Below are 72,089 nucleotides of genomic sequence, written 5' to 3' on the forward strand. Positions count from 1 at the left end.
CCAATGGCTGAGATCAATCCTAAGGGTCATTTACTATATATACTAAATGTCTAAACCCTAGAAGAAAGCCAAGACACATAACAAGAAAAGAGCACATCTCATTGCAAGATTTGAGAAAACCCTAGAGCTGATTGTCCATCTTCTTTGGGAAAATCTCTTCTGAAATTCAAAGGGCATTCCTTCATTCAACTGAACTTCAATCCAGTATTGAGGTTTGATCTTTTAAGTTATTATTTATTTCAAGAACCTTTCATCTCATTACGTGTCGTTTCTTGATTTTCATTAGAAAGAGGTTTTGATCTTGAGGGTGCATACATGTATAAAAGTTGATTTTTGAAAAGATCATTTCTTGAGAAAGTCATGTTAGCTCGGTGGATTGATTTTTGATTCAAGAGTATATAAATATACATACATATTGTTCATAGGGCTTTTTATTGAAAAACCTAGTTTGATTAAAAGATTGAAAACGTGAAAGAAACTTTGTGATTTTTCTTAAGAGTGTATTCAAGCCAAAGTTTTCGTTAAATAGCTCACTTCAAACATACGCGTCTATCTTTGCAGAGTGAGTAAAGAACCCTAGTTGACTTTAAGGCATTTCAAATATATTTTTACTTAGGAGTTTTGATTAAATACGAATTTGTGTGTTAAAGCATATCATACATAAACGATTGTATTGTTTACACACATTCATGAGCTTCAAGTTTAATTATATGTTAATGTACTAGGACTTTGAATTGTACTCACCAGCTTTTGTTAGAAGCAACATTGAGTGTTTGCAGATTTGAGCCTAAATTATAAACACAGTTCGGGTTGTGAACCGGATGTGAGGAGGAAGCTGTACCTCTTGTAAGTAGCGGATTAGGAGGAAGTTGTACCTCTTGTAAGCAGCGGATTAGGAAGGAGTTGTACCTCTTGTAAGCAGCGGATTGTAAGGGAAGCTCCGTCTCAATTTAAGAAGCAGGGATTATAGTGGAATCCTTGAGTGGGTTGCTCAAGGCGAGGACGTAGGCCGGGTTGGCTAAACCTCGTAAAATCGCGGTTGCATTCTCTCTTCCCTTATCCTTTTTATTTTCTGCATCGTATTTCAATTTCTAACTTGCTTGTGTATGTTGAATAACTTTACATGCACTTAATTGGGTAAAAAGGAATTCATTGATAAAATAACTTTAATTCAGACATAAGTCCCTACCATTAATTAGTTAAACATAGAAATAGGGATTGTTTGGTAAATAGGTTTCAAAGATTTTTAAAATACCTAATTCACCCCCCTATTGGGATTACACCGTAATCAACATTTGGTATCAGAGCGGGTTTATATAGACTTGATAGTTAATTTGTAAAAAGATCACATGACACACATCGGTGTAACCCCTTTCGGTAAGGGACGATCTTATCTTAGTCCTCTAATATGGTGAAAATTTTTTAGCTTGGAAATTGAAAATGAGTGTTTTTATAAAATCAATGGACTGGAAGGCCTGGCAAGTAATAGTTAAACGAATTTGTGTGTCTTCAAATGAAAATGATGCTAGTTTAATACATGCAAATTCAAATGCCATGGATATGCTTTATCGTGCTTTAGACTCTAACATTTTTCATGAAGTTACAACATGTACATGTTCAAAAGATATGTGGGAAGAACTTGATAGGAAGTATGGAGAAACCTTGGAGAAAGAAACCACCACTCTAGAAATGTCAAGTTCAAATGATCAAGAGGTGGCAAATTGCAAACAAAATGAGTTAGTCAAGGAGAAGGTGTATGTATCTCAGCCTAGCTCATATAATGTTTCATTTATTGATTTATATGATGATTTTTGTGATAAATCTTGCAATAAATCTTATGAAAAATCATGTAATGAATCCTGCGTTGTACTATGCAATGAATCATGTGTTAAATCATATGTAGATAATTCTAATAATGATTCTTGCAGTGTCCCTTGTGACAATATTGTTATTGATGCATGCAAAAATTCAAATGATGGAAATTATGACAATTCTTGTAATGAATTACGTGTGAAATCATCTGTGGATAATTTCCTAAATAATGCATGCAATGATTCATATGCTATTTATTGTGAAAAATGTTGGGTGGAATCATGTGTTGAATCATGTAATGAAAGCATGTCTTCATATGGAGATTTAGAAAAAACTTTAGTTAAAATGCATAAGCTTCTAGCTAGGATATCTGAGGAGAAAATGTGGTTGACAAATGAAAATGGAAGGATAGCTAAACAATTAAAGGAATTAAAAGATTATCATGCTATTCTAGAAAAGAAGAAAATCATGAAGATCACATGTTTAGATAGAAAAATAGATGAACATGCTGAAGAGAGTTTAAATAAACCCATAGAAGTTCAAAGAAAGTATATTTCCAAAATGGGTTCGGATGCAACTAAAAAATTCCATAGCTATGCCACATTAAGTAAGAAGAGAAGAAATAAGCATACTTTCCCACGAATATACAAAACTTGCTTGTTTTGTAAAATAAAAAGGCTTACCCAATATAAGTGTCCACATAGAGTTGTTCAAGACAAAGACAAGAAAATGACTTGGGTAATCAAGAAAGGTTCAAATTGGAATCACATTACCATTTAATTCTTTCCTTGCTCTTAGGACTAGTTATAGGGACGTGATAACTAATAGGCTTGGGAAGAGTATATGCTTAAATTGTAAATCTTAGTATATGTATCTACTACACTTGTATTACACTAAGAATCCTACAAGAAAGTCAAGTCAACATAGTTTTTCTAATGCCTCTATATCATAATGATTGGGTAAAATGTTAAAATATTGAATAGCACGCAAATCTTGAGGTATTTAAAGCAAAGGTTGACGGTTTAACTAGTTAAAATATCAGGAAGCTAATATCCTTGTAATGAGTAACATAAATCATAACATTGAAGAATAAATCCACTTCCAAATGGATTAAAGCATTGTTGTTTATCAAATAATTCTTGTGCTTAACACATGCTTAAATATTAAAATCCTAAGTTAAGCAGATCATGTTCAATGCATAAGACTGAGCCTTAGGAATAAATCATATATTAAAAATCATCTAATCCAAAACTCACTTTTGGAGCCTCAAAGGATTAAAATCAGTCATCATTCTAGCCACAAGCACTAATAATCATAAACTCTATATCTTTCAAGTGCTTATTAAAAGATATCCTGTTATAATCAAATTAGTGGAATTCTCTAAGGAAATCAAATTGTTTATCAAGACATTTTTAATAAATATTCCCTTTGTGCTTAAAATGTAAAAATCCCTAAGCTTGATATGTGATTAAGCAACATCCTCCACAAGAAATCTTTACCATACCATGGTCATATCCGGTAAAGATTCATCCATTGTAGGGTAGTACCCTTGCTTAATATTGAAGACATACTTATAAGGTACCGCCCAATAATTGGATAATCAGAAATTCCTAAAAAGCAACATTCCAAAATTAATATTATTCAAAATTGCTCTTTGGCCTATGTAGTTGGATATCTTCACTTCCACGAAAATATTTTGAGTATTGTCCACACACAATGAATATTCTTCCAAACTAAATGATAATTAAACTGTTAAGAGTATTTGCAAAATCTCAGTTCACAAGCTCTCAAACTTCAAGTCAAATCTATTAGAAGAGTTTGAATGTGTCAAATGGCTAAGCTATATGCTATCGGTTTCAATCTATATGATAATGCAAATGACTAGGAAACCTGTGCATTGAGATGCATAAGAAAAGCATAAAGAACTCATGTGCATCATAGTATCACTCTAGTTGGTCTAAAAGATTTCACAATGATTGCTTATATGGCTTTGACCTAGTAGTGAAATTAAACCTTGATAAGTATAGGCATTTCATTTCATCTATGCAAGTATTCAAATTCATAGAGGGAGCATTTGGAAATTATTGCTTATCTTATTATGCTTACCAATATGTCTTGTGCTTAGATGTGCAGTGAACTTTCTGCGGCATGCATTCAAATATGATGATTCTATTAAGTATGAAAAATGAAAAATATATTGTTTTGCTAAAAGTTTCCTGAGTTAACCACATGATCTTGTTTTGAAATGCATTGATATAATTAGGATCTGTATGGTTAGTCTTTCTGGTTATAATTCTTTTTGAAATGTACTTAAAGAAAATATCTATAACACAATTTAGTTTGAAGATCCAAAAGGTGAGAGATATATACCAGAATAAATCTTTGATGATAACTAAAGTGGGAGAGATATTTTATTGCATAATCCATAGTGTTTGAGCTTAAGGAAGTAAAATAGGGGAGAACTTTTCTGAGGTAAAATAAGTGTAGTTGGCTAGAATTATATTAGATGACATAATTCAAGGGGAGCAACGTCACTTAAGATGTAATCATTTGGTATCAAATCAATCAACTTTTGGTATCACATTAGTTCACATTTGATATCCCATCAATCAATAATTGGTATCCTCACATAATCGCTAAAACTTATGCAGGGGGGATGGTTGATGTAAAAAAGGGGAGAAGTAAAAGTTTTCCAAATCTGATGGTTGAACAAGATTAAAACTTTAAATTTTCAAAGGGGAGAAGAACATAAAGGTATGTCCATTCATGTCTTATTATTATGCACCTTTTTATTGATGTCAAAAGGGGGAGAAAAATCAGGAGCAAAAATAATAACGCACAAAAATCAGAAGCAAAGAAGAATGAGCAAAAACTGTTATTGATGTTATGCAAAGGGTGAGATATACAAAGGAGGAGAAACTGTTATTGATGTCATAGTTGAAACATCATGAACATATTCATCATGAACATATTCATTATGAGTATACACTTTGTGTATGAACATGAGCAAATTGTCAAATTGTCATTTCATTAATTATTTGATGCATTAATTGAGGGGGAGCCTTGTTAGGCATAACCCATTATATATTTTTACTCATGCATTTGTCATCATAAAAAAGGGGGAGATTGTTGACTCTACGAGTCCAATCCTATTTTGATAATGACAAATCACTTGATATTTGATCTGTGCATTGAGTTTGTGTATAGGACCTATACTAACCATGTACGAAACGATAACAAGTTATGGATGTCTTCGGTCGCCTGACCTTGGAACCTCAGGCACCTGAAGTTGACACTTCAAGAGCCTGAAGTCAAGTTTGGTTGCCTGAAGTCGTAGGGCAACTGCTAAAAACCAGATTTTTATTAAGTGAACTCGCGAGCCATCTGATTGATCCAATGGCTGAGATCAATCCTAAGGGTCATTTACTATATATACTAAATGTCTAAACCCTAGAAGAAAGCCAAGACACACAACAAGAAAAGAGCACATCTCATTGCAAGATTTGAGAAAACCCTAGAGCTGATTGTCCATCTTCTTTGGGAAAATCTCTTCTGAAATTCAAAGGGCATTCCTTCATTCAACTGAACTTCAATCCAGTATTGAGGTTTGATCTTTTAAGTTATTATTTATTTCAAGAACCTTTCATCTCATTACGTGTCATTTCTTGATTTTCATTAGAAAGAGGTTTTGATCTTGAGGGTGCATACATGTATAAAAGTTGATTTTTGAAAAGATCATTTCTTGAGAAAGTCATGTTAGCTCGGTGGATTGATTTTTGATTCAAGAGTATATAAATATACATACATATTGTTCATAGGGCTTTTTATTGAAAAACCTAGTTTGATTAAAAGATTGAAAACGTGAAAGAAACTTTGTGATTTTTCTTAAGAGTGTATTCAAGCCAAAGTTTTCGTTAAATAGCTCACTTCAAACATACGCGTCTATCTTTGCAGAGTGAGTAAAGAACCCTAGTTGACTTTAAGGCATTTCAAATATATTTTTACTTAGGAGTTTTGATTAAATACGAATTTGTGTGTTAAAGCATATCATACATAAACGATTGTATCGTTTACACACATTCATGAGCTTCAAGTTTAATTATATGTTAATGTACTAGGACTTTGAATTGTACTCACCAGCTTTTGTTAGAAGCAACATTGAGTGTTTGCAGATTTGAGCCTAAATTATAAACACAGTTCGGGTTGTGAACCGGATGTGAGGAGGAAGCTGTACCTCTTGTAAGTAGCGGATTAGGAGGAAGTTGTACCTCTTGTAAGCAACGGATTATGAGGGAGTTGTACCTCTTGTAAGCAGCGGATTGTAAGGGAAGCTCCGTCCCAATTTAAGGAGCAGAGATTATAGTGGAATCCTTGAGTGGGTTGCTCAAGACGAGGACGTAGGCCGAGTTGGCTGAACCTCGTAAAATTGCGGTTGCATTCTCTCTTCCCTTATCCTTTTTATTTTCTGCATCGTATTTCAATTTCTAGCTTGCTTGTGTATGTTGAATAACTTTACACGTACTTAATTGGGTAAAAAGGAATTCATTGATAAAATAACTTTAATTCGGACATAAGTCCCTACCATTAATTAGTTAAACATAGAAATAGGGATTGTTTGGTAAATAGGTTTCAAAGATTTTTTAAAATACCCAATTCACCCCTCTCTTGGGATTACACTGTAATCAACAATGTCTATACTAAACTTCCAAATAGTTCCATTTATTGTCTTGAATGAGAGGGGGGCATAAACTTGTCTAGCCCATACAACCTGATATGGACTATGACTATGAATTAGAGGAAAAATATGATTTACAAAAAAAATTTGAAGAGGCGGATGCAGGGGTAGATGAGGTCGGTGGACGGAATGATTATAGGGTTAAACACGAAGAAGTTGTCATGCCTTCTAAGAACACAACTGTGGGCCAGAGACGGGTACGCGACATGCCGCCATTAGCACACATGATCAATGTCGCAATCAGTCATATTAGAACTGAATTTGAAAGTTCCCTTGAGGGCACTTGATGGGATGGTGTTTTAGAATTTGGTGTATGGTTTTTGACAAGAGGATGATTTGATTCGCTCTGTGCGTGTCCACCATACGCAAACACACCACAACTTCAAGGTGGTGCAATCCAACCCAAAAACATGGGTGGTTAGGTGCAATACAAACAAGAGTTGTGCTTGGAGGTTGTGTGCTTGTCAATGTAGAAAGCATGGGCTCTTTGAAATTACACAATGCAGAGGGCCACATACATGCATAAATGAGACTCTCTCGCAAGACCACCCGAAATTGAAGTCGAGCTTAGTTGCAAATGAAATCATCGAAATTATCAAAAGTGATGTTGGTGGTTCAATTCCAACTTCGCAAGCACAACTAAGGTCAAACTATCAATACCATGTATCGTATAGAAATGTATGGCTCGGGAAGCAAATGACAGTTGCACGGGTTTTTGGAGGCTGGGATCTTTCTTATCAAATGCTTCCAAAGTGGATGCATGATATGTGTGAATCAAATTCTGAAGTGGGTATGGACATAAATTCCTGATGCTAACAATGCTGTTATTTTGACATGTGTATTTTGGTCATTTGCAACATCAATTGTAGAGACCCGAACCAATAAAATAAGGAAATTAAATAAGAAAGGAAAAAGGAGATTTCAGTAGGCTTCGTCGACGAACACCATGTTCTCATTGGCAAAGGTCTGAGGTTGGTCGTCGAAATTCAGAGCTTTGTTGATGAAGAGATCCAGAACGTTCGGAAAATATCAAGTTTAGAGTTCGTTGATGAGGCTCTTCTTTGGTTGACGAACAACCTTATGTGGTTTATTGATGAAGGCAAAATTTCATCAATGAATTTGACTGGGTCAAGGGGTCTATAAATAGATTTTCAATTGCTTCATGCTTAAGAAATCAAAATATCTCCTTCTCTCTCTCTAGAACCTGCACCCACACACTCTCTCTCTCTCTCTTTGATCCTTCGTCGTTCCTTGCCCATTTCAACGATCAGAAGTTACCACGAGGATCAGGGAGCGAATATCTACAAGTCTAGTGAAGTGGATTCTAAATTTCAGGAAAAAGTTTGGGTTTAGTTTTCGAGCATTTCATGTTTTTTTCAGGAAATAGGTAAGAGAATTATATTATGTAAGTTATGTTTATGAGTTCTGATGGAATAAAAGGTTAAAACGATTTTTATATAAACAATTACGACTTTTCTAAGGTTTATGGGCCTAGGGTCCGGTTAACCGACTTCATTTTCAAAACCAACTATTTAAATTTAAGTATGATATTTTTAAAATATAGTATTGGTCTTTCTAAACGTTTTTATCGATTGGAAGATTGCTATTTCAAACCATAGACTGCTTTAAAAACCAACCAAAGATAGTAGGGTTGATTATCTCCCTTTTTCCTGTACTTAGCTATATATTTATATTTAGTAAAATAATAACCTGGAGATACTCATACCTCAGTTTTAGCAGCAGTATTTATGTTTTCAAGTAGATGAGTTATGTATGAGTTGCCAAATAAAAATTGTGTGGCATGAGTATAGTTTTAATTGGCATTAAATGAGCGGGATTTGTGTAATACTGAAATGTAATGACTATAAGCCCAGATATGAGATGTGATGACTATATGCCAAGAGATAAGATGAGATGTGAAGGCTAAATGTCGAGTTTATGATACGCCAATTTTTACAGAGTCAATATCGAGCAGATGCCAATTTTTACCTAGCCAATTATGACAGATATGATACGTCGGTTTTTACCGATTCAATATCAAGCAGATGTTCTCATAGAATTATGTACATATTATGTTACATTACAATTTTATGAAATGAATGATGATTACAGTTTTATATGATGTAAATTGCCATATATGATAGTAGAGCCTTGTTATGATGTTCTTATGGTTAAAGCACGGTACCATAACTATATGTATGTAGGGGTGCAACCACACGGCTTAGATAGCGTGTGGATGGGAAAGACGACTGGTGGCTTGGATAAAGTACTCCCCGAAGAAGTGATTCCGGGGCCCCATCCGATGGAGTATTTTGGATGGACTCAGTCTTCGGGCGGCCTTCGGGTACAGAGTGAGTAGGCACCATCGTATTACTTTATGTTTGACCTAGCATTAGTGTCCGACTATTTGTTAAGTCTAGCCTTCGGGCCACACAATCCATCATGGGGGGAAGCATGTCGCACGTATATGTGATGGCGTGATAATGCTAGTTCTACAGACCAGGTTGTACCTTCTAGGCATATATGAGCATATTTATTATAGAAAGGGCTATATTGAGCCAGCAGTATGTATTTTCATATCTGCAAAGTAATATAGATTTTAAACATCCAATTAAATGTATTTAAATGTTAGCAGTATATGTACACATGAAATATCATGCTAGCCACACACTGATAATAATATAATCCGTCTTATTGAGAGGTGTGTCACCCTAGCATACAAATGTTGTTTCAGGTCCTCCGAGGGATCGAGCCTAACGTGTTGCTAGGCAGAGTTAGATAGTAGATAGTCCCTATCAGATCTAGTGAGATTCTAGATAGTGTATGTCTCTTTTGGGGATTGTATATATAGCAGATTATGTTTTCAATTATGTATGGATGTGTATGGGAAATAGTTAGAAACTATGGTAAGTTTTATTAGAAGATTTATGTCTTCTACTGTGTATATGCAGTTCAGTATGGAACACCCAATTTTCCCTCTTTTGGGCGGGATGTATATGTATGGTATCAGAGATGTATGTATGTATGTATGTATGTATGTATGTTTAATGGCACTTCGGGCCCACCTAGAGGGTCGGGGTGCTACATCAATAGAGGGATTTTTTCATTGTCTTCCAGTTCTTTGTGTGGACGGAACAGACTTATATGGAAAATATAAAGGTAAATTGCTAATTGCAATGACCCTTGATGTAGACCAACAAATATTTCCTATAGGGTTTGCAATTGTTTGAGAAGGAGAGTCTACGTACATGGTCCTAGTTCCTTAAGTGCATTTGGGATGAAGTGAATGACTGCGATAATTTGTGTCTTATATAAGATAGACATCCCTATATTATTGGTTCCATTCGTTAGAATGTTGACTAGCAACCATCGCATGCGCACCATAGGTTTTGCTTTGTCACGTCATTAGTAACTTCAACAAAAGGGTGCACAATACCATGCTAAAGCGGATGGTTGAAAGAGTTGGTAGGGAACACCAAGTTAGGAAATTCAATAGTATGATAGAAAGAATCCTAATAGAAAATGGGCCAATTGCAAAATCTTTTTTTGAAAAGATTCCTCTTCACATGTGGATGCAATGTCATGATGGTGGTCAAAGGCATAGAAACATGACCACAAATCTGGTTGAATGTTTTAATGTCATCTTGAAAGGAACTCGCAGTTTACCGATAACGGCCATTGTCTAGATGACATTTTATTGCGTTGCACAATACTTTAGTGCTCGGCGGGAGGCATCTCGCCAAGTAATGGAGTCGGGGAATGGTTACACCCCACATTTGTTGTTGCAAATGCAGAGGAGAGAAATGGTGTATGCTGGACGTGAGGTTATCAACTTCAATATTGAAAGGGGATTGTTTAGTATTCAAATTGCACCATGCCACCCAAATAAGGGTCGAAATATTCAAATCGTTGACATAAAGGGATGTCAATGTACATGTGGGAAGTGGAAGAATCTACACTACCCTTGCTCACACTTGTTAACTGTCTACGACTCAAGGATATTGGGGTATAGTCGCTACATTGACCCTTGTTTCATGACGGCTGAGCATGATGCTAGTTATGTGATGGACTTCATCCTTGTCCTCTATGAAGAATATTGGATAGATCCAATTACGCCAACATCGTACGGAAATTGACATTTGCTTAGGCAAAAAGGATGACCAAAGAGTTCCAAACTCCGTAACGAAATGGATATACGAGAGGGGAGTTGGAGGATGTGGTGCGATTTTTCCCACAAAGAAGGTCACAATTGCAATCGGTGTCCAAGAAGGACGAGAGATCATGACGGAACTAGACCATCACATTGATCTGTACTTAATGCGTATAGTATGTTTGATTTTATATGTTTATCTCTGTACATGTTAGTAGCATGGTATTTGTATATGATTTGTGATGCATTGATCTCCCTAATGTACTATTTGCCTTCTTTTGATATCTAAATTCATTGCAGTTAACTAAATGAGGTAGGCATAAATTCCAAAGCAAATAAGAAAAACTAGTTTTATTTACTTTACTTTATTTTTATTTTGTAAAAAAAAGTAAAAAAAAAATCCGTAATGGTCAAATTTTATTTTTGTGTAAAAAAGCACGCACACGCACACACACACACATAGAAAATCAATCTTCTTTTGTTCTTCGTTTTTAATGAATTCATTTGCACTAATTTGAAGGGGAGAGGAATAAAAAAAAGAAAATAAAAAATAGACCTAGCAAGATGGTTGTAAAAAGACATTGTTCATAGAAAAGAAAAGAAACCAGATATAAGATTCTTGATAAATGCATCGAGAACAACAGAAATAGATATAGTTTTCAACTACTTTTCATTCATGAGAAGAATTTATCAAAGCCATTAGTTTACCACTCCAATATTTCAGTTGTAGTAGATGTATGATAAGATTATTCAGAATTAATCTAATCAAATCTATTTGCAAACTAACCCAAAATTTGAGGAGCTTCAGCTATTGAAGATTCAAAATTTCAAATCAAATTATTAAAAAAAAAAAGAAAACCATTCAAAGCAAACATGTTCTGCAATTGAGGAAATAAAGACATTAAAAAAAATGTTACTCTTTTTTTAAACTTTTTTTTTCTTTTTTAAAAAATAATTTAGCTCATTTACTTGTGTAAAAAACAAATAACTCTTCTTCTTCGCAGATTTAAATAAAAATGAAATCTAGAAGATTGGAAACCTTAATCTATATTATTGGCTTCAACGAAATTAACTTGCCATCATTCTTTCAGATCAGATAAAAATAACATGCAAGCTAAGCCCTTAACGCGCACTCTATTTAGAGCATGTCCAAGTTCAATACCTCTCCTCAGTTCTTTTCCAGTCAATTCGTGAAGAATGTGAGAAAATGGAACCTGTGTTGTGAAAATCCTTCTACCCAGACACAAATTGTTGGAGAAAAAAATTTTCTTTTCGTGATCAAGGAAACATCATTGGTTTCTATTGTAGCTTTTCTTCCTTTTCCCTTTGATATTTGTATATCTGTATATATATAATTGTTAATAATGTTCTTTATTATAATTACTATCATTAAAACATAATAAATAGTATATTAAAAAATTGGCTGAGTGGATCGAACTAAAATACTCTAAACCTATGTGTATAAATGTATACATGCATATAATAGTGTATTACAAAAAGTTTAATGATGTGGCAATAATATAGCTAAGTCCCACATGGTCACGGTCTTTTCAATCTCTCTGATTGTTGACGTTGTTCCTGCTGCTTTGAGGGGACACATTGCCCACATTGCCATCTCCCACCTCCGTCTGCAGCCTCATTAATTTTTGTTGCCTTGTGGGATCTGTTGTTGCAATCTAGCATCATGCGAGCCCCAATCACCAAACAGATCAAATGGGATCGGTGATGAAATTGGAAATTGCTCGTATTGCTGCTGTTCCCGATTGATTGGGGGTGAGTAAGAGGGAATGGACTGCAGTGCCTTCGTCACATATGGTGTACTGGTGGACACCCCATAGGGATCTTGATATGACCCATATGCCATATGGGAAGACGAAGTCGAAGCGTGCTAGGTGGAGGTATGTGCAGGTATGAACTGTTGTGTTGATGTTGATGCTCCCTTATCACCCTCGGTCCACTATGCTGGTTGGGCTGGTGCTCCCCCCCTCAGCTCGAGCATGACTCCCACGACTCCAGCAAGGTCCAGCACGACGTCTCCTATGCGATGCTTGCTCAGCAACCGTAGTGTCATCATCTAATTTGACACCCTCAACTTTGGCATGAGCAGACCTATGAATTGACAGACGAGCTTCATCAGCAACAAACTGCATACAAGCCTCTGCAATTGGTCTAGACAGACATGTTAACACATAGTAAGATAACTAGATGTTCCCCATCATATGCTCCTGCAACAGAATGTTATGAAACTATTATTAAGTTATTGAAAATAGTTGTATGCTCACTATATGCATTGAATAATTTATTCAGTCACCACTGTCATATGCAGGCTGGTAGTCTTGCTTATGCAACGAATAGTGATGGACCTATACTAGTCACTATGTCCATCCTCGACCCATAGAGGTGTAGGCCTAAAGAGTGGAAGCTCAGTCAGTATGTAGATGGCATGGTCCAGTCGCCGTTGCCACCTCTGTATGGTACACCTGTTAAAAGTGTGCCATTCGATTTGATAATTCCCGCACTGGTCACATTTATTCAGATCTTGATAATTTTTGTCAGGATTGTACCCTATCTGACCTGGATGGGGGATTTGCTACCTCAGCCCAAATTGCCATAGTACTCGGTCTGGCATATGCCATTCCATGACCTAAAAGCATATCAGGGGAGTGCGAACAAGCCAAAATTATACTCCAATGAAGCATATACATGGTAGATTAGCGTACACATCAGTCGTGTACAACATCCATATAAACTGCTAACAAATAATTTATGTAATAAAATACTAAACATTACGTAACCAAATTTTACGATTCCAATGAAAATAAAATTGCTTTACCCAGTCCTCACACATTATATCAATGTCATATTGATATGACCGTAAACTATGCTTAGGCACATACGAGGCAAGAAAAGAAGCTCGCCATCTGCAATATATTATATTCATATAAAGTTACACATAACTTATTGTTATTTACCAATATAACAACACTTAATTTTTTTAAATGTTTGGAAAGTAAGACACATACTATCCTGACTGAAAATGGGAATGGGCCATCGCCAACATTAGCAGAAAGACATGGCTGGCCAAGCCTAATTAGAGCAAGAAAGGGCATGCAATTCCGTGCATAAACCTGTATGAGGAAAAGAAGATCTCCAACTAATTTATCCCTTGCACCACAAACTTGGTACATCTCTCTGTGAAGCCATGCAAGTGCAGTGCTACCCTAACTATACATGGACGTCCTCTCCAAGTCACTGAGCAGAGGTAGGAACATCAATGACGCATAGTATTGTGACTTTTTCACGAACAACAAGCCGTACATGAGTTGTAGTATGTATGCTTGAGCGTACAAAAGTACTTGCTCCTTCGATGCATTATCAGCAAGGTTGGGTAGGTCCTTGTCCATCCATGACATAGACAAGGACAAGCCAGATAGTCTGCTTCGACCAGTGGGGGGGGTCGCATCCAAGTAGTCTAACACATAGCATGGCCCAGTCCTATTATGTCATCCCCGTAACAACATCGCCATCTACAGTTAATCCTGTAATGATGACGGCATCTTGTAGCGTTATTGTCGCCTCGCTATAGGGAAAGTAAAAGGTGTGAGTCTCAAGCCTCCAACGCTCCAGCAATGTGCTAATTAAGTGGTGGTCAAGTTGAATGTACCGAATTTGGTACAATGGATAGAACCCCACTCGTTGAATCCATGGAATGCTTATAGGATCAACATGCCACTGTATTTCTAATGTGCGCACACATTGACGCCCTTTAAAGGCGTTAGAAGGATCCTCTTCTCATGCCCTGTAGGGGGGATGCAGGGTCCCTAACATTAGGATGGAAGAATGGACCAAACTCCATGCCTTAATATTAAATAGAATGGATATATAAAATGAAAGTAAAAACTAAAATTTATGAAGGTGGTGGGGAGCATGCAGAAGAAACTCATAATAGATGAGTATATGAGAAGCACACTGAGGGAGATGAATAACAGTATAAATAGGGGTTGGTTTGGGAGGGGGGGGGGGGAGCATGCACACGAGGGGGGTGGGGAGCATGCATGGGAAGTAGCTAATGGATGTGGTGAAGCCACGTAGGTGCAGAACTGACTTTTGAAAAGTCGGTTCTGTCACTTTAATTTTTTTTTAATTTTTTGTGCTGACTGCAATGTGCGTAGATGCAGTGTATAATCGATTAGAGAACCGTCTTTCCAAAAGTTGATTCTCTCACTTTTAATGTTTTCTTAAAATATTTTCTTTGGTTTTCCGTGTAATGTGTCAATCTCCCCCACCACGCTCAGAATTGACTTTCCAAAAGTCGGTTATATATATATTTAAATAGCCAACTGACTTTCCAAAAGTCAGTTGGGTTTATTTCCGTAATTTTTTCCCCACCCATACATATTTTTGTTTTTTCTTTTTTTTTTTCCTTAATAATTATGTAAAAAACTTGTGTTTAGTTCCTAACATAAAAAATACTTCTAATGGTATTTTTGGGAGTCTTATTCTTGGAAACAACATGTCTGTCTCATAGGAATATTTTTGTTTTGTTCGCATTGTAAGATTTCTGGAAATGTACATAGAATTCTCGTGTCAATATTCGCTTCAACATAGAAATCTTGGTAGAATGGTAGGTATTTTGAAAATATGACCATTATATCTCTAACATGTGCATTATAAATATATTAAGAACAATTATATTTTTTAACACGAAAATGTACTAAGAATATGCACTTGAGTGAATTTATTTCCTAAATTTTCAATAATTATAAATTTCAAATACTTAATAAATTGATTAACCGAAATATTGAGGATTATGTTGAATCTAAATATTGACTATTATATTAAATTTCATAAAATAAGGATATTTTTATTTAATAAATTACAAATATCAATTAAAATGTTAATTACCATAAATATCAAAACTTTTAATGGATATTTTAAATATTGTATTGTTGAAAAATATAATCAAGAATGTTTGATTAGTATTTTTACTTAATATTTTAAATATTTCTTAATATATTTGTTTGCCATTTTATATTTTCTAAGTAAAACTTTAACTATTTCCTAATTAAAAATTGATTAAATCTTTGTTAGAATTAGACATACTGAATTCTTTCATTTTGATAGACAACGGAAGTACTGAAAAACGAATCGGTGTAAATGGCCGCTCAGTAACCAACCGAAGAACAGGAGACCGAGAGAGAATGGAGAAGCGGAAGACGAGATGCAGCAAGAGAAAGAGGGAGTTGGGGTATTATACAGATACATGCCTCCTTCAAGGGGGCGACTATAACCTCGCCATCGTCTTTGGCGTGTTGCTGGCAGCCCTTTGTAACTTGCAGAAACAATCTCTTTTCCTAATTCAGAAATGCCTCAATCGGCTGCATCTCTCTCTGCTCTCCAATGCGGATCCCCCACAATCGATCTCGATTCCTATTCTGTCTTTGCTCCCTATCCTTCTCAAATCCAGGTAACTCACTCAAACACGCTCTGTGCGTAATCATTTTCCTCATGGTGCTTCCTCTTTTGTCCGACTGACGGTCCTGGTTATGTTGATTTCTTCAATTTTCTTCGTAGATGGTCTGAACTTGTGACGTGCACTGCCAAGATTATTGGGGCGGCCTCGCTTTTATCATTTGAGATGAATGAACAGATTGCTTCCGATGGTGAAATTATAAGGGGCTTAGTTTCAGCTTTAGCAAGCTCGAACAGAAGGATTTTGAGGGCTGCGTGTAGTGCTGTTCTTGATTTGTCCGCAACATCGATTGGACGGCAAGCATTGCTGGAATTTTCAGCTGTCGAGAATCTTATGTGAGTATATTAAGCTATTTATGGTCTTCAGTCAGTTTTTCCCCTTTTCTTCCTTATTGATTTTAAAGTAAAGGACACTAATCCTGGTAGAAAGATACTAACGAGATTTTTAAAACCTCATGGACCTCCTCTGAGGTTTCAAAATTTCTGTATACTTCTCTGACATTTAATATTTTGGGACAATTACACCCCTCAAAATTTTTGTCTTTTTTGCAAACATAAGTGAAGGTTAGTGTCTTTTTGACAAATCTCAAGAGAGTTTTGTAGAATTTTTGAAACATTAGGAGAGTCCCGACTTCTTTAAAACCTTAGGGGAGGTTAGAGTCTTAGGAGAGGTCAGTGTGACAGTGTCTTTTGCCCTTGATTTTAATATGTTAGTTGTGCAATTTTGCACATTTGACACATAATTTTGTATTCATAGGTTACATTGCAATATCTTCATTATAAATTGTTGTCATACCTACGTTGTTGAGTTGTGGCTCTTATTCAGATGGGTTATGTGCTTGAAGCTCTGTTGTAAGTGGGAAGTTTCATGCGAGGGCGAGGGAGTGCATCACAGGAGTGGGGAGTGTACATTGAGTTGGGGGGGGGGGGCGCAGTGTCATTATATGGTTGTATGAGCTTGTTTTGTTGCTATTTTGGAATAATGGATTGAAACTTGCATTTCCTTTGGCAAAATTTTATTTTTTTATTAAGAGGAATCTTTCTGGTTTCTTATTTAGTTTGAAGGGCCTTCCATTAGTGTATCCCATTTCCCCTCATTCATAATTGTATGGAAGCTTTTAGTAGGTTGATAGCGATGGTAGAGGTAAGAATATGATAAAAGGCTTCAGGGAGGGTGGAGAAGGTGAGGTTTAGGAAACTATATTAATGGTTGAAAACCTTCTTGTGTAACTATATATTATATAAATAAGGACTTCCTAGTTCTCATAGTTGTAGGCCATTTTCTTTTATCGTTTTCCTTTTTTATTTTGGGTGGAAACATCCACAAATTCAAACTACAAGGAAACCTAGCCATAAATTTGGGACTTGAGTTGGTGGGCATTCATTTATGCCCAAAAATGGAGGTGTTTGTTTAATGTCCATCTATCTCCCTTAAGACATTTAACAATAAGGGAAATGTGGGCTTGTTGAAAGCAATACAAGTTTGGGGCCAAGCCATCACCCACTCGAGCACATATTGAATCACGTTTTTCCAATTGTTGTCTTTTGAGCAATTGAAGTTGCCAAGGTGGCCCAGTCTTGGGCCCCTTGGTTGTAGGTATTCTGGAATTCATTTTATTTTGGTTAATCTCTTGGCGCTATTAACTAAGGTGACTTGGTCTTTCCTCAATTCTTATATTGATTATATTTTGGGCATTGATTCATATATTCTTGGACAAGACCATTGAAGAATCTTGGTTTGTTAAGAGTGACATAGTCTTCTTGGGCACCAAAGCTAATTGAGGTAACCTAAGCTCCTTAGTCCCTATAAATACATACATGCATACATACATTAGTCCTTATAAATACATACATACATACATACATACATACATACATATATACATGTACATATACGTATATATATCTGTGTGTGTGTGGGCACACACAACCCGAAGAAGACCAAGTCACCTTGACTAACCTAGGTTCTCCGATGGTCTTGAACCCAAAATATATGAATCAATGAACAAAAAATAATAGACATAAGAATTTAGGAAAGACCATGTCACCTTGGTTAATTGAGGTGCCCAAATGATTGACTATTGAGAATAACCAAATAAAATGAAATTCAAGGAGACCTAGCCACCTTGACTATTTGCCCAAATGGTCGTGTATTAAAAATAATAAAATTGAGATGAAGTAAAAAGTTGAAGGGACTTAGGCAACTAAGGTGCTGAGGACTAGACCACCTTGGCAAAACTAGGGTGCAAAGAGAGAGTTATATGGGGGTAGCTTGGTTTTGGATGATGAAATGACCTCCGTCCTTTGACTGTGATGAAGAGGTGGGACTGGTGTATGGTTAACTAGGAAATGGCCAGATGCATATTGTGGTTGCTAATGTGGCCCATGCACTCAAGCTGTTCATGCAATCATGTGGAAGCTGTTTCTAGAAATTAAAAAAAAAATAAAAATGTACGGACCTGTTTGGTCATTGAAGCTGACCTGTTCTTCGAGACAGCACATTTGACAATGAAACATTTTACAATGAAAGTTAAGTAGTCGTGACTACTTGGCTGCTCTCACAAGAAATCCTTGAGAAACATGATTTTGTATGTGCTCACTATGGTTGACGGCTTAGCCTTCAACCTGCATGCTTTTAATGGACCTACATTTCCCTTCTTGTAAAATGTCCCAACTAAAGCAGATGGATGCTCATTAATTTGGGTCCTAGATTATGGCCAAATTTCTTGTAGTTTGAATCAGTGGATGTTTCTACCAAAAAACACAAAACGAAAAAACAACAAACAAATGAAGATTTGATGGAATGAGTAGTTTTGCTAGACTGAACCACCTGGGTTTTTATGAAGCCATCCAGATGTAGGACAGAAACAGAACTTTAGAACAGAGAGAGAACTGAGAGAAGAGAAGCAGAGAGAAGAGAGAAGCAGAAATGAAGGAGAGGAGAATAGATGTTGCAGGGAGAATGCAGGAACAGAACAGGGAACAGCAAGAGAATGAAGAATAGAGAGAGGCAGAAGAGAATGGAATACAGAACAATGAAGAAGGGAAGAGGATGAAAGGAAGGAGAAGAATGATTGAAAGGAAAATGGGGGACTGAAAATGGAAGAATAGAGATTGTGGTGGGCTATGATACCAAATGATGCAGGACAGCATCATTGGAGTACAGCCAACACATCATATGGGAGAGATAGAGGAGAGGAGAGTGGAAGAAGAAGGAAGATGGATGAAGGAGATACCAGCGGAGGGAGGGGAGGGGAACCGCACGTTCACTTGATTTCAAATTCATCAAAAACTGCCTGCTACATGGCTTTCACGCACTATATATAAGAAGCCTATAATGCCAGAAATTACACGTATACCAAAAACCTTTAAAATACGCAAATATTACAAGCAAGGATCCAAATACACATAATCCTATACTAATTAAATTAAACACACAATAAACTATTAACTAAACCCAACAATCCCTTGACCCAATTCCACACTCCAGCAGAAGATCACCCAGCCTTTGGCCTTCCAAAATGCTTAACTTCCTGTGTTTTTTTAATCACACCAACACTACAACTGAACTTTCTACCCACTGATCTACCCTTGCCAAATCTCATCGCTGGAAAGTTGCTGCCCGTGACTCATGCACCTCATGCACTGTCAACAGGTGTGTGCGAACTTTTTCCCCTGTTCTTCAACTTCCAAAACCCTAAAATATTGCTTTCAGCCTCTGTATTTTGAATTTATCCTACAAGAAAAAGAAAATCAGCAATTTTGTGAAGTTATTTTGATGGAAAGGTTGATTAAGTTTGGTACACATTTCAAGGTCTCCATCACTACAACCAGAATCAGATTTTGCTGCATTATAAACAAGGTTCCTTGCATCACTTGAGCACCTGCTTTTGAGGAGTCCAACTTCATTGCTTCTTATTTATGATCCTCCAACATTTCCAATTGGGGGAGATTGGACCGGTAGATCTTTGTTGGACACTAATTCAAAAGATTGAGTCAAGGGACTGATGGGTTTAATAAATAGTTTATTGTGTGTGAGTTTAATTATTATAGGATTATGGATAGTTGGGGGCTTTTTTGTAATATTTGTATATTTTAAGGGTGTGTTTGTAATTTCATGCATCTTTAGGGGTATATGTGTAATTTTTTGTATCATAGTTTTATTATAGTTAGAGTGCAAAAGCCATGTGGTAGGTGAATTTTGATGAATTTGAATTGAAGTGAATATGTGATCCCCCCCCTAATGTCCATCCATCTCTTTCTTCTTTCTTCTTCTTCTTCTTCTTCCACTCTCCTGTCCTCTCTCTCTACCAAATTGCGTGTTGGCTGTAATACCATGATGCATGATGCTGTCCTGGATCATGGTCCCATTTAATTTGGCAAGACATCATGTTGTCCACCTTAGAACATGGCGACCCATGCAAAGACTCAGCTGCTCATGATAAAACTCCATGAAAATTTTGGCATGAGTAGCTTGGCTCTTGAAGCTGATAAACTCTTATAACCGAGCATCCTTTTTTGTTTGATTAAATGAGGTGCTCGGTATTTGAGGTCTATTTGCTCCCTTGAACCGACTAGATCATTGATAAAAGTAAAAACAAGAATTTAATTGACTTTATTGGATATTGATTCGTGGGCGAGCAGACCAACTCAATTTAGTTAGTATCAAATGGATGTGAAATGGCACATCAGGTTATAAAATGCTTGGCTGGAGCAGGAATGGAGTTCATAAATATGATAGGATGCATCGATTAAAATTTATTACACAACCTCTCTCATTTTAAAAACATGTGATGCATTACCTTTTCTTCTTGGTTGTTAGACTAGCTATGGCTATGTGTTACTATCTTCCCACTAGGTTGTCCTTTGAAGATAGTTGTGCTCTCCTGCAATGGGTTCCTCTTTATTTCCTTGGTGAGAATACTTCATCTCCTTAGAGAACTTGGTGAGGTGCCTCTATTAGATTAGTGCCCATATCTTATTCCTCAAATGGACGCACTTGTGGTATTGCCTTCTTGGTCTTGGTAAAAATGGCAGGCAGTACTTGGGTTGGTTCATTGTGTTAGAGGGGGGCCATTAGTGGTCCCAACCACTTGGCATAATTTTTTCTTTGATTTTCATCAAGATATAGCCATGAGTAGTATTCAGTTGTGTACAATGCTGATATTTATATATGGATTTGGAATTCTTGACTTGACATTTGGTATCACTTCATTTCTACAACAACAACAACAACGACAACAACCACAACCAAGCCGTGAGTCGCACTAGGTAGGGCCAACAGTCACCTATTTGCCAATTTAGACAATCTTGGACAATATCCTTTGAAAATTTGAGGGCAATTAAATCCTTACTCTCTCATTTCTTGTTATTTTAGAGATTTTCCAATCATAGTAGGTGTACATCAAGGTTCTACTTTGAGTCTTTATCTTTTTATTTTAGTAATTGATGAACTACTTAGGAATATCCAAAATGAGATCCTTTGGTGAATGCTTTTTGCAAATGATATCATGTTGATTGATGATAGTATAAGCGAAGTGAAATCTAAGCTAGAACTTTGGAGAGACATTTTAGAGTCTAAAGGGTTTAGGATAAGTAGGAATAAGAAAAAAAATATGAAATGTAAATTATGTAATTTCAGCAATCTAAGGAATAGCAATAGAGAGAAGATTAAATTTGATAGTCAAGAGATTAATAGCACTGATAGATTTAGATATCTTGGATATATTATGCAAGCTGAAGGGGAAATTGAAGATGATGTAGTAAATAGAATTAAAACAGGTTGGGTAAAATGGAGGAGTGCGTTAGGTGTGTTGTGTGATCGTAGAATACCCTTAAAATTAAAAGGAAAGTTTTATAAGACGATTATAAGGCTAGCTATGCTTTATGGTTCATAATGTTGGGCAACTAAGAAACAACATGTACAAAAAATAAAAGTTGTTGAGATGCGAATGTTAAGGTGGATGAGTGGTTTAACATTAGAAAATAAAGTAGGAAATGAACATATACGTAGTAATTTACGCATAGCACTAGTTGAAAACAAGATAAGGGAGGGACGACTTAGATGGTTTGGGCATTTGAAACGTAGATCTAGTAGAGCACTTGCGGGGAAGAGTGAGTTAGTTATTGTTTTTGGCATGAAAATGGGTAAGAGTAGGCCTAAAATAACTTGAAATGAGGTAGTGAGGAAGGATTTACAGCCCATAATCTAATAGAGGAAAGCACTCTTGATTGGGTGAATTGGCGAAGAGGATTCATGTAGCTGATCCCACCTAGTGTGACTTAAGGCTTTGTTGTTGTGGTTGTTGTTTTGTGTCTACCACTCTACCCTACCCTTGCACTGTTTGACCTATGATTTAGGTTCCCAAACCATCTCAATTGCCACTCTAATATATTCTTCCACACATTTTATGTCCAACTTACCACGACTGTGTTCACTAGTATCCTCTAGCGCTTATTGGCATTTGCTGGTCCCTGCTTTCCTTTCTTTTTAGCATCATCTTGTTGGGATTTATATATTTCTAAACCTGGATCATTAGCTCTTCCATATTTTCCAGGGTTTTCTTACCCAGAGACACCATCAACTCATTGGGCCGAAGCTTGGTGGTTAGGCTGCCGAGGCCACCTATGGCCCACACTTTTGATATTTAGGGTTGTGTTAGTGGAGTGACACATAAAATATTTAAGCATTTCCTTTCCCCCTATACCATACTTATCAAGTGGCTTGATGTTTTTTCAATGTGTAATTGTTGACGAAGTGGCTAGCAAAGTCTTTCTCCATGAAGGACCTGATGGAAGTGTGGTCTTCAAGCCTTGATATCATGATCAAGCAGCACCTTTGAGCATGTCGATAAAGGCAGGACACATTATGGAACCAACACCCCCTTGGACCTTTGAAAGTGTCTGAGTGATTAATGGAGTTAGACATGCTTTTGTACTTGTCTAGTTGCGGCATCTTGAATTTGTTGGCAAGTGGCATGTTAAGGGTAAATGGCGGGTTCAATCTCTTCATTAAGCTTATGATTTCTTGCAATTTCTCTCTTGTACCTCTTTCATCATCTATTCAAACTATTTGTCTATCTTTTGAACTTTTCTTTTAAGGGCTAGAGAGTGATGTGCCTCGTGCTAGTGCTTCGTCCTTTTCAATGCAGCCTCTCCTGTCTTATTCCATCATAGTTTGGTGAGTTAGGATACTTCGAATTAGTTCTAGGTGTTGGGGGTTTTCATGTTTGATGTTGCACACTGCCTCTTTTGATTGAATTGCTAGGGGATATTGCCTAATGGTCTCAATCCTCTGTTAGAAGGCAATGAACTATTCCATGGAGACTTGTCCTTTGTGAGTGTTTCGTGTCATTGGAGTACCATCCTTAGGACTGGAAGGCCCTTTGGGGTACTCTTTGATGCTCAAGGCATACCAAGTGCAGGGGACAAATAAGAAAGACAAGAACTAAGCAATAGGAATGCCTACCTCTATTCCTTGCAACTAGCACTATACATCCTATAGAGACCTCATAGGGTTGGATGCCATGAGCTTATAAAAAATTGTTGTTTTCATCAAAATAAGAATGTTTCAAGGATTAATAGGCCTTTAGATGACGTGTTACCCTTTAACTTTTTCTCGTAGTGGATGTTATGCCATGTGTCCACAAGTTTATTTTCACCCCCATCACATATCTTCCAAACTTAGTCTTCACTCAGTCATGTTAGAGTAAAGTTATGTTCGAAGGTTCCAATCCCACTTCTACCTTCATCTTGTTTGTCCAAGGATCATCCCCATTGTTAATTTTGCTGATGTAATTACAAATACCATGTTTTTATCTCCCTCTTTATCGAACTCTATTCGGATTTTTGCCCCTAAATTATCCCCCCAATTCGTCAATCTTACTAAACTCTGTTTTTTGAGATCGCAACAAGTTCTCCTCTTTTGTCAGCTCTCTGTTCTTCTCCACTTTGTGCTGTCTGCAAATGCGCTCAAGGCCTTGGCCTATTTACCAAACGACTCTTTGTTCCACCTTTTCATGTTCTCTTTTGACATTTTCCAACTTTTTGACTAACACCCCACTTGGACTGTCCACCAAAAATGAACCATTCTTCTAGGCTGTACCTTCCCTTTGATGTCATCCACTTACAAGTTACAACCACATGTTTTCAAACTTAGAAAGTGGTAGGGGTCTGTTCAATATGGTTTATAGAAGCACAGTTAGGATCACAGTCAGCCTATGCTCATCCGTCTTCCCTACCTGCTGAGAGAATAAAACATCAGTGCTGATAGATATAGATTGAATTGATTTCCCATCTTGAGTGTGCCTAAGGATATTGAATTAAACTGATTTTTTAGTGCAATTTCTTCAAATTCAAAGGGTTTGCTAGAAATAAATTCAGCTATTATTTGCTTTGATGCATGGGAACTTATTTAAACATCATTTGTATGGTTACACACCTCATGGAAGTATTGCTGTATGAGTAAATTTTTTAAAAGAAACTATATTTCCTCTGAACTGTAGAAGTCTGACAACTTAAATCTCTATTAGTAGGGGAATTTTAAAATAAAAAGTAGAAATAAAATCACGTAGTGGAGTTTATTTGTTTGTGAACGTATCTACCATCTGAAGTAGATTATATGATGCAAATTGTGTGTGTGTAAATTAACCAACACAAAAGGAAACTTTCTAAAGTAAAGTTGTAAAAAGTTGAGGGCATGAAATGCAACATTACATACATTTGGGCGGTTGTATTCTGTTTAAGTTACTCAAATATGTGTATGCATATATACTTGAATTATATATGCCTTTGTACATTTGTACACAAGTGATCTAGTGTGTGCTAGACATATTGTCTATAAATTGTGCACTTTCATCACCCTGAATGGGCAAACTTCTGTTTAAGTTACTCTGATATGTCTATGCATATATACTTGTGTTACATATGCATTTGTACATTTGTACACAAGTAATCTAGTGTGTGCTACACATATTGTCTATAAATTGTGCACTTGCATCCCCCTGAATGGTCAACCTTGTTGTCCAAGCAGTGAGGAAAAGGTGGCAGTCTTTGGTTCATTTTACATACTTACATGTGTGTGCGTGTCTATGTGCACATAAATAAACAAAAATGAATGCATGTAATAGTTAATGACAACTTATTTTTATTCAACTTGTATTAAAGAATGAGATATCTAGAGAGTAGACTTGACATTGGTATCATTTGTTTCACTAAATTAGAGGCTCACAGTCTCATAATTATTCTAGAGTCCAGATATGTTCTTTATAAATGAATTTACAGGAGCTAATTTTCCTGAAAAGATGCTCATATATGAACTATTCTTCTATTTTATTTTCTCAACTTAATAATTGTTATTATTATTATTATTATTGTTATTATATATATATAGATTCATTGCATTACTGGTAGTGAATCAGTCATGTTGCTTTCACTTGGTACAATTTGACTTAAAAACCATTAGGTTTGGTTACCTTCAGGTTCCTAAATCTTCAAACACATTGGTTTTCCTACATGCTATGGGCAAGGGGAGTGATACCTGTCCTGGAATAGGGTTCAAGGATGATGAACTTCCATTATTACTTCTTGATGCAGGAATCACTCTCATTAATACCTGCAGTATTATGCAGCTGGAAAAGATCCCGAGGAAACTGTCTGAGGCTTTTTTAGTTTATTTGAAGGATCTTTGGGAAAAGGTGCATAAGCAAGTGTTGCGTAGGAAGATTTTGAAGTACAAGAAAGGAACATATTTTTATTTAAGCACTATCAGAACAAATGATCTGGCAGAAAGCATATTTAGGCTTTCCATTAATGAGGGTCAATTTACTACACATTTCCTTTGTGAACAAGTTAAAAGAAGCATATTTGGTTCAAGTGAGCCTAGTTTTGAAAATTTCATGTTAAACCATTGGGAGGTATCACCCTATCTAAGAAGGGGATTTTCAAAGGCTAATGATCATGATGATATTTTCAGTTCAGTTTTACAATCCCTGAACTTGGGGGGAAGTTTCTCTTCTTCAGTTTCTTCTATCCTTCGGAGCCTGGTTTCTTGTCCGCCTATCGCTTCAGATGAATTAGACATCTGTGGTTTCCTGAAGGAGGTGAGACATAAATTGGGTTGTCCAATAACTTACCAGCAGGACATAAGGGTTCTTAAAACTGAGAGGCACTTGAAAAGAGAGGTTCATTTCTTTCCAGAGAGTTCAAGCTGTGGCTGCATCAAGGCTCATGTTTTCCACACAGATGATATTTTAAAATGCGAAGGTGCATACAATGAAGGCTACACAATTGCTCTCCGTGGCATGGAATTCCGCTTTAAGAGTATTGCCACAGCTGCAGATGGCTTAGCATCCCTGTTTGGTCAACCATCAGTAGGCGCCAATTTGTACATGACACCTCCTAATTCCCAGGGTTTGGCTTGTCACTATGATGACCATTGTGTGTTTGTATGCCAACTTCTTGGAACTAAGAAATGGAGAATTTTTTCTCAGCCAGCTGTCCAGTTACCTCGCTTGTATGAACCTCTTGATAACCTACATGGTTTAGAGGTTGAATGTTCAACAGCTGGGTCCAGAGAGTTTTTGCTTAGGGAAGGTGATGTTTTGTATATTCCTAGAGGATTTCCCCACGAGGCTTGTACAGTTGCAGATAAGATTGGCATCAATGGGGCTTGTGGTTTTTCCTTACACCTGACGCTCAGTATTGAGATTGAGCCCCCATTTGAGTAAGTAATTTTTTAAAAAATGTTTTCTCTTATTTCTTGATGGATTAAATTTTTGTGATTTAATAATCCAGCATAAAATTCGTATTTCTTTCGTGGGGTAAACAAGGTAGAGCTACTCATATTGGAAATTATTGGTTTTGTTTGATATGAAAATGACCTCTAAAAGTGCTGGTTTCCATGGATAATAATATTGATGGTCATTACCTCATTTTGTTTGTGTCAGTCAGGGTCCTTTGAGAAGGGGTGGGGTGTTGGCTGGGTTCATTTGGACAAAGATCTCGAATTTTCTTTTATCACTTGCATGAAGTTGTCATTGTTGAGATTTTAACTTTGTACTTAGAAGCCCAAAATTTTTACCCTGTCCTAATTTATTGGGAAATAATTTTTTTTTTCTAGTTAGTTTCTTGATAAATAAATAATAATTCAGATTTATTTAATTACTAAAATTATTGTCTCTTGTTCTCACTGAAGCATACTTCATGGTTCTTCTCATTGTATGAGCTACAGTTTTAATTGGTCATCTAGCTCTGATCATATGCCTATCTATTTTACTAACTGCTATCTTACTGACATTGTCCAGGCCATTGATCCATTGAAAGTACTATTTATTTGATTGCATGTCTTTCAAGTTTCAAGCTATGGGTTGGGGTGCTTGTAATGTGTGGGTTGGACCAGGAACAGTGGTGGGGCCCAGGATTTGTGACTTGGGAGGCAAGACTAAAATCAATAAAAAAAATTATAATGTCCATATTCATACTTCCCTTGCACTTACTTTGTAATTTCATGAGTTTATGGTTCGGTTGTTATTTGAAGCTAAGGCATAAAATTTGTATTATAAAAATTTTAGTTTTTAACTTATTAAAATATCATATGATTATGAATGATAAACTAACTTATATAGATTTATAATACTATTTTATCTATATGATAAAAAATCTTACATATATTTGTAATACTATTTTATCTATTTAGTATTTACATGTGCTTATTTTTCTTTTTTCAACATTTTGGGAGACATTCTTGTAGCTAAGACATGAACAAAGTACTGAAATAAATTTCTTTGACTTAAAAAATTTAAATATAAAATAAAACTGTATGAAATTAAAAATTAACCAAAAACAATCCTTTATAACTGTAGGAGACCAAATGATGTATTCGTACTGTAAAATTTATGCAAAAAAATAAAACAAAATTATGAGGGTTGAATTAAGTAGAAATTACAATAAAAATACCTATGTAGGAACTAGCTGCATATGTTCTGTAGGAAATAAAATGAAGGAAATTTATCAGGAAAGGATGGGATGATTTTTTCCATTGTGAAATTTCAAGTGGGGAATGGGGCCAACATTTACTTTTGGCACAATGTTTGGCATGACAACAGGAGCCTTAGAGCTATCTTTCCTTGCATTTATAGTTTGGCTTGTGAGAAGGATGCACTCATTAGCCATCATCTGATCAGGGAATTTTTTGGAATATTCCTTTTACTAGGAATGTGGTAGATTGGGAACTACATGCACTTTCTTGACTTTTACAGCAATCTCTATAATTTAAACATCCCCAATGAGCCAAAATGGGCTTTGGACAAAAATGACGTATTCACTGTCAATTCTTTCTATATGAAGCTCTCTCAGATGAGAATAAATTGCAACAACTCCCCTTGGATTCATATTTGGAAGACAGCAGCCCCTTCAAAGGTTGACTTCTTTATTTGGGACTCTATACATGGAAAAATTCTAACCTTTGACAATCTACAAAAAAGGGGGCTAGCAGTAATATAGATGTTTTCTTTGTATGGCTGATGCAGAATCAGTCAACCATATCCTTCTCCTCTGCCCCTGGACAAGAAATATGTGGAACATGGCTTTGTCCTTGATTGGATATCAGTGGTTTATTGCAAATTCCATGAGAGGGGATATTGGGCTTGGAAAGGCATTAGAACCATTAAGGAGAAGCAAAAGGCTTTTAATCCCATTTCTCGTCATCTTTTGCTTCAGAGATTTAATTACTCTGCTTCAGATTTGCAATGAGCAGTGGATTACCGATGTTTCCAGCTGGCATTGGGCAAACTGTGAGTGATCATCATGTAATTCTTGATGTTTGTCACTCTTTAGAGTGGATGAATTGCTGTACCTCGGGTTGGCATACCCTTGATACCCAGGTACTAAAAGTTTCTCTTTGTTGATAAAAATAAATAAATAAATAAAGGAAATTCATCAGAAGAGAAATACTTGGAATAAACATGTTATCAAAAAATTGTTTTGTTGAAATGTTAAAGCCAATTTCTTAAACCCAATCTTTCTCGAAAAAGAAAAATATATTATTATATATTTAAATATAACTTCGCCTGTGATGCATTTAATGTCCTAATTTTTTCACACACAGCCAGTCCCAATAGCCAACGTAAAATTTGTTAGGTCACTATGATATGAATCCTTATCGAATATTTTGCTGGGGCATCCCCTATGAGCGACGCGTTGCACTTGAACCACCCGGGTGTAGCAAAAAGTGGGCGAGGGTGGGTTAGGTCGTCGCCCTGAAGCGACGTGCCGTGTTGGTGCCCAGGTATGGTGTCAAATATGTGAGGGTTCCTGCATCATTCTGGACGTGGGCTGATAAAGGCGTTAGTTCAGGAAACTAGGATTAGATTAGCAACTTGGAATATAGGGACACTTACGGGTAAAAACATGGAAATTGTGGATACAATGATCAGAAGAAGAATTAATATAATTTGCCTTCAAGAAACTAAGTGGGTGGGGGAGAAAGCTAGAGAAATTGATAAATTAGGATTTAAACTTTGATACACTGGAAAAGAAAAATATAAGAATGGAGTAGGCATTATTATAGACAAAAACTTAAGAGATAGCGTTGTGGATGTAACTAGGGTAGGGGATAAAATTATAAAAATCAAGATGGTATTAGGACAAGAGATAATAAATATCATTAGTGCTTATGCTCCTTAAGTCGACTTAGCAGAAAATCTTAAGAGACAATTTTGGGAAGATATGAATAGTATTATACAAGGCATACCAGGTACTGAGAAAAAATTTATAGGAGAAGATCTAAATGGACACGTTGGAAGAGATAATAAAAATTATGAGAGGATACATAGAGGATATGGATATGGAGACGAAAATGAGTTTGGGGAGATGATCTTAGACTTTGCTATGTCATGTGATTTTAGTATAATGAATACTTGCTTTAAGAAAAGAGAAGAACATTTAATAACCTTTAAAAGTGGACAAAATAAAAGTCAAATAGACTTTTTTTTTTTAACTAGGAGGGTAGATCGTTTATCATGTAAGGATTGTAAAGTTATTCCAGGTGAATGCCTAACCACACAACATAGAGTCTTAGTGTTAGATACATGTATTAAACAATGGAAGAAAAAGGATAAAATAAACCAGTGTAAGAGAATTAGATGGTGGAACCTAAAAAGAGAAAATATAATAAAATTTAAAGATAAAATGATCAAAGATGGGGATTGGACCATAGAGGATGGGATAGATACAAATACTCTTTGGAATAGATTAGCTAACTCTATTAAAAAGATAGCAAAAGAGATTTTAGGTGAATCATGGGGAAGATTCTCGAATAGCAAAGAGAGTTAGTGGTGGGATAAAGATGTACAAAAAATCATAAAGACAAAAACAATTTGGTATAAAATGTGGCAAAAATGTAGAAATAGAGATAACTTTAAAAATATAAGGATGCAAGAAAAGCCGTTAGTGAAGCTAAATATTAAGGCCGTACCTAGTGCACAAGGCTCCCACTTTGAGTGGGGTCTGGGAGATGTGGATGTCGGCAAGCCTTACCCCCATTTTTGGAGAGGCCGCTCCCAAGTCTTGAACCCGAGACCACCTGTACTGAGGCGGAGGCACTTGCCATCACACCAAGGCACGACCTCTAGTGAAGCTAAATATAGATCATTTAATAGTTTGTATGATAGATTAGGTACAAAAGAAGGGGAAAGAGATATATTTAAACTTGCTAAAGTTAGAGAAAGGAAGAGCAAGGACTTAGGAAATGTAAAATGTATAAAAAGTGAGGATGATATTGTTTTGGTTAAGGACGAAGACATTAAAGAAAGATGACGAAGTTACTTTAGTAAGTTGTTTAATGAAAATAAAATAGAAGACTTAAACTTAGAATTGTCAGATGAGGAAAAAACTAAAAATATAAGATTTATTTGCAAAATTAGAATTAACAAAGTTAAGTTTGCACTAAAAAAGATGAAAAATGGGTAAGCTGTGAGACTCAGATAACATCCCAATTGAAGTTTGGAAATGCTTAGGTGATAACGAAATTATATGGTTAATTAATTTATTTAATACAATTGTAAAAACTAAGAAAATGCTCGATGAATGGAGGAAAAACACTTTAATACCTATATACAAAAATAAAGGAGATATTCAAAATTGTAATAACTATTGTGGAATTAAACTTATGAGTCATACGATGAAACTATGGGAAAAGGTAGTTGAACAAAGGGTAAGGTTAGAAACGAAGATCTTAGAAAATCAATTTGGTTTTATGCCTAGGAGATCTACCACAAAAGCTATTTATCTTTTAGGAAGATTAATGGAAAAGTTTAAGGAAAAGAAAAGGGACTTGCATATGATATTTATTGACCTTGAGAAAGCATATGATAGGATACCTAGGGAAGTTCTATGGTGGGTTTTTGAAAAAAAGGGTGTATGGAGTAGGTATTCCGATGTCATTAAGGATATGTACGATGGAGTAATGACTAGTGTAAGGACTATAGATGGAGAAACTAGAGAATTTCCAATCACCACAGGTGTACATCAAGGATTTGCTTTGAGTCCTTATCCTTTTGCTTTAGTGATGAACCAATTGACTAAAAATATTCAAAAGGGGGTTCCATGGTGTTTGTTGTTTGCAGACGATATTGTATTAATTGACGAAATTAGGGATGGAGTAGACGCTAAGTTAGAATTATGGAGAGAAGCTTTGGAATCTAGAGGTTTTAGGATAAGTAGAGATAATACAGAATATATGAAATGTAATTTTAGTAATGATAGGAGGAATATTGGAGACAAAGTTAAACTTGATGATGAAGAAATAAATAGCACTTGTAGATTTCGATACCTTGGATCTATTATGCAAGCTGAAGGAGAAATTGAAGATGATGTAATGCATAGAGTTAAAGCAGGTTAGGTAAAATGGAGAAGTGCTTCAAGTGTGCTTTGTGATCGTAGAATACCCTTAAAATTGAAAGGGAAGTTTTATAGGACAGCTATAAGACTAGTTATGTTATATGGATCGGCATGTTGGGCGACAAAGAAACATAATATCCAAAAAGTAAAAGTTGCCGAGATGAGAATGCTTAGATGGATGAGTGGTATAACATTGAAAGATAAATTAAGGAATAAACATATTTGTGGTAAGTTAGGTGTAGCTCCTATAGAAGATAAGGGGGGGACGATTGAGATGGTATGGACACTTGCAACGTAGGCTGCATAGTGCACTTGTGAGGAAGAGTGACTTAGTTACTGTGGGGGGCAGTAGAAGGGTTAGGGGTAGACCTAAAATTACTTGGGAGGAGATAGTAAAGATTTAATATCCTTGAATCTATCAAAAGAAATGGTCCATGATCACATAAATTGGCGGAAATAATTCATATAGCCGACCTCACTTAGTGGGACTAAGGCTTGGTTTTGTTGTTGTTATATATATTTAAATATTGTTTCATCACAGTATCATTATAGCATTTTGTGAAGAAATTAGTTGAACTGTTAGGGCTTGGGTGAAGGTGAAGTGAGAGCAAATTGTGATTTTGAGGTTTGTGAGGAGGTTGGGTTTCAATGTCTAATGCAAGAGAAAAGAAGAGACTTTTCTTACAGACTTACCCTATAACCTAGTAGAAGATTATTTTGTTCTCTAGGGGCCACCAAAACACTTGATGATGGCAAGCCTCATCTTCAAAACTTAGGATGAATATGTAGGGGTTTGGGAAGGGGATCCTATTGTCAACCCAAGGATATTTGGCCTCCCAATTGATGAAAAATATGTAAGAAAAAGGTTGGGGGATCGAGAGAGAGGGGGGGGGGGGGGAGGGGATGGTTTGGTGTTGCATGGAGGGCAATTATTATCATGGAATTAACTTTCCATGAAATTGACAAAATTTCCATTGAAACTTCTGCTTTCCACCACCCTTGAAATCAAAATGACAGTCAATATTCGTCTTATAGATATGAATAATCTGAAATTTATTAAAATCTTGAAATTTCAGAGAAATTTTGAGCAAATTGCCTACAGACTAAAATCTCATTGAAATCGAAATTTGAGATTCAAAATTAAAATGAAATTTCCTATCTTCTATTTCATTGGTAATAAGGACTATTAGAAGTTGGATATGAATAATAACTTTTGACTTCTGAATTTTTATTCAAAACCGAATTTGTATATTAGCTGTAGCAGTTTTATTCAATGTAGTTGAATTTTCATATTACTAATATTTAAGTGATTTGGAATTTCATTTATATTAATTGAATATGTTTAATATGGTTATTGTATTACAGATATTGCACCTTGTCTACCAGTACACCCTGTACTTCTCATTGATGTATTTATTTACAATACTTAGTTCTAAATCTTCTATTATTTTGTCTACTAACAGTTTCCAAAGTTACATAAAAAAATTCCATGCTTTACTGTGTAATTCCATCATTTTTAAAAATTGAGATCCAAATTGATATTGACATTGAAATTCCCGTTGAAATTTTTGTACTTCTGAAGCCTCAAAATTTTTGTAGGAATCAAAATTCAAAACCTTGGTTCTGACTGGCTTTGATCTCATTCACTAATTCGGAATTGAGTTAGTACTTCACAGTTAATTTCATCAAAGAACTTGACACTAATGTTGACTTCTTGAAGATTTTTACGGAGGTGGAAGCCGAATTGTGTTTGTTTGCAGGAAACTAAATTGGAGGATATTTTTCAAAATGTCATTCCTTCTATTTGGAGGGTCAGAACGGTGGATTGGGTTTCCTTAGCAGCTGATGGCACATCAGGGGGATATTGTCATTATTTGGACCTTATATAGTTTGGAAAATTGGAAGTCATGGTGGAGATTTTTTCAAATTCTTGCTTATTTAAAGAAGAGGAAAATAAGACTAAGCTGGTCTTATGGGGTTCTATGGTCCTGTGGATGATGGAACCAGAAAAGATATTTGGATAGAGTTGAATGAAGTGAGATAGAAATTGGATTCCCTTGGTGCATTAGGTGGGACTTCATCACAGTCAGGTTTCAAGCTGAAAGGGGGATCTAGCAAAGCCACTGCAGCCATGATGGAGTTCTCCTGTTTCATTGATGTCTGGTGCTTAATTGACTTGCTCGTGCTGGTAGGAAATTTTCGCATAGTCAAACTACAATGAGATTGCTATCTGGTATAAAATCGACAAGTTTTTGATCTCTTCAGAGTGGGAGGAAACCAGCTAGGATTGCCTTCCAGAAATCAGCTTGGATGACCCTCCAATCATGCTGGATTGATTGGGGATGGCTCATGGTAAAAGTTGATTTTGTTTTGAAAATTTGTGGCTCAGGGTCTCTGGGAGGAAGGTTTTTACAAAGTTGGTTAGAAATTGATGGAGCTCTTATTCTGTTGGGGAGACCCATAGCATTGCCTTGCGAAAAAGTTTAAATTCCTCAAAGAGACTTGAAGAGATGGAACAAGGATTGCTTTGACTACTTGGAAATTTTTGATGGTTATGTTGGTCATTTAGAATTATTATTATGTACTAGAGTTACATTAGTAAGTGTGAGCTAGTTAGGGTATCATGGTCATTGGCGTATACTACTTGACATATATTATTAATAGAGGGAGAGGCCTATCATTTATGTTAGGTCTTCCATTTTACCCAATTATTCAACAGAAATCAAGCTAGCAAGTCTTTAGATTGAAATTAAAGAGTTGGACAGCAAAGAGGGTGATGGCACCTTTTCTTTGGAAGAGAAACTCTGCAGGTATTGCCAGGGGTGGCAGTTGTTGGGGGGGGGGGGGGGGGGGGGGAAGAGAGGGAGGGAGGAAAACTCGGAGGAGTTCTCCTGGAGTCAGAAATCTAAAAGAGTGCTTTGATGGGCTTAAGGGGAAGATGACACTAGATTATTTCACATTATTGCCAATTCCGATTAGAGATCAAACCATACAAAGACTTAGGGGATTGTTTTTTTTTTTTTTAATTCTTTTAAGAGGAAGAAATCTTGAGGAGAATTGAGAAGCTGTATAAAGTCAATAGTAGGATTACTTTGTTAGATTAAATGAGTTCTCTACCATTAATGAAGAGGATAGATTTTGGCTGGACAAGCTTTTACTTGGAATGGGGTTCTGGTTGCCCTTGCCTCTTGCCGTGGGGACAAAACCCTTGAAATGTGTTGACTTTAGCCTTCTTCACGCATTGTTGGGACATTATTATGAAGTATATCATGTTCTCCCAAAGGCAACCCAAGAGGGTAGGTGAATTGGGTTATTTAAAAATTTAACCTTAATGAAAAGAAATTAATGCACACAAAATTAATGCAAATACACAAAAATAAATGAGATAAGGAGAACAAAAATGCAAAATCTTTATAGTGGTTTGGCATCCTTAAGCCTGTGTCGACTCTCTCGAAGAAAAATTCACTTTGAAGTTCCACTAATTCCAAACTCTTTACAATACCCTTGCTTCACCCGATGGCAAGGAACCAATTACAATAAGTTTGATTGAGAGAGATGAGGATTCCTCTCTTGGAAGGATTTACAAGTGTAAGCACAAAAAGCAAACTCTCAAGGAATGAATGAGATTATGGTACAAGTTTTTTTGAAGAACTTCTCAAATGTTAAAAAATTGAGTACAATTGAATTTTTGAGAGGAGAGTTTTAGAGACTTTCAAATATTGGTATGAATAGCTTAGAACCTGTTGATTGGGCTTTAGAGAACCCAAGATATGTCAAAAAGGCTTTGGGTGGGGTTCAAAATGAAGTTGTATATGAGTGAGTCCATTTCTAGAAATCACATTCATAGGACATCTTCCATAAAAGATAAATCTGCAGACTTTTTCCCCAAACTTAAAGAAAGGTATGGAATGGCTCGATATTATGCTCAGAGTATGACAAAAGAAATTCAGTTTTCAGTTTTTCCAGTAAGCCCACCATATTGCTGGATTTATTTATATATACTGCAACTATATATCACAAAATCCCTTAACCCAATCGCCAACAGTTGACAATCTAATCATGCAAAAACACAAATTTGACTCCCAATTTTCAAGAACTATCTTCAATTCACCTTAAGATCTTGAGTGTCATGCTGAAATGAAACAAATTCACTAAACAAAATTCAAAAAATGCAGCAATAGAACCTGATTTTTAGTGCTAGCAGCAACAATTTCTAACTTTTCGTATCAAATTATCTGACTTGCTTGCAAAATATCATGTCCATAATCAAAATATCTCGTTGTTGGTCAAAATATTGTGGAGGAAACCCAAAATATTGTGGCTGGGGCAATTTCTCGTGAGACCAAAAGCAGGAGAACACCATGGAAGTTTCTCATTTGCAGGTCGCTGGTGCATGGGGTGCGTGTGCCTCCAGCGATGAAAGTCTGGCTGCTGGCAGATGAGGGGCTGATGAGTCTAGTGGTGGTGATGATGTGTCAAAACAACCCTGGCAATGCTAGACTTTGAAGGGGTCATCGGATGGAGATGTTTGGCCCATGCATGGGGCTTCACTGGTGGCCGGAAGGTGATGAAATTTTAGGGGCTAGGGTTTCAGAGATTTCCATTTGTGCTGGTATGGGAGTGTCATGAAAAGCTTCAAGGGAATGTTCGTTTGAAAAAAAATGGAACACAACTGGAATTTTTGTCAAAATTATGAACAGCTTTTTTTTTTTTTTTTTAAACTGAAATTTCATTGAAGAGAGGATAGTTGAAGGCTCATCTGGGGTTTGGATTTAGAGTAAGAGAGACAGACAGAATCGAGGGAGAGAAACAGAGAGAAGAGGAAGAAGCAGCAGGGCAGAACAGAGAGGAGAATCAGAATCTCAGATCAGAAACAGAGTAGGGAGGGAGAGAAGTTACAGAACAGAGAGAGAAGGAAGAAGAGAAGAAGAGGAAGAAGAAGCGGAGAGGGCGAAGTTACATAACAGAGGGGAAAAAGAAGAGAAGAAGAGGAGGGAGAAGAAGAGTGAAAGGGAAAACTGGGGGATTTGAAACGGAAGATTGGAGATCATGGTTAGGCTCTGATACCAAATGATGCAGGGGCGCATCAAGGAGTTGCAACCATGAGAGATAGAAGGGAGGAAAGGGGAATAAGGAAGAGGGAAGAGAGGAGAGAGGAGATACAAGGGGGAAATCTCTCATTCACTTCAAATTCAAATTCATCGACCAACTTCTGCATGGCTTTCACACTCTATTTATAAGAAAACTTCTTTTCATGAAATTACGCATATACCCCCAAAACTACATTAAATTACAAACTCCTAAAATTCAAAAATATAAAAAACAAGCCTCCAAATACACGTAATCCTGTACTAAATAAACTAAACTCACAATTAACTACTAACTAAACCCAATAATCCCTTGACCCAATTCTTCTTAATTATTCTCCAACAAAGATCTTCCAAGGTCTTGCTTCTTGTCTTACATCACAAGCCCTTTGTGAACAAGTCTCCTATTTGGTTGCAGAACTTGACAAATGGTTAGCATGACCTTCTTTATCACAGCCTCTCTCAGAGAATTAGTCAACTTCAATATGCTTTGTTCCTCTTGTGCAACACTGGATTGCTTGCAAATTTGCAATACAGATAGCAACCTAATTATCACAAAACATATTTGTACGTTGTCACGAGAAAACCCATCTCTGGCATAAGAGACCTTAACATACCTCAGTCAAAAACAATACTAGGATGGTGACATATTTAAGCCTTTGCTGCACCTAATAACCTCAGTACCACAGGAAATACTGAAGGGTCTTGAAATATTTGATTTGGAAGTAGGAACTGCTTTTGAAGCCAACACTTAACATCTGCAATTCCTTTAGGATCACCATGTGGTGATGATGATATTGTCAACATAAAGAACCTAAAGCATCACACCTTTCTCATTTCTTTTAAGAAAGACAAAGTGATAAGAACAATACTGTATAAGGTTAAACTTAGATACTATGCCTGATTTGTTGAACTGAGCCATAGGAGATTGATTAAGACAAGAAACGGACTGATGGAACTTGCAAACCTTGCCTTTGCCCCCCATATCCTGGAGGTTGCTCTATGTAGATCTCTTTCTTAGGTCTTTGTACTGGAATACGTTTTTAATGGGTACCACTCAGATTTAACTGCCAAGGAGATTAGAACCTGAACAGAATTCAACTGAGCTATAGGAGAGAACATCTGAAAATCATCCACATTCCATACTATAAGTCTAATTTTACCCTTTGGTCACCTAGCCAAGCTTTCAACTTTTCACTAGTTACATTGAGATGGTACTTAATAGCATATACCAGATGATGCCTAACGTACTCTTTGCCTTGAGGAAGATCCATGGATTCCCATGTCCCTTAAGACTTTTAGGCCCCCATTTCTGCATCCATAGCATGCTTCCACTGAAGATTAGCAAGGGCCCCCACAAACACAGGAATTAAATAAGGCAAAAGAATGAAATCCATCAATAATTGGAGGAAGATGAGTTAGGCAAACATGATTAGTTAAAGGATAAGTGATCAAGGACTAGGATTCTGAAAACTATACTTGGTATTTTTATTTTATGAATAGCGGACAAATCCAAGTCTAACTCATCAGAACTTGATAAAGTGGCGTCGATTCCTTTCTAATGGCGATCATATATCTTAAATTGTTTCTCCAGAATACTGATAGATGTTTCACTTGGAGCTTTAATAAAAGTGTAAGGGGAACGGGAGAAGAAATGGAGTTTGGACAAAAGCTAGAAATCACTGGTAGCTGATGTACCAAGAATAGAGTAATATAAAGAATATCCAGCTCTAGCAATACAAAAAGAAAGGATTTCATTGAAAGAGAGAGAATATACAGAGGAGAATATGGAATCCTCCTAAGATGAAATAAAAAAATCAAATAAATAGAAAAAAAAAATCAAAATAATAAAGCTTGCCAATCTTGCTGAAATCTGACAACACATTCTGAAGATCGTAACATTGATACCCTTTTTGGGTTCTAGAATTCCCAACAAAGGCACTTTTAACTACACCAGCAGCTAACTTATCCTGGCCAACATACTGAACATGAATAAAATAGCTGCAACCAAAACAAGGATATTACTGAAACCGATGATGTTGTGAAGATGTGATGAATTTTCAAGACTGTTGATGTTACAGAAGAACAAGGGATTGAGGCCTCTGCTGATGCAACAGTTGACTGGTGGAGTCTGAATTTGAACAGAATATCTGCATTCTGTTTATTGAGCTTGTGCTTTCCTAGATGGTTGTGCTTTCCTAGATGTTCTTGTCACTACCAACACCATAAGCATGCTTGTTTCTTAGTTGCTGTCACAGGTAGGGGTATACAAATTATCAAAAGACTGAAAACTGGAACAAAACTGAACCGTTTCGGATTTCAGTTTTGTTTTTCAGTTGTGGTTTTCTGATTCAGTTTTAAAATTGGTTTTGATTGTACAAGTAAATTGAACCAAAGGCCAATTTTTTTTTTTAATTTTTAAATCTGAAATATGAGCTTTTTGTATATCTATTTGCTATTTTTTTTTTAATAATTTAAAAAGAACTCAAAATTCATGGTTAATATTATGCAATGGTCTTACAAAATTAGAATTCTGTTCATTTTTTAGAGCAAAAGGGTGGAAGCATTTTATAGAAAACAATGAGGGCCACCCCCTTGCTCCTAGAAGGATATGCGACAAGGGAATTGTCTTTCAGTTCTGTTGTTTGTTTAGTCTGCAGCACTGCCTTCCCCCTTGCCAGGCTGTCATTGTTGCATGTGGAATTCCCTTGTAAGTGACCTTGTCTCAAATTGACGACATAAAAGATGAGGGAGCCCTCTCCCTCTTATAAAAACCAATCCAACATTTTTCCACCAAAAGTCACGGGCAATACCAATGTTGTGGTGGGCCTGGTTGCAATCAAGGCCTGCTTTTTAACTTTTGTCTTTTAATTTGCCTTCTAGCCATTGGTTTTAACAGCTATGGGTCTCATGGATCTATAATATGTTAAAATTAATTAAAAATCTTAAAAACATTCAAAAAACTGAACCGAACTAATAAACCGGCCTTTAATTTTTAACTAAACCATCTATTTTTGGTTTGGGAGTGGCTTGCTAAATTAAAAGCCAAAAAAATTTGGTTGGTTATTGAACTGAGATGAACTGATTACAACCCTAATCACAGGGACTCCTTTTTGTGGTCTCCACAGCGCATCTGGTTTTGCAAAGTTGTAGTTGTCCCTTGATTCTTTTAATACTCTTGCACTAAAAGTTCAAGGCTGATTTTTTTTATCAGTGGGAGAATTGATGTAGGATGGGAAATGGGTTGTTAAGCGACCACTTTACCCAAAAAGCTTTAGCTGTTAGTTTGTGGGCCAATGTATGTCAAGCCTTAAGACTCCCCTGCACATGCAGCCTGATTGCACATGGAAAGATAAACAAATGACAGATAACACTCATTATAGGGAATCAACTAAATTTTTTAACAATCATATAATAATAAGTTCAGGCAACAAGACTAGAACCTATGATTCAAGCATGGCTCTAATGCCATGGTAGATTAACACTTTACCTAAAAGCTTATGCTATTAGTTTAGGGGACCAACGAATATTAAGCCTTAACATGGTAATTGGATGGCTCACTATGACCTGGAGACCAATCTCAATGAAAAGGTTTGGGTCCTAAACCCGAACATGTCGAGTTAATTATCAGTATGCTTGTGTGTAATTGGGTGTTGTTTAGTAATATATGTGTCTTTTATGGGTTTATTTGTAATTTTGTGTAATTTGGGCTTTCTTATAAATAGTGTGAAAGCCATGCAGCAGGCAGTTTTTGTTAACTTCAAGTGGAAAAAGCATGTGTTTCTCCTTGTATCTCCTTACCCTCGTCTCCCTGTCCTTCCTTTTCTTTCTCTTCTCTATTTTCCCTCTGTGCAGTACAGTGACTGCCATTCTGCATCACCCTTGCTGCTGCCACTGCATCATAACTCTTCAGAAAAATTTGGGAAACCAAAATTATGAAATATCTGAAAAAAAAAAGGTAGAAGGATATGTTTATTTTGATTCTTGGGATCCTGGCTTTTTTGCATTAAAAAATAGTGAAATATTTGAGTTTTTTTTTTTTATAGTTGGGTTTGATTGGGAACCAATTGGATATACTGGATTTGCGTTGGATCTGAATCCTTGCTTAATCATGTATCGTAGAATTCGAATTGTGAGTGGGGGGTAGTTTTTAGGTCTAAGGATGGGGGCTTGGGTTTTTTCAAGTTGGTGCTTGAGAAGATTGCTTTAGTGGGTGAATATTTATGGTGTTACCCTTTGGAAATAGATTCTCAATGGCAGAAGGTTATTAAAACTAAAGGTGGTCTGCGTGAGAATGGTTGGGACTTGGGATGCTAGTATTATAGCTATAGTTACTCATGAAGGCCCATGAAAATTCTTTTCGCAGGTTGTCTTTTTTTTTTTTTTTTCCTTTGTATCAAATATAAATTGGGAGATGGCTGTAGGGCTTGGCTTTGGGAGCATCTCTGTTTATGAGAATTGTCTTTTAGTTGCCTTTCCTTTTATATTTTGTCTTACTTTGTGCCATGATGCATTTATTTCCTTTTTTTTTTTCCTCATCAGTCATTACTCCGGATCTTAATAGGATTTTTAAATTTCATGGAAACCTTGATGAGGAGACTAAGGAGTATTCCCCTCTCATAGGTTTGTTTGATTCTTTTCAAAATTCTCATGGTGGGGATATTAGATTGGTGTTTGGATAATTCTAATGTTTTTTCATGTTAGTCATTTCTCATTTAAACTGATCTGTCTCTTCTTTACTCATTGCTAATAGTCTGCAGAGAGCTAAACTTTGCTTCATATGTAATAGCTTTTGTGTGGATTACCATTCTTACTAGAGTTAATGCCAACAATCCATTGTAGCTTTGAAGACCATACACGGCCTCTGTCCTGTTGTATGTGTTGTGTTATGCTAGTATTAAGGATCATGCTCCTTTATTCTTCATTGGTCAGTGGCTTGGTGCTTATGGAGTAAGCTCTCCTTTTTTGTCAGAGAGAGAGAGTGGGTGTTGGATTTTTCCTTGGTCTTTGGAGGGTTTGGTGTTGATGATTTGTTGGCCTTGGGAGTTGGAAGGCAAATGAATGCAAAGGTTGTGTCGGCATCCCATCTTTGCAGTTATTCGGGCAATATGGATGGAGAGGAATGCTCAGATTTTTTGTGATTGTGCTTCACCTATCTACTTGATTTGGGACAGCGTTTTGTTTGCCCTCTGTGGGTGTTCGCTACTCTGTGTTTTGGTAGTGTTGCTTTTTATGATATTCAAGATGATTGGCTGGCCCTATTAGCTTGGTTTTTTTGTGGTTTTTGTATTAGCTAGCTTTTGTTTTCGATTTTCTTTTGTTTTGTATTTCTCATCCCCTTTGTACTTTCCTCTTTCTTAATGATCTTTTATTTTTTATTCTTATTTATTTTTCCTTTCCTGTGGAAAAAAAAAAAAAGAAAAAGAAAAAGGAAGGGAAAAAGAAGAATCAATGAAGGATGTCTGATTCATTATGAAAATGATATTTACCTGTATCATTTGAGAACAGATTTATTTTTACCAGTTTTGCCTGAATTTTAGCTTTTGATCCAGTTTGAACTAGGTTAAAATAGAATTCTGAAGTTTGGAAAAACTGTAATTTTGATGAAACAGTGGACTATGTTTGAACAAGGCCAAAACTGGCTGAAATTTCAAAATATTAATGACTTGAAATGCTTGTAGATCAAAATGATCTGTGTATGGTTGAAATTTATTTGAAAATTAGAAATCATGACCAACTATCAACCTTCATCGTATTAAATTTTGATATACTCATTGTTTTATTTACTGAAACTCAGGTGGGAGGGATTTTTTCATGTTGCGCTACATTGTTGGAATGTGGGCCAGAAATATGCATCTGTTGATTTGTTATCTGGAGTTCTCAATGTTATGTCCGTCAATCTGTTGCATGTTGTGATCAGGTTAATTGGTGATTCTGATCCAACCTTTCGGAAAGCTTGTTTGGTTGCTGGAATTTCCTTGCAATCAGATGACTTTGGCTGGCTTGAACAGAGCCAGAAAACCATTTTCAGTCAGTTGATTGATAGCATTAATGCCAAGTCAACATTTTCAGAGGCACTAAGAACTGTAGAACAGGCCATTCAGAAAGATGAAGATATCTTTCAACAGATAAGATGGCTTGAGCTTTTCAATCAGGATGGAGAAATAATTGATGGATGTGGTTGGAATTTTCAATTCATGAGTGCTGAAAACTTACTCTCTTTATTTGATCTATACAAAGACAAGACTGAAGCTGTATTTGTGGAAGTCAAGTCTAACTTTTGTAGAGAGGTGATGTTTGAGAATACAAGGGAGCACTATAGGATGCTGCTTGGTAAGTACAGGAAGGCCAGAATGCAATATATGAGTGGGATGCTCTCACTGCACTGTACTTGACCTTTTCTCCCCGAGATAGTGAAACACTCCGTAATAGAAAATAATTGTGAATCCTTTTCCTTTTTCTTTTTGTATTTTAAATTATTTTTTGGTAGATTGGCATCCCCATGGTCTAGAAGGAATACAGTTGTATATCGCAAGCTGAGATGTAGTGTTATTAGCCAGAAAATGCAGCAGGCATCAATGAACATCCAGTAGTTGTAGTATATGTTGTAAAAATTTCTCTGAGATCTTTCCATTATCGAATTTGTAGCCGTTGCATTTCTCACCCCATTTAGCTGCTTCAGATCTTGTTGAGCGTGCTTAGTGATGATTTATCTTTTGTTGACTTCTGAATTTGTATTACAAAATATTGGTTGATCTACTTGTTGGGAATTCTATGTTCGTTGTCACCCACATGGTCATCATTATTATCAAGGATGGTGGAAGGAAGACAACGAGATTACTGTTGCACTGCGCAGAAATTGAGAATGATTTTATACCAGTCCAGTGCATCATTACACCTGATGATGAGAAAGGCAGAACATGTATGCACCTATTTTCTCCAACTGGAAAAAATTATCATTATGGTGGAGGATGTTTGGATGCTGGATTCGGATGAGTTGTCACTACATGATAAACAATGTGGTAAAAAGGCACCGCTGCATGGATACTGGACTGTCACAGAACCATCTTTGATTGTAGAACTCTGTTTCTTCGCCAACAACTTTCAGGTATTGGCACATATACTCTCGAGTTCTGAAACAGCCGACTCTATCGAGTACGACACATTATAATATAAAAAATGTTACTTAAAATGCAGAGAGCTCTGCTTACCTTGATTTTCTGGTGTGTGGGAAGGTGACATGCTAGGGTCTCTTGTAAGTTGTTTTCCAGGGGAAAATTCAGAGAAGCAACAGCAAAATTGCAGGGCAGGAGATGTATCACAGAAGCTAGGAGAAACAGGAAAATCAGAGGTGAAGCTTTCATTTTGAATCGCTGGAGTGGAAGCTTTTCAAACACCCCCCTCACCTGCCGGCAGAAAGAATAGGGGTTTGAGGACAAATTTATAGTAGACGGGCATTAATGGCAATACACAGAGAGAGAGAGAGAGAGAGAGAGAGAGAGAGAGAGAGAGAGAGAGTAAGCAGTTCCCGTTGCATTAGGTGCAGGTTCCCTCCTTGCTCCTCCTGGAAATAAGGACGTCATACTTTCATATGTGTGTGTGTGTGTGTGTGTGAGAGAGAGAGAGAGAGAGAGAGAGAGAGAGAGAGAGGAAAACAAGCCATGCTGCCTCGCGACGCTAATTTATTCAACCCTTCTTGCTTTGAATTTTATGGTTCTGCAATTCAAAAATCACATAGGAACCTGCATTTTACTTTTTCACGGTGAGATTCTTATGAGATCCCATTTGGGTCTTATGAGATTCTTAATGGATGAAATTAAGAAAAAAAATCAATCAAGCCAATTACTTCCAATTAGTTACAAAATCAATCAACCAATTAAATCAATAACTCTCAATTGGTTAAAAATTGATTGATCAATCAAACCGACTTCTCCCAAATTGGCTATTCCACTCTTGCTTATAAATAGGTGATTTCCAAAGAAAGGGGAGGGAAAAAAGAAGGATTGTTCATATTGAGAGAGAAAGGACTGAAAATTGAGTTCAGATTTTAGAGGCTAAAGAAACTAGGTTAGACAAGTTGGAGAGGAGAGAAATTGAGAAAGGGTTTTGAGCTTAAGTAGCAAAGCAGGAAGATGGAAGGAGCAAAAGGAATAAATTGAAGAAGTGTAACAGTGTAGAAGTTCTAAGAGCAAAATTCAGAAGTTTTGAAGGAGTTCATTGGATAGAAAAGAGAAGATCCAAAAGTTCTCATTTGTGCATGTATATATATATACACATAAAAGGACAAAAGATGTATATATAAATATATATTAGTCTACATTGATGTGTGTATATATACATCTTTTGTTCTTTTATGTGTATATATGTATAGTGTATATATATAATGTGTAAATGTGTGCAAGTACATACATTTATATATAGTTCTATCCATGTGTGTGTGTGCGTGTGGGCTAGTATGTGCATTACTTGTACTTGGGTGGTGTTAATATGTGAATGTATGTGTAGAATGCATGTGTATATGGATGTATGAAGGTGCATGTGTGTGGATGCATGTTGATGTACGATTAGGGGTGAACATTTGGTCGGTTCGATTAATCGAATTAACCAAAAATTTTTTATTATAAAATCTTATTAACTGAATCGACTAAAATTCCATATTTAACCGAACTCAAAACTGATCGAACTGAATTTCAATTAAATCGATTAATTGATTTAACATTTAAATATATATAAAATATAAAATTTTAATATATATATAAACTATAGAATTTTAATATATATAAAATATAGATTTTTATTAGCCCTAGAGTTGAGTCTAGAGGGGGGTGAATGGACTTTTTTGCGAATTTTAGCTTTCCTCTACAAAATATAAAATCTTGACAAGATACAAATGATTATATCACAATATATAGAACATAAATCATGTACAAGATATAAATTAAAGAGTATAGGGAAGAAGAGCTGGACAAACAATATTAACGTGGTTCGGCCCTTGCCTACATCCATGCCTTGAGTCACACCCAAGGTGTAGGAACCCGAACCTGGAAAAGAAAGAAAAATAAATAAAAGAAAAGAGGAAAGAGAAAGAAAAAGAAAAGAAAGGAAATGGTTTGGTACAACACCAAACTGTCAACGATTTTGCAGGACTCAGGAAAACCGTCAATGACTTTAGGTGGGAAGGTTTGGTTTGAGACCAAGCTGTCGACGATTTTGGAAATCTTAGGAAAACTGTCGATGGTTTCAACGACCGAGAGCTTTTAATAGGAAGGTTTGGCCTGATAAGTGGCCAAACCGTCAATGATTTCAGAAAAATCGTCGACGGTCTCGTACGGGTCAGCTTGTTTATAAATAGAACTTGAGTCATTTTTTCATTTAAAATTTCGAAACCTCTCTCTCTCTCTCTCTCTCTCTCTCTCTCTAGGGTTTCAGCTCTCTCTCTCTCTCTCTCTCTCTCTCTCTCTCTCTCTCTCCCATGCGTCTCTCTCTTTCTCTTAAAGCCTTCCGAGGCTCCAACTAGTCCTCCGATCATCTCTCTTGTATTTCTCGGCTTGCCGGCGGCCTTCTCCTCACCGTATTCAGGAACCGGGGAATTATTCTAGGGAGCAGGATAAGCAGTTTTCAGGAACAGGTAAGGGGGATAGACGATGTTAGTTTTTTCGTAAATTTGATCCGATTAAACTTGAGTATATGAACTCGTGTATGTTATATATGATTTTCTGAATGATTCAGGCATACGAAACTGATGGTTTTACTTATTATACGTATTTGGAGAAAAACCAAAGTGAGTAGGGTCGATCATCTTCTTTTTTCCTTATTAAATGGGTATTTTGATTGGAATAACACTATGAAGATGATCAGATCTAGTTTTCAGCAAAAATATATATATTTTCTCGGGCAGTTTATAGTATTATCAATTAATGTATAAATCGTGTGGCATGATGTTAATTCAGTTTATTGTATAAGTGAATCTGTGTATTACTAAGATATTATTTAGTGAAAAATGTGATTTATATGGTTTTATGGAATTATTAGACACGTGACATGATGATTGAATGCTGAGTTTGATATAACGGTTGAACGCTGGGTTTTGATATGACGGTTGTATGCCAGGGTTTGATATGACGACTGTATGTCGGGTTTTGATATGACGGCTGCGTGCTGGGTTTTGATATGACAAGTTTTATATTGAATTACGAAATGCATTTATATAATAATTTTAATTACTTAAATTACATTATATGGTTTAAGAACCCTGAGGACCAAATGTGATGAGAGCATGGTATCGTAGCTAGTATATGAGATAGTGCAACCACACTGTTCTGGATAGAAGTGTTGGTCATGAAAATCGATTTGGCAACGGAAGGGTTGTGTATCCCTCTGGAGTCTAGACCAAGCTGGGTAGGCAAATCGGACTTGCAGACATGAGATTTGACTTAGTCTGGTGGTAGGCCAGTCAAGGTTAGGTCCAATTTTCGGACCACACAACCCGATCATTAGGTTTTATACATGATGATGTTGTACGTCCAAAAGGGAATTTCTTCTACACATATATGTGAATTTATGTAAATGTGGTTAGTTATCGACTTATTTCATATTATGAAAGAAATGTGTATTTTCAACTGTATAGGTGTGAGTTATACTGTACATATGCCATATTTGTCAGATAAAGTAAATTAAAGAATGTGCTCAAGTTTACTAAAACTCATGTTAGCCACACACCAATATAAATCTATTCTGCTTTGCTGAGAAGTGTCTCACCCCAGTAAATATATCATCTTTTTAGGGTCTACAGGAAACCGAGTCTAGGAGCTCCTGGGTAGGACCTAGACGAGCTAGCTGAGAGTTAGTGTTGGTAGGACCCTTTTTTGTTATGTTTAGTTGCTTTTGGTCATTCTGGGTTGTAATATATTTTGGAAGATATAGAAACAAAGATTGAGGGCTAGTACTTTGGTATGTATGGTAGTGGAAGAATATTTGCTTCCGTTGTTCATTTGTTTGAATTAAATTATTTGATGGTATTACCTTGGACCACACCGGGTCCGTGTATGTTGCATATATGGTATTAGAGGTAGTGTATGATGATGTCATATTTTTATAAATGTAAAAAAAAAAAAGTATAAATTTGGGGTCATTGCACAAGGTTTCCACAATCCATTATCGACCTCCTTCACCGGTGGAGAAGCCTTTACAAATGAGAACAAATCCCTTTTGCACACCAAGAGCCTTTTTAAGGGAACCAATCCCTTAATGCTCACCCAGAGCTGCAAGGTTCACCAAGAATACTTACAATTTCTGTTCACCAAGAACCTTCAATCACGGTTCACTAAGAACCCTTCGCAACTTGGTTCACCAAGAATCCTTTGCAACATGAAGATGGATTACAAAAAGGGCTCCTTGAATAAGCGGATATGTAATACAATAAAATCCTCACAAAAATCTCTCAAGTAATGAATCAACACAAAATTAGAGAGCAAGAGAGAGATTAAGCACAAAAATGATGAATTAAAGTGTAGTGTGCTGGGGAATGATAATTACTAAATGTTAATCACTAAAATCCATCTTTAAACAAGTCTTTGAACTTGTATTTGTAGGCAAATTGAGCTACTAGCCATTATATGGCTGTTGGCTTAATAAAATATTTGTTTACTTTGAAAACTAACCATTTTATGGCCGTTGGGGTTCAGAACCCGATGCAAACCATCGATGGTTTCCCCAAACCGTTGACATTTTCCTCAGGCAAGAAAACCATTCAACTCTTTGCCTGAAACCGTTGATGCACCTAGCCTTGTTTTTTTCATTTTCTAAACCTTCTCATCTGTGAAAATCTTCAACGCGAAAGTTGTGGGATTTTTTCTTAACTTTTCATAGATACCAAGATCGCCCTTTTTGGAGTTCTCTAGCAAAAGTTCTGCTCCAAATACTAAAGGGTGTTTTAAGAAATTTGAGAGAAAAATTTGAGTGGTGCATAAATGAGATTTTAAACTCAACAGGATCAAGTCTTTAAAAGATTATAACACTAATATGATTTAAAACTTGTCCCATATAAAAATACATTTGAGTAAAGGATATTTTTATAAAACTCTTGTTTTGACTTTGAAAACTCATAAGTACTGAACTTATGACTCGACGATATCCTATGTGCTCTTATGAACTAGTATGCACATGCAATTTGCTCAACTCTTGCTAAATAAACTTGTTTGAATTAGAACTACAAGAGTTACAATAAACACTACCTCAAACACTCCCCATTATACATGTGACTTTACATTTGTTTTGATGGTTGTGCTTGAGTTCTTTCAAGTGATTGTCCACTTTGATCTTTCCTTCTTGAATTGACCACTCGATCTTTGCCTATGAGAATGTTAGCTTGATCTTTGCACTAAAACTCGTATCTGTGTGATTTCGCCATTTATACCTACCACAACTTAGCACACAAAGATTAGTTTAACTTAAAACCACTAATGAGTTGCTATCATCAAAATACAACAATTAGGATCATGTAACTACCCACGCTAACAATTTTTAATATATATAAAATATAAATAATATATATAAGATATATAAAATTTTAATATATATATATAATATAAAAATAAATTAAATTTTAGTATATATATAATATAAAATATTTTAATGTATAATATATAATTATTTATTATTAATTTATATTATTTGGTTAACCAAAACCAAAAACCGAACTGAAAATCAAAAATTGAAGTTCAATGAAAATAAAAATCGAATCGAACCGAATAAATATTTAACCGAATTGAATTGACCGAATTTACTTGGTTAATTTGGTTTTAACCAAATTATACTCAACCCTATGTATGATTATGCATGTACGCATATGCATGATAGATGTATGCATGTATGGGTATATGCATGTATGCATGACATGATGTATGTATGCATGGATGCATGGCTATGCAGATGCATGGGTGTATGATGACATGCATGGATTTTTTTTTTTTTTTTTAAAGAAGGGCGGCACCTCCATTTATTTATTGATAAACCCTCACTTTTGACGGAGGAATACCGTGGATACAAGACAATCAAAGGGAGAAATAAAAGAAAAAACTTTAAAGGTCTCCCAAAAAATAACACCAAAGAAAAAACTTTAAAGGTCTCCCAAAAAATAACACCAACATCCATCCAAAACAGGATTACAAGTCCAAGCAAAATAAAACAAAACAAGGACCTACAAAACAAATCTCACGCAACAAAACAAACAATAGATAAACAACATAAAGTATAAACCAAAACCAACAGGAAATCAGCTAAACATACCTTATATAAGCCGTACCCATTTTCTCCAGTTTATACAACCCATTGATAACTCTAGGGAGTTGACTACTATTTGTAAACAAACTATTCCTCTCCATAACACCTTGACGAACCAAGGCATCTGCCACTTTATTCCCTTTTCTATACCAATGCTTTATCAAAAAGTCTATTCCCTCCAATAAACCAATCAACTGCTCCCAAAAATCCTACAAATATCATAAGGAGCACCTACTGGATCTTATCCAATTTACAACAATAATTGAATCACATTCAATATCAATACTAGTATGACCCAAATGTTTGCAAATCTTTATTCCCTCAAACAGAGCTCTCAATTCAGTTTCATTATTTGAACAAGAACCAAAATATTTTGAAAAACCAAAAACAAAAGAACTTGTATGGTCTTTAAGGATGCCACCACCACCCGCCGGCCATGGGTTCCTCAAGCTGCTCCTATCTAAATTTAGTTTCAACCTCCCTTGCCCCGGTTTTAGCCATCTCACACCTTGCATTGTTTTAATTCTTTTATTCACAATTTGCACTTCCAGATTTTGTAATATCCAAAAATCAGCATCCTTTAACTGAGTCATTCCTGTAATGTTCCTGCTCAAAACCCCCACCCAATACTTAATCGATAGCCCCACATCTGTACTACTCTCCAATTTCCTCTCCATTCAAGCCACACATCTCCTTTTCCACAACCTCCAAACAACTAAACAAGGAATCAAACCCATCACTGATCCCAATTGAGAAAATCTAGAAGCCCTATTAAACCATATTTGGACTCTTTCTTTCCAACTTTGTTGTCTAAGGAAAGGAACACCTACCTCCAAACCTCAGTAGCAAGGTCTCCCTTATTTAACACATGCTCCATATCTTCTAGCTGCTTCATTTCACAGCAATTACACGCCGAAGCAAGCGAAACCCCCACCCTTCTCATCTTTTCATCAACACTTAAGCACTTAAAAGCGGCATTCCACATGCAGATAGCGATTTTTTTCTGTAACCATTTATTCCTAACCCATTTTGCCCAATCAAACTTTGGAACTCTAACTCTAATAACATCCCATGCGGACTTTGTATTAAAGCAACCATCCTTTTTCGGAAGCCATAGCAATATGGCCAAAGAGTTTCTAAGATTTCCCACCTTTTCCATCATTTCTTCCGCTTTATTATACCCCAGAATCTTCTGCGAATTTTCCACATCCCACACATTATTGATAACCAAATCTTTTAATATGATATGTGAATATGCACCATCTGGACACTCTGCAACAAAGGTTCCGAATTTAGAAACTTGTCATACCACAATTTTACATCTCCTTCTATAACCTTACACTTAAATTGACTTAACAGTTCAGACATACCGTGCAAAACTTTCCTCCAAAAGGAAGAATCCGATCCATGAGATCTGCAGATAGCAATATATCCTCCTTTCACATATTTACTTTAAAAAATCTAACTCATAAAGAATTTTGAGTTAATAAATGCCAACCAAACTTTGTGAACAAAGACCGTTGCACTTCCAAAATATCCCTTACTCCCATGCCCCTCTCCTCTACTAGAACACAATTTTTTCCAAGCACTCCGTTTCATTTTTTCTTTTACATCCTTAAAACCTCAGAAAAAAGAAGCAAACATACCTTGTATCTTTTTTATCACTAGTTTTGGGACATTTAGAACAGCAAACAGATGCAATGACATACTCAAAAGCACATGTCTCAAAAAAACTAGACGACCACCTTGAGACAATAGTCTACTTTTTCGACCCTCAATTCTCTTACTTATTTTTTAAATTAAAGGGTCAAAATGATAGCCCTTCAATTTACCATCCACTATCGGCACACCCAAACACGTAAAAGGAAATTTATCTTCACTATAACCAGTTTCTTAGAGAATTTCTCCCTTCCTCTGAACACCCAACTTCTTTAAGAAAAAAATAGCCGATTTATCTTTATTCACCCTTTGGCTAGTCAAGTTTTCATACTCCTTAATCACCTCCATTATCTGTCTAACAGATTTTTTTCCAACATTAGAAAATATAACAACATCATCTGCGTACATTAAATGCGATATAATAGGTGCACCATAGGGATGTGCAAACAGTAAAATCCGCTTCTCAGACAACATTTTTTGAATTAATTTAGAATGAACTTCTTCCATGATGATGAAAATATACGACGACAACAGATCCCCTTGCCTCAAGCCCCTTTTTGACTTGAAGAAACCTCTATAAGTGCCATGCATCATAACAGAAAACCATTAGGTAGAAATACAATTCTGAATGAACTTACAAAACCAATCTAGAAAACCAAGAGCATGGAAAATATGATCTACCACCTGCCACTCCACTTGATCATATGCTTTGCTCATATCAAGTTTTAGCATTATATTACCTCCTTTCACCCGCCTATGTAATAATTTTATCATCTCTTGAGCAAGCGTTATATTTTCAACAAGGATTTTGGAGAAAATTTTATAGATTACATGACAAAGGCTTATCGGTTGAAATTTATCATAAGACCTAGGATCCTTTACTTTAGGAATAAGCACTATGTAAGAGGAACAAAAAAACTGAGGCAACATATCACCTCTGAAGAATTCTCTTACCGTATCCATCACATCATTTTTAATAATCTCCCAACAGGTAATATAGAAGAAGACCCAAACCCATCTGATCCTGGGCTACTATTCACAGAAATAGAAGAAATAGCTTCATAAGCCTCCTCCTCAGTCGGTTCTTCTCTCAACTGACCTATAGACTCCTCAGAAACCACTGAATGGATAATACCGTCCAGATTTGACCTTTGCATTGAACTATTTTGTCTGAAGAATTACTCAAAATAATTCACAACCTCATCATGGACCATCTGCATATTTTCCAACACCGAACCATCAGGAAGTACCATTGAATTTACACAAGAGTTACGCCTTTTTGGCATAATCACAGCATGAAAAAACTTTGAATTCTCATCACCATCGAACAACCATTTCATCTTTGCTTGCTGCGCCAACCTAGCCTCTTCCATTCTATACCATACCTCCAACTCAGCCTTGGAAACAAGGAACTCTTCTTCAACTGATTCCGAGTATTTTGTTTGATATGCATGGATGTGTGTGTATATATATATGTGTGTGTGCGCATGCGCGCGCACATTTGTGTGTGTGTGGTAATGCGTGTGTGTATGCTCTGTATGCTACACATGTTTTATTCTGTGTGTATGTATGTCTTATATGTTTTAGTATGTGTGTATTATTGCGTATTTTATATTGCATTTATTGAAAATTTTTAAAAATATAAAATTATTGAAAAATCTCAAAAATGTGTTTTTGCATTATTTTTCTTGATTTTAATTAGGGTCAATGATGAAACATTAGATTTTCAAAAATCATGCATCTCACCACATTGTTCAAATTAAATGAATACTTTTTAAAACTCACTTCTTTCAGTCACTCTTTCTTATATTGGTAATACAAGCCCAATTTTCATTTTTAAAAACTTTGGTTTTCTAGGTTTGCAATATAAGTTTGACGTTTTCAAAATTAACTGTTTTTATGCATTTATTAGTCGTCGTCGTCATCATCATCATCATCATCATCATCATCACCATCATCTCATTTTCCCCAAAATTTGGAGTTCTAAGGCCAACCCTTTTTAGAGCAATACTTTAGGCCTCATGAAGCCATATTAGAGTGCTCAGATAGTGATTTCATCACTGAATGACCAAAAGTGGTATTTTCACTCTTTTATTTTATTTTTTTATTTTTGAAGGTAATATCTACATAACTGCAGTAAACCGTTCTGCGAATGGGTATCGTAGGGGGAGTTAATACCTTCTCCTTGCTCAAATGTACTTCCAAACTCGTTTTCTGATTTTCGTAGACCTTTTGCAGAGTTTTTATTTGTCTTCCCTATGCTTTTTTAAAAAAAAGAGAAAAGTAGCGACTTTGTTTTTAACTATTTTATCATTTTTCATCAAACATCTTTTTTTGTTTGAGGACTGCAATCCCCTCTTCGTTGGCACCTCGGGCATAATCTGACGTTGGCAGCTTGTTGACTCCACTGGGAAAGTAAGAAAGTCGAGTTGCTTGTATGTGTTGCCTTCCTCCTTTTTGTTGTGAATTATCGTATGATCTGTTTGGTAGTTATCTTTATTTCATTAGCTTTGTATGTCTTGTAAATTTTGTAATATATATGTGTAATTGTTCTGTATTTATGCATGTTCCCCTTTTCAGGATCGATTATTTCTTTATTTTGTACAATTATCTTGTTTTTCTGCTTTATTTATTTGCATTTATTCATTCATTTGCGCCCGCCCCTTACACACTTTCACAAACCTTATACTTGAACTTCACCCTCCTAGGATTTGATAGGGGTGGAGTAGCATTAGCTCCTGTGAGGCATGAGTCTTTGGGAGTGCGTGAATCACTTCATTTAGTTTGTATCTTTTCCTAAACCATATAAGGGCAAGGGTTGAAGATGTTTTGAGGACCTCTTGTGGATACGAATAGAGCCTAAACCACACATACTTAACTCCAGTTTCCTCTCCTAGGATATAGCCTTAAACTGACTCATAATCAATAAAACCACCTGAGATAGGAGCTCCATCCTCCTTACTAGATCCCTTTGTACAATTTATTATTGTAGTTCATTGTTATATAGTTTTTGTCTTTTTTTTTTCTTCAATTAATTGTGCATGTTTCGTCCCATCTCCCTAGCAATAATGTAGGCATAGCCATTTTTTATGCATTTCATCCCATCTTTGTCCAAAACTCAGTCTTCCCCGGTTGCTAATTTATCCGTACAAGTGGTTTCATTCCTGTTGTCTACTGGCAGTTCTAGGTAGGGAATCGCCATCAATCTTAGGGTCTCTCAGTAGCTCCATCATCAAGGTATCATTTCCCACAATGTGAGCGAATTTCTCCCTTTGCTCCCATTTGATCCAGTCACCATTGTCTTTTTGGTGTAAGGGACTTTAGATACTTACCCATTTTGTGGTATACATTCCAAGTAGCATCTATTTGGGAAACACCTTGTCGTCACCTAGAATGTAGTCACTAGAACATATTACATAAACTACACCATGCTTATGACTACAACAGTAAGTCTAAAGGAACTGTTGTCAATCTCAAAATTTTATTATTACGGCTTAGGTAAAGCTAAGGAACTGTTGTCAATCTCAAAATTTTATTATTACGGCTTAGGTAAAGCTTTGAGACATTTTCTTACTAAAATTTACGTTAATTTGTTTCTATGCATAAATCCTTTTGTATGTGACAGTCCATGCTTTTATTTTATTATGGTATCTTGCTAAAATTAAATATTTTGGTTTGCATAATATTTCCCATAATTAACTTTTTTTTTTTTTTTTTTGTGGAAATAATTTTTTCATTCACTAAGGCTTTACAAATTTTGTCATGTCTTTTCGTATTTTTCCTTCTCATTGTAATTTCCTAAACTCTTAATTATTATGAAAATACTGTGTCTAATATTTGCACAGTGCATTTCCGCTTCCATTAATATAGTTTGATTGGTACACCAACTATTCTACTAATATTTTGCGAGGGAACTTGGTAGCTTCACATGATCATAGTCGATTTACTTTTATAAAGGCACCACCACCCCAATGTGATCCAAAACAATGTGCGAGAATTTAGTAGTTCTTCATTTTAATCCCAATATTTTGTCTGTTGATCCTTTGGGTGTTCATTCGCAGCTGTTGGAGTTGCAATCTTTTTTTTTTTTGGGCACACTTGCTACTCTAGCTACTTAAAATAATTAAGTTATGCTCATTGTGTGGATTTTTTTTTTCTGATGTAGATGCTTTTCTGACCTCAAGATCTGTTCTTACTGACTAATCACAGATCTTTCCATAACATGAACAAATTTTGTTCCGTGAAAAAGATAGCACTTGATATTGATGGACAATTTTACGTGGGGTTTAAGCAATGTCAGTGTTCTGTTGAAGTCTTCATGTCAGCTTGATGAGCATTGGACTACTAATACAGGATGGTTGAATGTACACTCTCATGGGGCAGATTGGTTTAATTGGGGAGCTAGATAATAAACATATTCAGTATTTCATGTGGAATCTGTTTGTTAGGGGTTGTTGGCCTAATTTATTTCACTTTTCATTTATTAAATTGCGAATGATCATTCATAAGTGACTTTGAAATGAGGCAGATGGAGATAATTCATCCAATTTTTTAAAGCAGTACCTTGCATGATTTCCAATTCATCATATCCAGAGTTGGGTGGTAATCTGGCAAAAAAGAATTGTTTCTCAAAAGATTGAAGTAAAGTGATATTTTGGAACAATGCTTTCCACTAGAGTTATATGGCAGCAACTCTGTTGTGCTGGAGCCAGGAGATGCATGAGCTGTGATTTGCAAGCTGGAGATGCGTGAGCTGTGACCTGCAAGCTGGAGACGCCTCCATTAATTGTAAAAGAATGAAATTCCTCAATTTTGATTTATTGTGATTGATTACCAGCTACCTATAAATAGAGGAGCTGTTGATGGATAGAAAATACAGGGAAGAAGGAGAGGAGTAAGGAAGAAAGAAGAGAGAAGAGAGCTGCGTCTGAGATATTGTAATTTTCCCGGTTGTATAGTGAAATTGTGGTGTGCTCCGTGGACATAAGTCGATCTAGACCGAACCACATAAATTTCTAATATCTCAATTTTTCCGGTGCTTGTTTATTGCTCACAGGGTCCTAACAAGCTCCACTGGAATTTGTACTCGTTAAGTTAGTTTAGTATTTAAGAGTTTTAGGCATACGATTTATTTCAATATGTCAAGGTTTGTAGCTTTTAGTCACTTCTTGTACCATTTTCTTGCCCAATAGTATCTATATGGGCTTTTTGCCAAGTACATAGACCATGCGCTTGGAATTACCTTTGATTGAGAGAATTTACGAAAAGCACGATTCTTCTTATAATTAAAAATATAGTTAACTACGAATTGGTCAAAGATTTGATATTTGTTTTCCCAGCTATATATTTATTTAAATCTACTTAATGTTGAGCACGCAACCAAAAAAGCAAACCTTGCTGGTTGAGTAGTTTTTGCTGTGGGATTAACCTTTTTGAAGATTCAAATTTGAAACAATTAGCATCCTTCATTCAAAAATTGTTATTATTTTGCTATGAGTCAATAGATCTGATAAAAAATTGTAGGCTTTGACTTGCTGCATCTTTTATGTTGTGTTTGCATTCATCATCATCATCATCATTATTATTATTATTATTATTGTTTCATAGCTATTAGAATCTGCCAAAGTAAATTTTTAGGCATGAGTCTGTGCATTTCTATTGTTAAAAATCATGGCTTGCTTAAAGGAGTTTGAGCTTAGTCTTTGATATCTGTTTCAAAATTGTTCAAACTAAATAGAAGGTATGTTCACACAAACTGCAATTTAATTTTTCCATATCTTAGGATGCTCGTAAAAGCTAATTCTTTTTCTTGCATTTTTCTTTTTTTGAAGAGTGCCCAGAAAAACCAGGGGCAAGAGATGCAGGTCAAAACTAAATGCTGGAGTTGTAGAGCTTTCCTTGGAGAATATTTTTTTTTTTTTTTGATTACATAAGAACTCCAACCACCAACAAGCCTTTGGACCCCTGGTCTCTTTTGATTGAACAACTATGGTGAGTTTCCTTTATTTTCTTTCACCAAGTGCTTATTAGTAGTGATTAGAGGAGCCAAAATTAGCCTCTTAAGTACTAACTACGGAAACCCGTTTTTATCGTTGAGAAAGCTACATTAAAAAACACTTTTTACTATTTTTAATTGATAGGAATTTAATTCTTTTAGTTTTCAGAGCTTTTTCCATTTTCCACTGTTGTGAAACTTGAGTTTGTTCCACCTAACTTTACCACAGTTTACTATTTTACAGGTAAATAGAGAGTGAATAATTGTGCAAAATTACACCAGGTAAATTCCCAGGGAAGTGGGGGGTCACAACAGACCGCTTAAATCCCTCTTTCCTAAACAGAATTTTCCTTAGACATGCAATTAACACAATATATTACTACAATTATACTCGACAAAAGCTAACTATTAAATAGATGAAAGGAAGAACATCAGAATTTAACGAGGTTCGGCTAATTGTGCCTACGTCCTCGGATACTATCAATCAATATTTCTCTATTGTAGAAATATTACAAAATGAGAGAAAGAAGAGAGAATGTGCCTAAGAAAGAAGTAGGCAAATTTGGGGATGAGATTACAAATGGAGGTGATGGGTTTATATAGGTTAGGAAATACCACTATTACAACCACCAATCACCTACCTTTGAAAAAATAGCCCACCATTGAAGACTTCAATGGCAATGGTAGGCTTCTAGAATGAGCCATAATTCAACAAATCTTGACCTTGGCGAAATTCCATCTCTTAACATCTCTCATGAATTCCATAATGTCTTCAAATGTGCTTGTAGCACAAATCTTTCAATTTTTAACAATGTTGATCAAGTTCAAGTAATGTTGAAACTTGACCACAGTTACCACTTTTGTCATCATATCAGCAGGATTCTCAGTGGTTCAAATCTTCTGGATTACTACTCCACCTTCTTCCAGAATTTCTCGAACAAAGTGATATCGAACGTCAATGTGTTTTGTCCTTGAATGGTAGACTTGGTTCTTTGTTAGATGGATAGCACTTTGGCTATCACAATGCACTTTGATGTGCTTCTGTTCAATTCCCAAATCTTTCATCACTCCTTGAAGCCAAATTGCCTCTTTCACAGCCTCTGTTATGGCCATATACTCTGCCTCTGTAGTGGACAAAGCAACTGTTGACTGTAAAGTAGACCTCCAACTAACTGGCGCTTTTGCAAGAGTAAAAACATAGCCAGTAGTTTACCGATGCTTATCCAAATCACCAGCGTAGTCGGAATCACAGTATCCAACAATACTATGATCATCTTGCTTATCCTGCTCAAATATCAATCCAACATCTACCGTATAAAAAATGTATCGTAGAATCCATTTCACAGCTTGCCAATGTTCCTTTCCAGGATCATGCATATACCTGCTCACAACTCCAACGGCTTGTGAAATATCGGGCCTTGTACACACCATGGCATACATCAAGCTACCAACATCACTTGAATATGGTATTTTTGACATGTATTCTCGTTCTACTTCAATTTTTGGAGACATAGATGCATTCAGCTTGAAATGAGGAGCAAGCGGAGTACTAACAGGTTTTAACTTCTCATCCATACCAAAACGCTTCAGTACTTTCCTCAAATATTGTTTTTGAGTCAAACAAAGCCTCCCCAATTTCTTATCTCTACTTATCTCCATACTGAGAATTTTCTTTGCTTCGCCTGGATCCTTCATCTCAAACTCCCTATTCAACTGAGCCTTCAATTTGTCAATTTCTGTCTGACTTTTGGAGGCTATCAATATATCATCAACATAAAGAAGAAGATATATGAAAGATCTATCTTGTAACTTGCAAAAATACACACAGTGATCATATTTGCTTCTTCTGTACTTTTGCCCCATCATAAACTTGTCAAATCGTTTGTACCACTGCCTTGGGGATTGCTTTAATCCATACAATGATTTTTCAAGTTTGCACACCATATTTTCTTTTCCAGCAACTTTGAAACCTCCTGGCTGAGTCATGTAGATTTCCTCTTCCAAGTCTCCATGTAAAAATGCAATTTTTACATCTAATTGAACTAGTTCTATATCCAATTTTGCTACCAAAGCTAATAAGATTCTAATGGAGGAATGTTTTACAACTGGAGAAAATAACTCATTGTAATCAATTCCCTCCGTTTGTGCATAGCCTTTAGCCACCAACCTTGCTTTGTAGCGAACACTATTCTTGTTAGGAAATCCATCTTTCTTTGTATATACCCATTTACACCCAATTGCCTTCTTTCCCTTCGGAAGACTAACAAGCTTCCATGTTCGATTCTTATGAAGGGACTGCATTTCTTCATTCATGGCTTCCCTCGACTTTTCTTCTTCCAAACTTTGGATTGCTTCATTGTAAGTAACAGAAGTATCATCGTTTGCGATTGGAGATGCGTAAGCCACCATGTCAACAAAGCGAGCAGGCTTTCTAATTTTTCTCTTTGGCTTACTCAATGCAATAGATTCATGTTGCTGTGGAGGTTCTTGGGTTGAAACTTCTTCTACAGGCAACTATTCTTCTACCATAGGAGAGTCTTCATTTTCTGGGTAAACAATTCTTCTATCAAACTCCACCTGTTCTGGAGCACCATCTTTTTGCTCAACACTTTTTGTTGTCACCTTTCTTAAAAAAGTAGATTCATTAAAGGTAACATCCCTGCTGAAGATTATTTTCTTTGTATCTGGACACCAAAGACGATATCCCTTTACTCTAGAGGTGATTCCCATAAAGATTGCTTTCTTAGCCCTCAGATCCAGCTTTGATTCCTTGACATGATAGTAGGTAGTGGAACCGAATACATGTAAGGAATTATAATCTGTAGCAGGATTTCCAAACCATTTCTCCAATGGTGTTTTACCACAAATAGCAGTAGATGGTAGGCGGTTGATGAGGTGGTAGGCATATGTTACAGCCTCAGCCCAAAATTCTCTACCCAACCCAACATTGGACAACATACACCGAACCTTCTCCAACAATGTTCGATTCATACGTTCTCCTACTCCATTCTGTTGTGGTGTACTTCTCACTATGAAGTGTCGTATAATACCTTCATCTTCGCAGACTTTAAGAAATGGATCACTTCTATATTCTCCACTATTATCTGTACGGAGGCACTTGATTCTTCTGCTTGTTTGAGTTTCCACCATATTTTTCCATTTGAGGAAGACTCCTAACACTTCATCCTTAGTTTTCATAGTATACACCCACACTCTTCGAGAAAAATCGTCAACAAAGGTCACATAGTAGTGTTTTCCTCCCAGTGAAGTTGTCTTGGAAGGTCCCCACACATCAGAGTGAACATAATCCAAAATACCCTTGGTATTATGGATTGCAGTACCAAATTTCACTCTTGTTTGCTTCCCTTTGATGTAATGTTCATAGAAATCTAGCTTGCAGGTCTTTGCTCCCTTTAATAATCCTTGATTTGTAAGAAGTCCCAAGGATTTTTCATCTGCATGCGCCAAGCGTATATGCCATAACCTAGTTGCTTCTATTTCTTTATCATCAGAAGAAACTGTTGCTACTGTCCCAATAACTATACGACCTTGATAGTGATACAAGTTATTGTTCTTCCGAATTCCCTTGATTACCATGAGTGCACCAGAGATGATCTTCATGATTCCGTTTTCTGCTGTTACTTTGAATCCCTTTGATTCTAGGGTTCCCACAGAAATAAGATTCTTCATCAAACTTGGTACATATCTAACGTTCGTCAATATTTTGATCGATCCATCTTGATTCCTCAAGCGGACTGAACCAATCCCATGTGTGGTAAGAGGGACATCATTTGCTGTGTAGACGACTCCACCTTCTAGTTCTTTAAAATCAAAGAATCAATCCCGATTGGGACACATATGATGGCTACACCCAAAATCTAGTAGCCATATACTCGAAGAACTAGTTGATGACGTAGCAGCAAGCGAAAGATCTGAGCTTCCATCTTCGTACTTAGCCACATTTGAGATGGCCTTTTCTTTATTAGGTTTGCCTTTATTCTTTAGCTTCGGACAGTCTTTCTTCCAGTGCCCTTTTTCCCAACAAAAGACACATTCATCTTTGTTTGGTCTGGACCTTGACTTGGATCTCTTTTTCTTTCTTCTATCTTGGCTTTTTGAACGGCCTCGAACTACTAGAGCCTCGTTGGTTCCACTTGTGCTTTCAAGCTTGTCCTTCTTCCTCAATTCATAGCTGTACAAAGCAGCACAAATCTCGCCAAGAGACACTTTATCCTTTCCATGGAGTAGAGTAGTTTCAAGAAACTCAAACTCCTTAGGAAGGGATCCTAACAACATCAAAGCCAGGACTTCATCTTTAAAAGTCTCATCTAGATTAACTAGATCAGTAACCAACCTATTAAAGTTGGTGATATGATCATTCATAGTGGTACCCGAGACATAAGTGAAGCGAAATAGTCTCTTCTTCATATGGAGTTTGTTCTGAGAGCTTTTCTTCAAAAACTTTTCCTCCAGTGCCTTCCACAACTTGTTTGCAGAAGTTTCCCTACAGAATGCATACTTCTGCTCTCTTGAAAGGCACGATCGAATTGTACCACATGCTAACCGATTGATGGTCCCCCATTCTTTCTTCTCAATATCTTCTGGTTTCTCTTCTTCAATGGCAATGTCTAGACCTTGCTGAAAAAGAGCGTCTAGAACCTCACTTTGCCACATACCAAAATGACCGGTGCCGTAAAAAATCTCCACTGCAAATCTGGCATTTGTCACAGTAGTTCTTGCCAAAATAGACGAGTTTGATATGGATGCTTTTGCACTATCTGCCATCTTTGCCATAAATGCTATTCAATAGTTGCCGATGCGGAATGCCAATAGCCCAAGGAAAACTTTTCTAATATGGAAGATCAGACTAAGCTGCAACCACAGAGCATACTAAGAATAACCTTGGCTCTGATACCAATTGTTGTGAAACTTGAGATTGTTCCACCTAACTTTACCACAGTTTACTATTGTACAGGTAAATAGAGAGTGAATAATTGCGCAAAATTACACCAGGTAAATTCCTAGGGAAGTGGGGGGTCACAACGGACTGCTTAAATCCCTCTTTCCTAGACAGAATTTTCCTTAGACATGTAATACAATATATTACTACAACTATACCTGAGACATAAGCTAACTATTGAATAGATGAAAGGAAGAACACTAGAATTTAACGAGGTTTGGCTAATTGTGCCTACGTCCTCGGATATTATCAATCAATATTTCTTTATTGTAGAAATATTACAAAATGAGAGAGAGAAGAGAGAATGTGCCTAAGAGAGAAGTAGGAAAATTTGGGGATGAGATTACAAATGGAGGTGATGGGTTTATATAGGTTAGGAAATACCACTATTACAACCACTAGTCACCTACCTTTGAAAAAATAGCCCACCATTGAAGACTTCAATGGCAATGGTAGGCTTCTAGAATGAGCCATAATTCAACATCCACTGCCCATGTGTCGAGTAAAAAGAGGCACCTCAATTACTCATCCCATGGTCAAGAATTTATTTAGATACTCTGATTGAATGAACATTATAATTTTTTTCTCAGTACTATCGACAAATCAGATATGTGCCAAGATGCACTGTTACTGGAATGCCTTAGTAACTCCTAGTCCAGCTTCAAGGTTTGGTTTTGTATTTCAAAAGCGTTTTGTTTATTTATGTTTTTTGGAGCTATTATAAGCAAGAAAGTTATCAAAATATAATCTGGTTAACAGTTGCTGTAGCTGTTTGCTGCTGTTGCTACTCTAACCAATTCTTGTTTTATTTTTAGTTGTTAATTTTTTAGTTACTCAGTTATTCTGTTACTTGTGTGTGTGTGTGTGTGTGTATTTTATATCCTTATGAGTACATCAAGAATAATAAGAGAAGAGAAGAAATCACTTGCCGCTCTTTGCGTTTTTTCAGTCTTTCGTAGCTCTCTGCATTTTTCCAGTTTCTTTCTCATTTTCTTCTCTGTTCTCTTTCATTGCAATCTTTTGTTTTAGTAAAATGGTATCAACGCTAACTTGACTGCAAATCTCTCGTGTTTCTTTTTCATCATGACTTCTCTTGTTTCATCCTCTGAAATTGATCCATCTAATCCATATTTCATGCATCATGGCGAAAACCCTGGTTCACTTCTGGTTTCTCAACAATTAACTGGATTTGATGATTATCCCAATTGGAGGCGTGCCATAATATTGGCTTTATCAGCCAAAAACAATTATGGTTTCGTAAATGGCACAATAGTTAAACCTAAAGATGAAGATCCTCTGTTTGCAGCTTGGTCAAAGTGTAATACAATTATCCTTTCTTGGTTCTTGAATGCTGTTTTCAGAGACATTGCATCAAGTGTTCTATATCATGAATTTGCAAAAGATTTTTGGGATGATCTTGCTATCCAATTTCAACAATCAAATGGACCACGCCTCTATCAGTTAAAATATCTCCAAACTGATGCAAGAAAATTTGACTGTAACAACATATTTTACTAGGCTCAAAGGTTTGTGGGATGAATTTGCTAGAATTGTGTTGTTGAACAAGAGGTCTCAGCAAAGGCCTGGAAAAGGTGTCACAGACACTGTTAGTTATTGAATGGGTAGGAATAGTACTACACAACTAAAATAAAAAATAAAAAAATATGATTTTTTTTGATAAAAGAGAGCAGCACCTTCTTTCTTAATTTTATTGATAATTCTCACTTATGACGGAGGAATACCGTGAAAACAAAAGGACACTTGGGGCTTACATAATAACCAAATAAAAAACATCCCATGCATCAAACTAAACAAAAGAAGAAAACAAACCTATACCAAGAACAAAAGGAAACCAACTAAACATGCCTCATTTAAGCCGTACCTATCTTATCCAATCTATATAAACCTTTGATAACTCTAGGAAGTTGACTGCTATTTGCAAACAAACTATTCCTCCCCATCACACCTTGTCGAGCCAACGCATCTGCCACTTTATTCTTTTTTTTTATAGAATAATTTATAGAAAAAACTACACCCTCCAATACACCAATAAGCTGCTCCCAAAAATCCTATAAATACCATAAAGAGCATTTACTGGATTTTATCTAATTTATTACAATATTCGAATCACATTCAATGTCAATACTGGTATGACCTAATTGTTTGCAAAGTTTTATTACTTCCATCACTGCTCTTAATTTAGCTTCATTATTAGAATAAGAACCAAAATATTTTGAAAAACCAAAAAAACCTGTACAGTCTCTAAGGATGCCTCCACTACCCGCCGACCCTGAGTTCCCCAAGCTGCTCCCATCCAAATTTAGTTTCAACCTCCCTTGCCTCGGTTTTAGCCATCTCACAACTTGTATAACTTTATTCTTTTTATTTGACAATCTGTACCTCCAAATTCTGCAAAATCCAAACATCAGCATCATTTAAATGAGCCATAACTGTCATGTTCTCACTCAAAACCCCCACCCAATTCTTAATGAACAGCCACACATCTGTACTACTTTCCAATTTTCCCTCAATTCTAGCCACACATCTCCTTCTCCACAACCTCCAAACTACTAAACAAGGAATCAAACCCATCAATGTTCCTAATTGAGAGTATCTGAAAGCCCTATTAAACCACATTCAGACTCTTTCTTTCTAACTTTGATGCCTAAGGAACGGTATACCTACCTCCACTGAAACCTTCCTCCATACACCAGCAGTAAGATATCCCTTATTCAAAATATGCTCCACATCTTTTGATTGCCTCATCTCACAACAATCACATGTCGAAGCAAGTGATACCCCCACCCTTCTCACCTTTTCATCAATGCTTAAGCACTCAAAAGCAGCCTTCCACATACAGATAGCAATTTTCTTCGGTAACCATTTATTCCAAATCTACTTTGCCTAATCAAACTTTGAAACTTTAACTCTGATAGCATCCCATGCCGATTTTGTATTAAAGCAACCATTCTTTTCCGGGAGCCATAGTAGGATGTTCGAAGAGTTTCTACGTTTCCCAACTCTTTCCATCACTTCTTCCGCTTTATTAAAACCCAGAATCCTTTGCAAATTTTTCACATTCCACACATTATTAATAACCAAATCTAATTATAAGAGGAGAACAATGATAACTCTCTATTGTATTAGGAGTATACAAATCTCTCTAAAATTAGGAGAAACTAGAAACACAGGCTACAACAAGGACACTTTGCGGGAGAGTACTTGATTTCTCTCTTTAAAGGTGGATTTGGAGATACTTGGGATGTATTTGAACTCCTAGTAGGCATCTCTATTTATAGTAGAGAGTACTGATCACTTTTGTTGAATTCTCCTTTTTGCAGCACACCTTTGTTGACTTAGGTAGCCACCTTTGTAGACTTGTGAATCCACCTTTGTAGACTTGTGCAACCACCAAATGAATAATGTAGTCACCATATAAATAGTACAACCACCATATGAATAGTACAACCCCTATGTTGGACTTTAAATGCTAGAAATGACTTTACAATTCAACATTCTCCCACTTAAAGTCATTTTCAAACCTTTTTTTTTTTTCATCCTTTCTAGTCTTACTAGTTCCATGCCACTTACATGTTTGTTAAGCCATAAGAGGATCTACACCATATGAACTTGTCAGCGCTGATTGGTTTTGTCATAACATCTACTAGGTTGTCTTTGGTGTGAATCTTTTGCATGTCCACATTTCCTTCTTCCACAACTTCTTGAACAAAGTGATACTATACACCAATGTGTTTTGTCCTGGAATGAAAAACTAGATTCCTTGTAATATGCAAAACACTCTGACTATCACAATATAGAGAAATTTTCTCTTGATTGTGCTCGAGTTCTTCCAATAGTCTTTTAATCCAGATTGCCTCCTTGCAACCCTGTGTAGCTGCCATTTATTCAGCTTCAGTTGTAGACAATGTCACAACAATCTGCAACTTTGATACCCAACTTACTGCTCCTCTTGCAAGAGTAAACACATAACCCGTAGTGAATTTTATTTTATCAAGATCACCTGCAACGTATGAATCAACATATCTGCAAAGTATGAATCAACATATCCCCTGATAATGAATTCTAATTCTCCGTAACATAATGCAACATCTGAGGTCCCTTTGATGTATCTTAGGACCCTCTTCACAGCATTCCACTGCTCTCTACCAAGATTCACCATGAATTGACTGACCGTACCAACTACCTGAGCAATATTTGGTCTCGTACATATCATAGCGTACATTAGGCTTCCCACTGCTGATGCATACGACACTTGAGACAATTCCATTTTCTCTTCTTCATTGCTAGGACACATACTTGAGGATAATTTATAATTGACAGGAAGTGGGGTAGAAATTGGCTTACAATCTTGCTTGTTTCTTCTTATAATTTTTTTGAGAAAGCCAAATCTTCTTGTCTTTTCTATCTCGGTTAAATTGCATCCCTAAAATCATGTTTGCTGGTCCCAAATCCTTCATATCAAACTCCCTAGCCAATTGTGCCTTCAATTCTTGGACTCTTTCTTTGTTGGGGCTTACAACCAACATATCATCCACATACAATAATAAAATAATGAAATCATTATTACCAAAAATCTTATAATACGTACAATGGTCTGCACTGAATTTGTTATATCTGAGGCTAATTATAAAGGAATCAAATCTCTTATACCAACATCTTGGCGCCTGCTTTAAGCTGTACAAAGATTTGGTTAACCTGCAAACCAAGTTTTCTTTTCCTTTTTCTTCAAAACCTTCTAGTTGGAGCATGTAAATCTCTTCTTCAAGTTCTCCATGAAGAAAAACATTTTTCACATCTAACTGCTCTAAATATAAATCAAACACATCACACATAGCTAATACAGTTCTGATAGTAGTAAGTCTAACAACTGGAGAAAATATCTCATTAAAATCAATACCTTCTTTATGAGCATACCCTTTCACTACCAGTCTTGCATGATATCATTCTACCTGATCATTGCCATCTCACTTGATCTTGTAAACCTATTTATTTACAATAGCTTTATGTCCATGTGGTAATGGAACAAGCTCCCATGTATTATTTCTATACAAGGCTTCAATTTCTTCTTGCATTACTGTCATCCACAAAGAAACATCAGTGCTACTAATAGCCTCATGGAAAGTTGATGGCTCTCCATCTTCTGTTAGAAGACAATATGCAATATTGCTTGAAATGACATAATATGAGTGCCATGATGGTTTCTTTATTTCACGTACTAAACGTCGAACTTCTGTATCATTGGCCTCATTTGGTTCTTGTTCCTCATGCTCTGGTGCATCTTCAGAAGAATCTTTATTTTCTTCTATCTGAATAGTAGTAGTCGTTTCCGAAGTGCTGTTGTTTTCTTTATTTTGTAGTTCATTTTCTACAAATATCACATCCTTGCTGACTATGACCTTGTGGGCAGTGGGATCCCACAGGCGATACCCCTTGATTTCGTCAGCATAACCCAAGAATATGCATTTTCTAGACTTTGGGTCCAGTTTAGTTCTTTCCTGGGCATTATACATTACATATGTAGGACATCCAAATATGTGAAGAGAAGAATACTAGGTTGGCTTACCAATCCACATCTCCATCGGTGTCTTCAAACCAATTGCTATTGACGGTGATCGATTTATCTCATAACAAGTGGTTCTGACTGCTTCAACCCAGAATAACTTGGGTAGATTTGCAGTCTTTAACATAGCTTTGGTCCTTTCTAATATGGTTCTGTTCATCTGCTCTATTATGTCATTTTTACAAGATGTATGCACAACGGTGAACTGCCTTTGAATGCCCTCTTGCTTGCAAAATGAAATAAAATCACAGTCTTTATATTCTTTTCCATTATATGTCCTTAAACACTTGATTCTTTTTCTATACTCAAGTTCCACCTGCGCTTTGAATTCTTTGAATACTAGAAACACATCCGACTTCCTCTTGATTGGATACACCCATAATCTCCTAGAGTAGTCATCAATAAATGATACAAAATCATGTGCTTCTCCTAGGGATGGAACCGATGATTCCCATACATAAGAATGAATCTAGTCTAGAATGTGTTTGCTTTTGACAATAGATCTTTCAAATTTTAATCTATGTTGCTTACTTGTAACACAGTGCTTACAGGAAGGTAGACTTACTGATATGAGTTCAGGAAGAAGATTACGTTCCGGAAAGAATCTTCAGACCACGTTCAGACATGTGGCCAAGTTTGTGATGCCACATTATCGTTGATTCTTCTCGGGTTGATGCAATTGATGTGTCTCCCTATTATATAGTATTTCCTAGTTGTGTGTATAGATTTTCCATGATATTTTCTACCTTCATCAATACAAGCGCACATTTGACAACCTTTAGGATCCCATTTTCAATAAGGGTCTTACAGTTGAGGTCATTTAACTGTCCAAAAGATAGTAAATTTTTCTTCAAGCTCTTCACATGTCATATCCCTTGATTAGTGTGAATCATACCATCGTACATCTTCAGTTTGATATTACTGACACCAACGATCTCCAAGGCATGATCATTACCCATGAACACAGATCCACCTGAAACAGGTTCATATGAGTGGAACCAGTCTCTGTGAGAGATTATATGCTAGGTTGCTCCTGAATCCATGATCCATACATCAGTGAGTTTATTACCACCTTTAGAGATAGTTTCCGCTTTGCTATACAGGATTTAGCCATCACTAGAAGTACTCGTAGTGCATCTTTGAGAAGTGTTCTCCTCAAGAGCTTTCCCTGCATTCTTCTTCTTATGCCAACAATCCTTCGACATATGCCCCCTTTGAACTACCATGATTGTGACTCCTACTAGAGCCACTTTCTATTGATTTTCCTCTCATCATCAGTAGTGCCTCAACTTGTTGAGAATTAGACGATCTATCTTCCTTGTTTTTGCGCTTGGATTCCTTTTACAAAACAGCTGCCGCAACATCATCGAAGACTAGATTATCTGACGAAATATTATTTGTAATGTTGATGATGAGTTGATTATATGAATTTGGCATAATTTGGAGTAGAAGCTCTACTCGTTTGGTTGGCTCAATCTTATGGCCTAACGTTGTTAGTTGGGAGAACAACGTATTAAGATTGTTGATGTGGTCCGTAACCAATGTGGACTCACTCATTTGAAGAGTGTAGAGTCGCTTCTTTTAGAAGATCTTATTGTGAAGTGACTTTACCTCATAGAGCTTTGTTAGCGCATCCCAAATTTCTTTTGCTGACTTCTTCTCTACAATGCTTGATAACACTGAATCCGCCAATGCTAGATGAAGATTGGCCACAACATTGTCATCCATCTCGTTCCATTTTTCATTCCCTGTTGATCTGTCTCCAATTGCCTTTAAGCAATTGTCCTTTCTCAGGACCGCCTTCATCTTCAATTTCCAAAGGGATAAATTACCCCCATTGAACTTCTTAATTTCGTACTTTGCTACCATTGTAGTAGATAAGATTTGCTCCTCCACTAAAACGGCTCCCACTTTTTCACCATGATCAATACCATATACGTGAACAATATTGTAAATGAATGGAACTGTATACTTGAACAAATCTCATATACGTCCACAATACTATAAAAGTATCTGGTGACACATGTGAATAGTAACTGTGAATGGTAACCCCAACCCAAAGGCCGTAACCCAAGGATCTGATACCACTATTAGTTATTGAATGGGTAGGAATAGTATCACATAACTAAAATAAGAAATGAGAAAATAGGAATTGACACAAAAAATTTACGTGGAAACCCCCCAAACAAATCGAGGGAAAAACCATGGGTAAGAGTAGAAGGAATTTACTATGAAAAAGGGTGTTACAACTTCTCTCTAATTACAAGAGGAGAACAATGATAACTCTCTCTTGTATTAGGAGTATACAAATCTCTCTAAAATTAGGAGAAACTAGAAACACAGGCTACAACAGGGACGCTTTTCTGGAGAGTACTTGATTTCTCTCTCTAAAGGTGGATTTGGAGATACTTGGGATGGATTAGAACTCCTAATAGGAATCTCTATTTATAGTATAGAGTATTTACCACTTTTGTTGAATTCTCCTTTCGGCAGCACACCTTTGTAGACTAAGGCAGCCACATTTGTAGACTTGTGCAGCCACCTTTGTAGGCTTGTGTAGCCACCAAATGAATAGTGCAGCCACCATATAAATAGTACAAGTACAACCCCTATGTTGGACTTTGAATGCTAGAAATGACTTTACAATTCAATAGAAACTTGCCAAGATTGTCACCTCAGCCTTACGGGATTTCTACTCTTGGATGTAAGGCGTTGAACACTTTTCAATACGTTCTTTAACCTTCAATCCTTAGCTATCCTACTACAAAACCTCTGCAAAAATTGAATTGCTTATATATATGAAACTAAAATGGTTTTATATCGATTTTGCTAGTATTGGCCTTAATTATACTTATTTTAGTTAGAAATTTAAATCGGAATATTTCTAAAATTTCAATGGAAAGAAAGAAATAACATTCTTTTTCATGCTACCATACTTTTACCTTTCAAATTTCAATGTAAAGTAGCCCTATTTGCCTCTAAGATTTGCAGGGCATTCTTTTGCTCGTAAGGACTTGGGTGCATATCAACTCACAATATTTTAACTAAAAATTAATGAGGTTGAGAATTGCTTTTGTGATTTTCATATTATTGGTACATAGAAATCTAGAAATGGGAAGAAAGTCTACAAGGATATGGGCGGGTTGGATTTTGCAATGATCGGTGAACAAAGTGCATTATGGTATGAAGAATGCGCCAAATTGACAAAATTGATAGAGGTGGTTCATAGTGGCAATGGTGTATTCATGATGTCACAAATGCAACAATGTGCTTATTAGACCCACACATGTTAGACAATTTTGTTTCACAAACTTACTGAAATAAAAGAAGTTATGTATGTTGTTATTCGTATGTGTGCATTTTTTTTTTTTTTACAAAGAATGTTTTTTTTATGCTTTTGTTTTTTTTGTTTGCTTTTTTTTTTTTGTTTTTTTGTGTCTTTAATACTTAAAAAGGTTCA

At 36.2% G+C, this 72,089-nt stretch overlaps 1 protein-coding gene across 2 annotated transcripts; it reads left to right on the plus strand.

Annotated features, from left to right (window-relative positions):
• Positions 1-15,817: 15,817 nt before the first annotated feature.
• LOC131166939 (uncharacterized) lies at positions 15,818-43,819 on the plus strand. Of its 2 annotated transcripts, none has more exons than XM_058125589.1 (4): positions 15,818-16,164; positions 16,272-16,505; positions 25,633-26,892; positions 42,951-43,819. In XM_058125589.1, exons 1-4 carry the CDS (start codon positions 15,899-15,901, stop codon positions 43,546-43,548), a joined length of 2,358 nt encoding a protein of 785 aa, XP_057981572.1. In that variant the 5' UTR covers positions 15,818-15,898; the 3' UTR covers positions 43,549-43,819. The 2 variants fall into 2 exon arrangements, with proteins under 2 accessions (XP_057981572.1, XP_057981573.1); XM_058125590.1 differs by having other exon boundaries at positions 15,826-16,164; positions 43,074-43,819.
• Positions 43,820-72,089: the final 28,270 nt, after the last annotated feature.

The sequence above is a fragment of the Malania oleifera genome, chromosome 10 (genome assembly GCF_029873635.1).
Source record: "Malania oleifera isolate guangnan ecotype guangnan chromosome 10, ASM2987363v1, whole genome shotgun sequence".
Lineage (NCBI taxonomy): Eukaryota > Viridiplantae > Streptophyta > Magnoliopsida > Santalales > Ximeniaceae > Malania > Malania oleifera.

Excerpts from the sequence above, each read along its gene's own strand:
- LOC131166939 (XM_058125589.1), top strand. The coding sequence starts at position 15,899 with ATGGAGAAGCGGAAGACGAGATGCAGCAAGAGAAAGAGGGAGTTGGGG. Across the intron at positions 16,165-16,271 it reads CCTATCCTTCTCAAATCCAG|ATGGTCTGAACTTGTGACGT; the intron begins GTAACTCACTCA and ends TTTTCTTCGTAG. Across the intron at positions 26,893-42,950 it reads GAGATTGAGCCCCCATTTGA|GTGGGAGGGATTTTTTCATG; the intron begins GTAAGTAATTTT and ends ACTGAAACTCAG.